The 72,089-nt window shown below is 46.9% G+C and overlaps 3 protein-coding genes across 4 annotated transcripts in view; 1 reads left to right on the forward strand and 2 right to left on the reverse strand.

Annotated features, from left to right (window-relative positions):
• The first annotated feature begins 5,482 nt into the window (after positions 1–5,482).
• On the forward strand, positions 5,483–42,699 carry VPS54 (VPS54 subunit of GARP complex). The gene is made up of 23 exons (XM_075266975.1): positions 5,483–5,582; positions 15,730–15,883; positions 16,964–17,205; positions 18,887–18,962; positions 19,251–19,288; positions 19,733–19,864; positions 21,229–21,614; positions 24,542–24,668; positions 24,821–24,928; positions 25,891–25,946; positions 27,123–27,219; positions 28,197–28,540; positions 30,895–31,024; positions 32,003–32,184; positions 34,016–34,128; positions 35,989–36,052; positions 36,136–36,241; positions 37,100–37,187; positions 37,529–37,650; positions 37,766–37,846; positions 38,327–38,434; positions 39,088–39,182; positions 41,692–42,699. The coding sequence occupies exons 2-23, from the start codon at positions 15,739–15,741 to the stop codon at positions 41,795–41,797; spliced, it is 2,946 nt and encodes a 981-aa protein (XP_075123076.1). The 5' UTR covers positions 5,483–5,582; positions 15,730–15,738; the 3' UTR covers positions 41,798–42,699.
• A 22,030-nt stretch (positions 42,700–64,729) lies between these two features.
• Positions 64,730–72,089, reverse strand: part of OTX1 (orthodenticle homeobox 1) — a 388,453-nt gene continuing 381,093 nt past the window's right edge. The window contains exon 4 of the mRNA XM_075266978.1: positions 64,730–64,740. The gene's annotated coding sequence lies outside the window, so the exon portion shown is untranslated. The remainder of the gene's footprint in view (positions 64,741–72,089) is intronic.
• The window catches only part of UGP2 (UDP-glucose pyrophosphorylase 2), a 66,921-nt gene continuing 61,610 nt past the window's right edge, over positions 66,779–72,089 (reverse strand). For both annotated transcript variants that reach the window (XM_075266966.1, XM_075266965.1), the window contains exons 7-10: positions 70,351–70,548; positions 70,018–70,260; positions 68,543–68,647; positions 66,779–67,130 (exon numbers count right to left, since the gene is read on the reverse strand). In XM_075266966.1, the coding sequence (XP_075123067.1) occupies positions 67,023–67,130; positions 68,543–68,647; positions 70,018–70,260; positions 70,351–70,548 (654 nt within the window). In that variant the 3' untranslated portion in view covers positions 66,779–67,022. The remainder of the gene's footprint in view (positions 67,131–68,542; positions 68,648–70,017; positions 70,261–70,350; positions 70,549–72,089) is intronic.

Raw genomic sequence — 72,089 nt, forward strand, 5'->3', positions numbered from 1 at the left:
CAGAGCGCTAGATAGCGGTAAATAATTCCGACTGTCCGGGGTAGAACATTACAGAGAACTGGCGCAGCACAAAGAAAGTCTTGTGTCACCCCCTCCATTCTAACATCTACCGTGCGAGGGTCTGATCCTACCTGCGATCTAGGCTGTTTAACCCTATAGATGCTATGGCAGCATCCCCTATAGCCCGTTCATTTGTCCATTTGCCGACAGGATTGGCAGCCTGGGGGTTAATGAAGACTATATAAATTTGGTAGCGCTGCGATTATACTGAACCCCCTGATGCTGTGGCTGCAGTGACACGTACACAGCATCTGTCATGGTGGCACACCGCTCACACCAGGTCGGGCTCCATCATCCTCTCCGCACCGTGAGTGAGAGCTGGGTCTGGGCGCCCCTCTCTGGCATCGTGTGATCTGCTGCTCCTTTATACACAGCTCCAGTGCCAGCCGGCATCGGCCGATAATGGAAAAGTACCAAAAAGGCCTCCCATTGATCTCAATGGGGAGCGAATGTATGCCGGCTCCCATTCAAGTCAATGGGAGCTGCTTGTTATGTGTTCATTGTGAACGTGTTTTTACGTTCAGAATGAGCGCAGCGTAACTCCGTGTGAAGGCGCCCTTAGGTTGTATCGTGCCTCTAGGTGCTTAATCTGATGGTTTATCACTGTATTGACCTGTATAATGTCTTAGAAGAAGTTCTGTTTATGAAAAGTCTCTGCACATTTCAGCCATTCTGTCGCAAAATAACTGGATTTGCAGTGATGAAATGCTCTGCCTTTGTACCGTCTCATCTGCGAGATTCTGACTCAGTGGACTCCACCATAAACATGTTAAAGCATCAGTATGAGCAGCAGGTGGTGAACAATTGCCGCATGCTACAAGCTACAAGCACAATGCGTTACTTCGATAGACGTCACTGGAGGGTTATGAGTGAAGTGTGTCAGCTTCTCAAGCCCTTTGAAGAAGCCACCAAATTTGTGGGCAAGAACAATCGCAGCCTCAGCAATGGGATCCATTTATTATATATCCTACAGGAAACACACATACAACGAGGGATGGCAGAGAGGAACAGTTTCCAACTCTTAGTCAATGTCATTGCCCTGGGTTAATGAAGGAAGATGAGGATTTGGGTCAGGGTCATTATAGTGGAGGAGCTGGGACTCTTAGATTGGAAGATGAAGACTCCCCTTTGGATGCAGAGGGGGCCCTTTATATGTCTCAGGCACAGCCAGTGGAGAAGGCTGACCCTTACATCTTCCAAGATGATGATGATGATGGCAACCACATTGGTAAAGAACACCAACCATGTGCACACGCTGGCAAGAATAACAGGCTGGGCGCTCCTCTGCTTACACAGTTACAAAGCCTAGGCTAGGCTTTATACCCAGCTTGGCACGGTGCTTAGGGAAAGCACTGGAACTACCAGTGGCATTATAGCACACTGCTGGCGCCACTACCAGGGTTGGCATTAAAAAAAAAGAAAAAAATTTTTATTTCACCTCTGCTCCGATCACAGGAAAATTTTTGGTGTTTTTTTTTAATTTTTGGTAAAGCCAATTCTTCATCACTTTACAACTAGACTCACAGCCAGAAACGAGTCTCTCAGATGACATTAAGCTCGTCGCACTTCCAAGTCATTAAGGCTGGCCTTACACCACCCTAGTGGTTTTTGCGGTTTACAATTTGCTGATCCGTGCAGTGACGTCCGTGACTTTGCGGACCTGCGGTATCCAGTGCGGACCCCGGTCACGGCATAACACACCATGGATAAAATATCTGGTGGTGTAAGAAACCGCACTGAGTACAACGTGTCTGCAATTGTGGGTTCTCAGTTACAGACACATTGTACGTTTGTGTAAGGCCAGCCTTTTAAAAAAAGCATTTTTTTTGCAATATAACCGCCAGGTCATACGAGGGCCTAATGTTTGCGGGACAAATTGTATTTTGTAATGGTCCCATCTAATATTCTGTACCTTGTACTGAGAAGCTGGGAAAAAATCTAATTGGCGTGCATTTGGAGAAAAACTGTATTTGTGCGACCTTCTTATGGGCTTTGTTTTTATGGGGTTTGACCTGTCTCCTGTATTCTAGGGGTCGCTGCCATTCTGGGGACACCAAAGTCATAGAGTTTCATTTACATTTTAACCTCTTAAAAAAATCCCCCCCCCCCCAAAAAAAAAAAAAAATAGTAAAAAAATCTTAAAGGGATTCTACCACTAAAACAAAATTTTTTGTATTCACCACGTCGGAATAGCTGTAAGAAAGCCTATTCGTCTCCTACCTTGCTCAGTTGCCTCCGGCCCGCCGTTCCGTAGAAATACTGGTCTTTACCGGTATGCAAATAAGTTCTCACACAGCGATGGGGGCGGGCCCCAGCGCTCAAACGGCAATGGGGGCGTCCCCACTGCTGCCAGAGAACTGTCTCCAGCGACGCCTCCATCTTCAGCTGCATCCTCCCCTTCTCTTGTCATCTTCTGTCTGGGTCAACTCCGACGCCTGTGCAGTCGGCTCTGCCAGTGAGACACAAGTAGAGCCGACTGCGCATGCTGGTTGGTGGCCATTTTTGGGAGGCCGCTCTTGCTCTTGTAGTTCAATACAGGATCAGCCTCCCGGCTCTGCTGGTGTCTCACTGGCAGAGCTAGCTGCACAGGCATCGCAGTTTGACCCAGATGGAAGACAGAAGAGGCGGTTGCAGCTGAAGATGGAGGCGTCGCTGGAGACAGTTCTCTGGCAGCAATGGGGATGCCCCCATTGCTGTTTGAGCACTGGGGCCCGCCCCCATTGCTGCAAAATAACTCATTTGCATACTGGTAAAAACCGGTATGTCTATGGAACGGCGGCCGGAGGCGACTGAGCAAGGTAGGAGGCGAGTAGCCTTTCTTAAGGCTATTCCGATATGGTAATTAGGAGAAATGTTGGTTTAGTGGTAGAATCCCTTTAAGTTGCCGTATCTGACACCGGCACCTTCTTTATATTTCCACGTCCTTCCTATACCTGTAACATTTTGGGGAACGTCTGATTTTTCTTGATCGCTTTTTGTTAAGATTTTTATGGAAGGCAAAATAGCAAAAATACTGCAGGATCGCTCTATTGATATTTTTTGTGTTCACCATATTGCTAAAATCTAGTTATATGTTTGTAGGCCGGGGAGGGGGGGGGGGGGGGGGGTTGGAGGGGGGGTCATGGGGTCGGATGTAAGATGTGGAATTTGTTTGTTTAGCTTTATTTTAACCACTTCCGGACCGCCCATAGACTATAAATGTCCGGGAAGTGGTTGACTTGTTCTGATGGGACGTATCGGTACATGATCGTGCAGCTGCTGATACTGGGAGCTCCAGCTGTAACTTCAGCTGGAGCTCCCAGAGAGATGGCAGGGAAGGTTTATTCCCATCCCTGCCTTCTCGATCGCTGTGTATACAGCACTCAATGAGCGCTGTATACAGGGCTATGGGCGCCGCCATGATGCGGCTGCCCTCTGACCCGGCAGTCACATGATCCGCCAAAATCACTCTTACAAGAGCTGCTGGGTCCTACAGGACCGAGATCAGCTCTGTATACTGCGTGCAGGAGGCTAAATGTAGCAGCCTCAATTGCAGGGGAAATCAGCCTCTGTAACAAAAAAATAAGTGATCAGATGTCCCCAAAGGTCTCTTATCACCTTATGGGGACACAATCTGAAAAAAATAAAATAAATAAAAAATAAATAAAAAAGTTTTTTTTTAAAAAAAAAAAAGTAAATAAAATAATAAAAAAATAAAAAATAATACGCTAATAAAACGCCGTTATTAAAGGTTATAGCCCCACCCCCGATGACACCATACAAAATAAAGATTACCGAGAGGAAAAACTATTTTATAAAGTTTTTCAGTAGCACTTTGTGTTATTAAATAAAAAAAATAATAATAAATTGAAAACCAGACACAATTTCCCTCCTATTTTGTTTATAACATTAAAACACATTCAAAAATAAAAACAACATAAAAATAAAGCCCTATGTGTCCCCGAGAAAAGACGCAAAAATTAGTTGAATGAGACGTATGAAAAAAAAACGTTACAGCCATCAAAACCGCACATACAAAATAAACCGAATATGTGTCTGGTCCTGGAGCACAAATTGGCCGGTACTGAAGTGGTTAAATCAAGGAAAAGGGCGATGACCTGAATTTTGTTTTTTTATTTTTACATTTTTAAAAACTTTTTTTTTTCCCCCTATTTTATTGGCCTGGACCTGCAATCATTTCATTGAACGTCGCACAGACTGCGATACAACTGGGAGATTCCCGACATTACTATAGAGACTGGTCATAGGTAGAGCTGCGCAGCCGTTCCGAATAGCGCGCACCCATAGAAATGAATGGAAGCGGCCGGCACACAGACTTTGCCAGCGGCCGGCTGCTTAACCCCCTGCGTGCCGGCCACGTCTATTCATTTCTATGGGAGCGCGCTATTCGCATAGTGTTCGCTCATCTCTAGTCATAGGAGACGACCTGCAGCGGCGAAGGCACCGGGCCAGAGGGGAGATGTTTTGTATTTTGGGGGTGGACATATCAGGATACAGATCAGAGCGGGGGCAGGTATACGGAGACGTCACACTGTGGGGACATTATATTGTACAGGGCCACGGGGAGCCCCACTTAGAGCGCGTTCACACATAGTTTGGTTAGGAAAAAATCGGCTTCAGGAACTAGGAAGCGTTTTTTTGACATGAGGCCTTTTTTTTGGAGCGTTTTCTGAGGTGTTTTTAGTTTTTTTCCTCTAACACAGTGTACAGACCTTGAAAAACTGCCGGCGGTTTTTCTGCATGTTTTTTTTTTGGCCAAAAGCAACGTCAAAAACCGCGTCCACGTGGTTTTTCCGCCTCCCATTGACTCCTGTTGATTTTTTCCGCCTATAGAAAGCTCACGTTGCTTCTTTTTTCCGTTAGCGGATGACACAGGACTCTATTGCGAGGAGGCGGATTCTCAGGCGGATTCCGCCTCCATATCCGCGCCATTTTGCTCCGTGTGGGCCCTCATGGGGTCTATGGCGTCATATATCTGTGGCAGATTTCAGTGAATATTTGCCCCGGGGTAGATTTCTCACGACTGCCTCTATCTCTATAACCCCTGAGGCGGCGGCGTAAGATCTGCGCCGTCACTTCCGTAAATGATAATAAATCTGGCGTCCCCGCCGCACTCCACTGTCAATATAAAGAGATAAATGTGACGTAACAGAAGGTTTTTTTGTGTCACCAGAAAAAGCTAAAAACATTATTTCAATAACCCGGAGGAAATAAAAATCTCTCAAAACCGCAGGAACAAAGAAAAGACGAAAATAAAATTAATGTCCCGGCCAGGAAGGGGTTAAGGCCGTCACTATCGCATTGTGTGGATGATTATTATGGCCTATAATTGCCGCAGGGTGACGGCTGTGTGACTTGTGCCCTGTCGCCTCCTTCTCCGCCCGGCCGCCATTCCGCGGATCTCCCCTCCCCCGGTGTCTGACGCGTTGCATGCCGGGCTCTGCTGCCGGTGCTCGGGGCTCTGCCGCCCGGGAGATGCTGCTGGACAAGCGGCGGCGGAGAGACCCAGACAGCTGCTGCAGGTACCGGGAGAGCCCGGGGAGAGGGAGGCGGGCGGGAGGCCGAGCAGCGAGTGAGGTAGGGCGGACGCTGCACTGGGAGAGCTCCCGGCTCCGGGTGAGGCCTAAACCAGGATCCGTGTCCTGCTGCCTGGATAGGAGTGTGTGTGCCCTGTAGTAATGGCTGGAGTGAGGAGAGCTATGACTGACCCTGCTATAGTGTAAGGAGTGTATACAGATACTTGTACTATATACTGCTGTAGACCTCATATACAGGGACAGTATATAGATAGACAGTCCTAGACTCCATAACAGACTATAGAGAGAGCGGACGGGAAAAGACAACACTTTATATAAATTGTATCTGCTCCTGGAAAAGCTGGGTGATATCCAATATGGATGCCCAGCTGACAAAGGCCGTCACCCAGCTTTCCCAGAACCCAATATAGCAACCTGTCTCGTTTTTCAATACGTCTTCTCAATCAAGTAACCCGGCTATCAGGACTCTCGGAAAGCTGGGTGACAGCCAATATGACTGCACAGCTCTGACACCAATGTCACCCAGCTTTCCCAGATCCCTGAATAGTAGTCTAATTCAATGCTACACGATCTCTATCACATAGTCTTGTTATAGGGGCTCTGGGAAAGCTGTGTGACAGCCAATATGAGTGCACAGCTCTGGCAAGACGGTCACCCAGCTTTCCCAGAACCCAATATAGCAATCTGCCTCATTATGCAATAACACATCCTCTGTGTCAAGTAGCCCTGCTATCAGGACTTTGGGAAAGCTGGGTGACAACTCCTATCACAGCGGTAATGGCATCCGCATTGGTTGTCAGAACGATATAACCGAGACACGGGTTCAAAGAAATGAGAGAACGTACGGACGACGCTCAGACTTGGGGCTTTTATTTTTTTGGAGGAAATGCTGGCGGATGTGTGAAAGGAAATGTGCGAATCAGCAGAAGTGTCTGCACTGCGCTCCGCTCTGGTGAAGGTCTCGTCTGTTGTCAGCGTTTGGCATATGTGATGGTTGTCGTGGGGTCGGACGACTTGTAGATTGTAAATTTGGTGCAAGTTTATGGGACACGTGACCTTAAAATGTAAATGGTAAAGCCTAAAAATGGCGCCAGATGGTTTCTAAACCTGCCTGTGGTGTTATCTACCCCGTAAGGTGCCCGTCTGCCTCCCATAAAATGTATATGGTGATATCTATATCGGCTGTGTTGGGTATTGATCCCACTAGGTCATTGTTCACACCAGATCTTCTCCGTACTGATGTTTACAACCGTGTGCCGTACAGCAGCATTTGGCGATTTTTTTTATTTTTATATATATAGTGGACTTTGTATTACAGGCGTATATAGGAGGAGCAGGCCGTAGAGTCATCTTGTGTTTATATACTGAACCAAGCATGCATGTGCATGGGGAGACTGGAAGGAATAGCTGCCGGCTATTTGTATCGCCTCCTTCAAGGGATTCTCCCCCTAATAACACTTATCCCTATCCATGTCAGAGAGGATACATGTCTGCATGCAGGGGTCCGACTGCTGGCGCCCCCGCTGATCACATGTATGGGGAGAACCACTAACTATAAAGCCGTGCGCTGGTTCCTCAATTGTAATGTTACTTGCAACCATTTGTAGCTGGAGACCATAATGTTATAGAAACTATTAAGTAATTCCGAAAGTCTCCAGAAATGCTGAATATAACATTATAATAAGCAGGTCCTTGTATAGAACATTCAGAAACGGCTGCTACCGGCTCAAAATCACTTTCTGGAGCATAGAAGCATCTTCAGGGGCCTGCGCGGTGCAAACCATCAGGAAAGGTATCACAAGGGGACGTTATAGAGGCCGCACTGCGGGTAACGTGTGCCGGATTTGTCCTGAGACATTACACCCTTTCTATCCTAGACTGAGACATCTTGTGCTACTTTATATAAAGTCACATTTGATACATTTGGCACAATCGCAGCTAAATGGCCTGACCTGGTGTAAAACTGCAAGATGGCGCACAATGTTTGCACAAAAAGTTGCAAAACTCAACTTTGCAACTTCTTTTTTACACCAGAATTCTGGCGTTGTAGTTTGCCAAGAAAGTGTCTCGGACTCGTCTCCAGCGGATGTGTCTCCTCTCCAGGAATCGCCCCCAGAAAATAAGAACTTATTATGGAGGAGACCGAGGTGACCGGGTTTGGGGCCCCGAATCCCAATAACAAGTGACTGGTTCCTTGTAAGGAGGTTTCTGGCTGCCAGGTGCGGTTAAAGGGCATCCTTGGTATGAGACACATGATGAAGAGGAGCCCGCTGTGATTTACCACGAGCCTCTCTAGGCTGCACATTCTGGAGGAGGATTTGGAGACGACAATCATTTTAATACCCAAGTTTTGCATTCGATGTTTTTTGATGATCTGTTTGTCAGTTCTTCAGACCAGAACAGATCAAGAAAACCATGAACGCCAGGACATCCCCCTTATGTACTAAATATGTGACCCGCTAGATGCAGCAAATCTTACTGGTTCTTAGTATGTGGTCGCTGTGTTTTCCAGGATTTATTCATCGATGACTTATCCTCAGCTTAGATCTGTGGGTGTCCGACACCCAGAACCCCCCGAGATCACTTGTGTGAGGCGACAGCCCCCCTTCCTGAGTGTCACATCAGCCTCACAGGTCATGTGACATCACGTTCATTGGTCACATGACCTGACTGAAGCCCAGTCCCATTCAAGTGAAAGGGTCTGAGCTGTGATGCCAAGCACAGCCACAATATAACGTATGGCCCGTTTTTGCTATGAATTGAATTGGCTTCAGCCGAACCCAAACAGTTACTCATCAGGGGCCCTGGTGTCAGACCCCGGCCGATCGTAACTGATGACGTATCCTAAACATAGGCCATTGATATTTAGCCTTGATAACCCATTTTCCGCATAGAGCTTTCGGGGAACTGGTTATACCAGCTGTGTGAGTGCGGAGCTATAGGCCGGCTCCAGGCGCAGGTACAAGTGTCCTAGATTGTGTGTACAAAGCTGTGTGACAACCAAAAGGCTCGCTGCTACTGCCGTCAGGGGTTGTATCACTGAATATTAAAGGGATTTTATGGGTTATCTATATATATAGATATACTGTATATGTAGGTGACCTATTCTATACGGCTCAGCTCCAACCCAAGTGAATGGAAACTGAGCTGCAGAAACCCGGCACTGCTACACCGTGGACGGAGCCGGCTGCTCTCAGGGTATTTTTACACGTAGGTGTTTGCTGTGCATTTGGGTGCGGATTCTAGCAATAGAATAGGTCACCAATTAATAATCAGGGTCAGGGGTCTGACACCCGGGTCCTGGCCGATCAGCTGTGTGAAGAGACTGCAGGGTACAGGCGAGGGCTGCAACCTCTCACTACTTACCAAGCACAGTGTCCTCCATTTGTGCAGTGGCTCTGCTTGATATCATAGTTCAGCCCTACTTGAGTGGGACTGAGCTGTGATTCGGCCATGAGAAGTGGAAGCAATACTTGGGTCATGCTGCTGCAGCAAACAGCTGATCTGTGGGGGTCCCGGGGTCACAGACCCCACCAATCTTCAAATTCAGATGTCCGGGAGAATCCCATCTCCGGGTGTATTCACACGTGACAGATTTCTGCAGAGAGGGCTGTATACAAATCCCCGCACACCTGAATCAGATGTATAGAATAGATTTCCATTCACAGCTTTTCTCAGTAACAAATCTGGCAGGTGTGAACAAGCCTTGAGGCAGATTGGCAGCACAGGACAATAACTGGTGTGTGGAGATATAATGGCATCTTTTCTTTACTTGAGATCTTTTCATCAGGACTAAAATAGATAGAAAACAAAGTTTTTATTCTTGAATAGCCACAATGGCCCCGGTGATGTCGGTGTGATGTCACCGGGTCCTTTCCCGCCCTGCCGAGGCCTTAGCAGACCCGTGCGCTGCGTGATATCTGGCAGCCGTGGCTCGGCGCGCGGTGGACACCATACAACTGATTTTTTCCTATGGTTCAGTCCCTGCACAGCCCCCTTCAGCCGAGGCCATTTGTGGTGAAAAAACAGTTTTTTTTGCTGGAGATTTTGCTGCGGTTTTTGAGCCAAAGCCAAGAGTGAACTTGGCAGAAGACGTGTAAGACCTTCCTGTAACTTCTTATATATTTCTCAATCCTTTTGAAGCCGTTCTTGACTTTGGCTCCAAAAAAATTGCTGAAAAATCTGCACGACTACAACCCGGGGACGGCCGGGCCTATAGACCCTGGTAATGCGGCTCCAAGTCAATGGAACGTGTGGAGAGGTTTGCGCTGAGTCCAGGGACACGTCGCCTTGAAGACTCTTCAGGTATCGCTTGTTTGCTCAGCCGGAGCAGGTTAGACGTCTTTCTTCTGGCGCTTTTGGTAGGTATTGTTGACGTAAAGTCTTGAGTCTTGTGCTGACACCCTCTGGTGCGATAAGTGCAGGCAAGAATTCTACAACTCTGACGCCAAGAACCAGCATTTCTTCTGCTGCGGATGTTTCAGATTTTTATCTAGGTTTTTTGCTATGCCTTAGGGCTAGTTCACACGTGAGTATAAGGGGAGGTTTTTGACAGCGGATTTCGCGTCCAAAACCTCCCCTTATAATGGTGGTCTATGGAGACCGCCGGGCTTCTGTTCTCCGCTAGCGGCGAGCTGCTGCTAGCGGAGAAAAGAAAGGACATGTCCTTTCTTCAGGCAGAAGCCGCGCAGGCTCAGCCGCGCGGCTTCCTCCCCCGGCAGCTCCCTCCTATGTCGGCTCATTCATTTGAGCCGACGGCAGAGGGTTAAGCCGCGACAGCGATGGTCGCGGCGGGCAGGTTTTGACAAGAGAGAGACGCGGCTCGCCGCGTCTCTCTCTGTGTCAAAACCCACGCGGGCAGTTCACGTGTGAACTAGCCCTTAGTCTGTGTTCACACAGGTGCCTGCCTGCAAGGTGATGGAATCTGACCGGGACCCGCGCCTGGTGCAGGATAAAAAGAAACCAAGGTAGTATACGCTAAAAATGCTCAGAAACCCATTTCTTAGAAGCTGTGTGTGCACAGAACATCCTATTAGTGCAGATCCGCTCCGATTCCAGTGTCGCAGTGACCCGGCCTGGACGCTTTACAGTCTCCGGTTCTTCTCTGCTCTGAGTCGTCACAGTCGCAGCAGCTGCTGATATGTTCACATTGGTGATCTGTGCGGTGTTAGGTCCTGTTCACATCTGCGTTTGGATTTCCATTCAGGGAGTCCCCTCTTACCCCAAATGGAAACCTATACGCATTAAAAAACGGTTACCTAAGGAAAAGTACAGACCCCATAGACTGTAATGGGGTCCGTGTGGTTTCCATTCAGTTTCCGCACAAAACATGGGGAGAGAAAAGTCCTGCAAGCTGCTTTGTTCTCTCTGCTTGTTTTGTCTGGAAACCACAAGGACCCCATTGTAGTCTTTGGGGTTCGCAGGTTCCCTTAGGTAATGCGTATAGGTTTCCATTCAGAGAGAGTGTAGATGTGAACCGGGCCTTATTCGTAAGCCTAGGTCATCCGTAAAACCCAAGAAACTCCTTTAGGCTCAGACCCCACGTTTTGGAAATGCAGCTTTTTTTGTTGCAGATTTTCTGCGTTTTTTTTTTTGAGCCAAAGCCAAGAATGTCTACAGAAGGAATAAGAAAGATATGGGACGTTCTTATACTTCTCCCTTCTGCTCCATCCACTCCTGACTGTGGCCCAAAAAACTGCAACAAAATCCTCAACAAAAAAAAGCTGCGTTTCTGCAACGTGAGGCCTCAGCCTTAAAGGGGTTTGTCCGACTTAGTCTCCCTTTACATCTTAAAAAAAGACGTCAGGGTGACTTAGAACATTAAACCTTATGGGTCACCAATTTAGTGTCCTGAATACCCCTCCTTCAATGCCATCCGTGCCCGTGTTAAAGATAGAAAACATTTAGAGGCAACACGGAGGCTCAGTGGTTAGGCCTGCAGCCTTGTAGCGCTGGAGTCCTGGGTTCGAATCCTGCCAGAGACAACATCTGCAAGGAGTTTGTATGTTCTCCCCGTGTTTGCATGGATTTCCTCCCATTTTACAAAGACATACTGATAGGGGAACATGTAGATTGTGACCTCTATATACTGTATGTATGTATATATCCCTATATGGGGCTCACAATCTACATTTAAAAAAAATAGAAAACCTTTTTACTTCCGTGGCTCCAGTAGCGCCGGCGCAGTGCATCAGTGAGCCCAGCGGAGGACGCCGCGGCTTTAGTGTGCATGTCCCAGACCTCAGACACATGGGCAGTGAAGCCTGGGGTGCATGTCCTTGGTCTCACTGAAGAATTGCGCTATCAGTTCTGACAAGCTGGAAAAAAAAAAACCAGCCTCCGAAATCGCAATTTTTGCTAACTAATTAGCAGCTCTGCCTTGTACGTTTTGGCTTGAGATAGCGGAGTGCTGCGCTTCACTCATCTGCGGCAGTTCTATTGAAATCCGTATTTACTACCTGCACCTCCATTCTGACCGAGGTGTGAATCCTCCCAGCTCTCGTAATTGGCCCAGAATAAAGGCGGCGATTTAGAAGAAGAAAGACAGACATGAGCCGCTGCTAGCTCCCACATCATGGCGGGCGGATGTATCTATAATAATGGTATCCGGGCGCCCGTGTGCCCACCATACGGGTCAGAAGGGGCTCGGTATTACACAACATTGGCGCTCGGCCCATTCCTTGCAGGTTAACCCTGTAGGTGCTGTTTGCCTTGCAGCAGGTCTACGCTGTCACCTGTTATAAGTGCCTGACTGGGGTTATGGGACCTGCACGGCTGGTTAACCCTTTACCCGCCAGCTCTGTGGGCCCTTATTGAATAATTGATGCTTTTGCCTTAATCCCGGCATCTGGTGACTCTCGTCTCGGTGATGTCACCTCCATTAGTCCTGCTATTAAATGACAGTCACTCGTCTGCCAAGTCATCCTGCGGGTTTTGTTTCGTGCTCACGTTTTGCTGCTTCTAGATTCCCATTTACATTGCACTCATCAGTTTGGTCAAGCTCATTGCCGAAATTCTTGGATCCTTGTAATATCCATATTGTAGCAGTGTGTCATCCGTAATTATGGATCAGTAAATAGACTTGCATGCTCTGACACGTGTATGGCTGACAGATACAGACAGACTCTGGATTTCTCGGGTTGGTTCCCACGACCTGGACACTGATGGACATGTCAGGGGCCGTAGAAATGAATGGGTTTGTATAGTATTTGCCACTATGGAGCCGTAATTGCGGAAAGTACATGGAAAACAACTATGGCCGTGTGTACTGGGGCCTAGACAGGAGCAGTCTGCAGGTCTGAACACTCTCTTATGGAATCCTATGTCTTATGGGGACGAGACGTTCAGAGGGTATTTCCATCTTTACGTTTTATGGCCTATCCACAGAATATACAGAAAAGGCGCGAGCGGTGCAAATCCAAATGACTAAACTATGGACAAGACGGTTTCAAGGCTGAGGCCCCGCGTTGCAGAAATGCAGAAATTGCAGATTTTGCTGCGTTTTATTTGAACCAATGGCTGCAAGAGGAATGGGAAATATCTAGGAAGTTCTTCTACTTCTACCCTACTCAATCCACTCCTGGTCTCAACAAAAAAAAAGTGGCAAAAAAAGCAGCCCCCGGCCCATCATGGACATAAATGTTCTCCGGTTTGCACATTTTAGGCCTCCATGTAGGTGCAGGGCCTGTAGTCGGGTGAGCTGCTCCTGTCATATCTCTATGGTATATCCTTGCTGCAGTCACTTACGTATATTATAAAGTAGTGTTTTGCTCATGGACGTCCCTGAATGGATCCTTGTCCGCAGAGTAACTTTCTGGACGTACAATAAGACGTCTGTGTGTAGTGAGTTATTCCTCGCCGAGCGCCCTGACATTGACTTCTCAGCTCTGACGTCGGCGGTTTCTCGCTCCCTACCGGCCGTATAAGATTCTTGCTGTAGGTTTTTCCGTTTCCGTCACACTTTTGGAAGGCCGTATACACCTGGGCATTAGGATGACTGTGTATTCATTTATATATAATATCTCACAAGGTTATTGAGCCTGCAGCCAGTTCTCCTATTTCTGTGGTTTGGATCGTCTGAGTACGAGGTCGCTTTCATTTCTTATACATTGACTCCATGCATGCCCAATCCTTCATTCCTCTGACACCTACAGTGTGCTGCAGTACCCCATACACACCAGAGGAGGCGCCGGGTTCATCTATGCATTTGATAGACATGTTGGCTATTTCTTGCGATTTCCTCATGCTTGTGCATACTTGGCTCTGAATATGGAGTGGGACAGTAAGTCACTGCCATACACTTCTGGCTCCGGCTTCTTGATGAACAAGAGCACTGGGCTTTCTGGTCATCAAATGAAGATCAGTAGGGGTCCAACACCCAGGACCCCCACAGATCAGCACATCAGGCCATGTGACGTCACGTTTATCAATCTTATGAACTGTTCTCAACTCAGTCCCATTCAAGTGAAAGGACTGAGCTGCAATACCAAGCACAGCCACTATACAAATGTACGGCGCTGTGCTTGGGAGAGATGATAAAATTATCTGTGTTGGGGCACAAAGAAGTCTGCAATGTGACAAGTGGGCGTTACCATTCCCTTCTCAGGGAGGCGGTTCCTAGCCACTGGAGGTGATCATTGGACTGAAGGGATAAACGTCATTGATCAGGGAATGGTAACACCAAGTTGTCAATTGATTCATTCATTTCCAGGCGTAATAACAGAGGGACAGCATTAGATCGAATTCTAATAAGAGACGTCTCCAAGTTGTATTTTTTTATGGGGAACACAAATGCTAAGTAATACAGATGTCAGGGGAGCGGCCGGCGCCCCTTGCATGTTTGCAGTCCTTGTTATACGGCATTCCCATATAAATCTCAGATATTCCTCCATATAACACTGAGGTTTGTGGGTAATTCTCGGCGTTCCGGCTGCAGGTTTTTGTGTTACTTCTTTCTACTTTAAAGACCTTTTTTCCATTATCAAGAAGGCAGAGGTAAATGATCATTGGGGGTCCGACTACATGAAAGTGCCGTCTGTAAATGGAGAAGGGTGCGCATACTCGGCCCTCACTCCATCCACTTCGCCAGCCATCATGGAATTCCTATAGAAGTGTATGGAGTGCAGGACATTCATATGGGGCAGTTGTGGCCCCCCATTCTCTTCATTGCTGAGGGTCCTTGTGGATTGGGAATACGTGGACTGTATATAATGAGAAACCCATGTAATGACTGTTGCACATCAGTGTTCATGTTTTGTGTATACGTATATAGATAGAGGTCAATACTGTGCAAATGTTTTAGGCAGTTATGGAAATGTGCTGCAGTTAATTGACAAAATGGGCAAAAAAAAAAAAAATCCCATCAATATTTGTTGTGACCTTTGCCCTTTGGAGGCGGAGCCTGGAAGTGATGATCCCGCCCCCGCAGATATCGTCCTGATCTCATCATCCTCCAGTCTGTCTGGGATGGCAGGAAGACACAGACGGATTGGACGAACAACATCCACAGAAGATCTGGGCTTAGTCCTCCAAGATGGCGGCGGGAACAACCTCCCTGCAGAGTTCCTTCGAAAATGGTCTGCAAGAAGAATTGAAGGGCAAAGGTCACCCCGAATATTAATGGGATTTACTTTTCTCTTTTCTTTATTCTCTTCCCTTTGTTTATAACCTCTTACCACCACTTCTATTTCTGAAGCTTTCTTACTTCGCACCTGCCTGACACTTTTGCACAGTACTGTATATAGATACAGATATATATAGATAGTGCGATGTCGTCTCCTCGGAGCCTGCTTACCATTCAGTGACTATGGCGTATGTGGCCCCGGCCTATGAATTATTCAGGTCTCGGTGTACGGTTACCCGCGGCCGGCTGATGACTTCATCGGCCATTGCATTAAGCTGCAGGAAGTATAAAGCGCGTCTCTGTGCAGCCCATTCTAGAAATCGCCGCTTGTAATAGATTTATTGTCTGTAGGCTTAGGTATATAACATGGCTGCAGTGGATGCGCATACATTATACATGACAAGCGTGTAGACGTCTCCTTGAACCAATGTAGCGTTACACAGTAATATGTGATCGTACGAGACAAGAGGTTGCACCCGGTACAAATCTCTCCATTTTTGCTTTGCACAGCTTCACTACATGTATGCAATGGCGTCGAGCCACAGCTCCTCAATAGTGCCTCACCCCAACAGCAGCAAAGCCCTGTACAGAAAAGGCCTGGATCCCGCACAGCAGCTCGGACTGGTGCGATCGCTTCCGGATGTTTGCCCCAAAGAGCCTACAGGTAAGTGCGCCGGGTCACAAATTGTAAAAATAGTTTTGTAGCACTGCTATTTTTTAACCTATTAGGCCCCATTCTGATTGGCGGATTTTGGCCCTGGGAGTGAGGCGGGACAATAGGGCCAAAATGCGCCTGCCACGACTATCGCGGCTTCCCGCTCTTGAGTAGGCTCAAATGAGTGGGCGTAGCCTGGAGCGTGCTGCCGCGAGGCGGACTCCGGGGCTGAATCACTCCGCCTGAAGAAAAGGCAGCTCGCTTCTTTTTTCCGTGAGCAGGAACATGTCGCTCATGGGAAAAAAAGTAAACTAGCGGTCTACATAGACCTCCATTGTGAGGGGGCAGATTATGACGTGGATTCAGCACCAAAATCTGCCCCCTCTTGCCCCGTGTGAGCGAGCCCTAAGGTTCACACCGTTGTCCTTGTCCATCGGAGGACCCAAACAACAGAGAGGCGGCTGACTATAATACTGGTAACACACAGTCCAATGGACCATTGACTGTAATGGGGTCTGTTGGGTCTCCGTCATTTTAAAACTGATATCATAGGAGGAAAAAGTCCTTTGTGCAGGATTTTTTCTGCCACCAATTTTTAGGCAGTCATGGCGGCACAGATGTGAACATATGAACATACCCTTACAGTGCTGTATGTCTCCTCCAAGATGCCGGGTCCAGGACGACCATTGTAAGCTGAAAACATTGTAACTTGAGGCCATAATTCTGTGGAAAATCAGAAATTAGTGACAAAAAGTGACCTCAAAATGTCACTAAAAAGGTGAAAAAAATTGACATTTAGTCTGAGTGCTGTGATGGTGAATGTGGGCAGGACGGGGGGTGCTCGGCGCTCCCATTCACTGCACTGTAGCTGAGTGTTGCACTTCATTGTAATGAATGGGAGCGCCGATCCCCACCAGCCCCGCTCTGGCTGCGCACAGGATGAATGTGGGGCAGGACAAAGCTTCTGCTGACGTCACTTTGTGGGACCACCCCTTTAAGTGTGCGGCTGTAGGGTGGTGTATATCTTAGGAATATGTTTTGTCATGTGATGGCTTGTTACGTCTGTTATCGCTCTTCTGTCTTACACAGGTGACTCCAATAATCTGTGCGATGAGCCGTCCGTGGTCGCCGATCAGCACAAATGGACAATTTACCATTCCAAAGTGAATCTCCCAGCAGCATTAAATGACCCCCGGCTCGCAAAGCGGGAGTCCGACTTCTTCACAAAGACATGGGGCCAGGACTTTGTGGAAACAGATGTCTTACCCTCACCCTACCTCCAACCCATCAATAAGGATCACTTCTCCTCTTATATCCAGCAAACCAGCCTAGTAAGATAAACATTTCTTCTTCAGAAGCTGGCCATATAGCATGCCTTACACTGGGCCATATAGCACACCTTACACTGAGCCATATAGCACGCCTTACACTGGGCCATATAACACGCCTTACACTGGGCCATATAGCACGCCTTACACTGGGCCATATAACACGCCTTACACTGGGCCATATAACACGCCTTACACTGGGCCATATAGCACGCCTTACACTGGGCCATATAGCATGCCTTACACTGGGCCATATAACACGCCTTACACTGGGCCGTATAACACGCCTTACACTGGGCCATATAGCACGCCTTACACTGGGCCATATAGCACGCCTTACACTGGGCCATATAACACGCCTTACACTGGGCCATATAACACGCCTTACACTGGGCCGTATAACACGCCTTACACTGGGCCATATAACACGCCTTACACTGGGCCGTATAACACGCCTTACACTGGGCCATATAGCACACCTTACACTGAGCCATATAGCACGCCTTACACTGGGCCATATAACACGCCTTACACTGGGCCATATAACACGCCTTACACTGGGCCATATAACACGCCTTACACTGGGCCATATAACACGCCTTACACTGGGCCGTATAACACGCCTTACACTGGGCCGTATAGCATGCCTTACACTGGGCCGTATAACACGCCTTACACTGGGCCATATAGCACGCCTTACACTGGGCCATATAGCACGCCTTACACTGGGCCATATAACACGCCTTACACTGGGCCATATAACACGCCTTACACTGGGCCATATAACACGCCTTACACTGGGCCATATAACACGCCTTACACTGGGCCGTATAACACGCCTTACACTGGGCCGTATAGCATGCCTTACACTGGGCCATATAACACGCCTTACACTGGGCCATATAGCACGCCTTACACTGGGCCATATAGCATGCCTTACACTGGGCCATATAGCATGCCTTACACTGGGCCATATAGCACGCCTTACACTGGGCCATATAGCACGCCTTACACTGGGCCATATAGCACGCCTTACACTGGGCCATATAACACGCCTTACACTGGGCCATATAACACGCCTTACACTGGGCCATATAACACGCCTTACACTGGGCCATATAACACGCCTTACACTGGGCCATATAGCACGCCTTACACTGGGCCATATAACACGCCTTACACTGGGCCATATAACACGCCTTACACTGGGCCATATAACACGCCTTACACTGGGCCGTATAACACGCCTTACACTGGGCCGTATAGCACGCCTTACACTGGGCCGTATAGCACGCCTTACACTGGGCCGTATAGCACGCCTTACACTGGGCCGTATAGCACGCCTTACACTGGGCCGTATAGCACGCCTTACACTGGGCCGTATAGCACGCCTTACACTGGGCCATATAACACGCCTTACACTGGGCCATATAACACGCCTTACACTGGGCCATATAGCACGTCTTACACTGGGCCGTATAGCACGCCTTACACTGGGCCGTATAACACGCTTTACACTGGGCCATATAGCACGCCTTACACTGGGCCGTATAACACGCCTTACACTGGGCCGTATAACACGCCTTACACTGGGCCATATAGCACGTCTTAAATTTGTGTGAACATGCCCTTACGGTGTTATAAGGCTCCACAACAGGTAAACACTCTCCATTTTTTCATACAGAGAGAAAAGAATCATGAAAGATGGAAGTCGATATGTCCTCCGAAAGATGACTACAACAGGACGGCGTTCTCGCACGGTATGTCATCATTAAAGGGATTCTATCATTAGAATCCTATTATAAGCCAAACCCACGTCAGAATAGCCTTAAGAAGGGCTAGTCTTCTCCTAACTTTAGATGTCTTATCCGCACCGCCACTCCTTAGATATCCCGGTTTTCGACCATATGCTAATTAGTTTTCTTGCTGCACTGCAGACTGTGCTTATGACGTATCTATATACTGACTGTATACTGACTGTATACTGACTATATACTGACTGTATACTGCTGCTTCTCACATTCTGAATTTTCCTTGTATATTCCTAGTTAATAAATCAAGAGCAGATCTGGATCAAGTCCCGAAGGTAAATGAATCCATGTGGACGTCTTGTATCAGTTTATTGTTCTGCAACTTGTTTTCTCGCCATCTTTCTCCCCATTTATCATTATATGTTAGATACAAGATTACTCTGATACTTCCTAAAGTCACATTTACAGGTCCACAGGTTATTGGATGTAACTCTCGGCTTCCTTATTGTGTATTATTTGCAGTACAAATTCACCATTCTAAAAAAAAAAAAAAGGTCAGTTTAATTAAAGGGACACTAACCAGGAATTGGCAGCATATGGCCTCGGTATGGCCTCGGTATGGCCTCGGTATAGCCTGGGTATGGCCTCAGTATAGCCTGGGTATAGCCTGGGTTTTGCGGTTTTCCATTTAGCAATGTAGTGTGGACCGAAATGAAACAAGATGTCAGAATGATGTGACAAAAAAACTCAAAACATTTATTTATTTTTTTACATTCCAGATCTTCATGAAACCAGATTTTGCGTTGGACGACTCCTTAACATTCAATGCGGTTTTGCCTTGGTCCCATTTCAGTAGCGCAAGTGGTAAAGGAAGCAGAGACGCGGCGTCAGCGAAGCTGCTGCAGGAAAAGGTCAGTGCTACACATATACAGTATATATAGCGTCTATATAGTGGCGGAGTCTATATAGTGGCGGAGTCTATATAGTGGCGGAGTCTATATAGTGGCGGAGTCTATATAGTGGCGGAGTCTATATAGTGGCGGAGTTTATATAGTGGCGGAGTTTCTTGTTAGATGTTGTAACTCACAGAACCAATGGATTGTTTGTTCATTCCTTGTAAAAGCTTCTATATACCCCTTGTGTGGCCTCGGCTGTTTGTGTTCCTAAGGATTGGTTATCGATACCAGATTAGAGGGGATCTGACATTCTGCACCCCTCAGCAGCTGATAGTCAGAGAATGGAGCAGGAAGCAGACAGCGCCATTCTCCTTGTAGTGGCCAGACCAGGTACTGCAGATCAGCGACATTCATTGAATGAGTCCTAAGCTACTGCCATTACACACAGGACAGCGCTGTCTGCTTCCTGCACCATTCTCTGTGTATCTGCTGCAGGGAACAACAATTGCTGAGGATGCCGTATCTGATATTTGTATTTATTAATATTCTTAGCTCAGAAAACCCCTTTAAGGTCAAGTTCACATGCAAGTTTAGAACTGGAAAATGAAGTCCACTAAACCTGTGTCTATTTTAATATTTCTCTGGTATTTTATCATTTAAAGGGGATGTCCAGGGAATTTATTTTAACTTTCTTTCAAAGTTTCAAAGATTTTTTCAAGTTGGACCTATGAGGTTCCTGGGCTGGTTTTGACCCCGAGTCATATATCATAACACGCACCCAGCCTTCGGGTCGTACAATTTTCACATAACCTGTATTATGGCACTGATTTTTCTATAGTCTCCCAGCCCCCATAGCCCAGGTAACTACCTCTGAAAACTGGAGAGGAGGGAGGAGTCTGAGATATTCGGGGGCTGGTTCTGATCACTTGACCACAAATCAAAACCTCATGTCCAGCTTGGAAAAATTCCCTGGAGGAAGCAAGTTATAATGTATTACACTCCCTGGAGATCCCCTTTAAAGGAATTGCCTATGAAGCCAACTTATGGAGTCTGCTCCCCACTAATCACATTCATTGCTGCTGAAGTACAGCGCTTGGCTATCTCTGGCACTCCCCTTTAAGGTGAATGGAGTTGTATTGCACCAGCACATTCAGTGCTCCATTCAGTCATGTTTGTGTTCGGACCCCCCACCCATGTGCAACTTACCCTGGGGAGAATCTTCTTTAATCATTGGCCTTTGGAAGGAAAGCTGAGGTTTTCGCGTTCTTTAAATTCCCTAAACAGAATATTGAATGTATGTGACTATTTGGGTGTAGTTAACCATTTGCCTTCTGCGTTGTACATGGTCGCCCATTATGCCTTTGTCTCTCTTCTTCCAGCTGAGCCACTATTTGGACATAGTCGAGGTGAACATTGCCCATCAGATTTCGTTACGCTCTGAAGCCTTTTTCCACGCTATGACCTCCCAGCATGAGCTGCAGGACTACCTCAGGAAGACGTCCCAGGCGGTAAAGATGCTGCGGGACAAGATTTCTCAGATAGACAGAGTCATGTGCGAGGGATCCCTGCGAATCCTGCGGCAGGCCCTGACCAGAAATAACTGTATTAAAGTCTATAATAAACTGAAATTAATGGCCACCGTGCACCAGACTCAGCCTACAGTGCAGCTGCTGCTCTCCACCTCGGAATACGTCGGGGCCCTGGACTTGATAGCAACAACTCAAGAAGTTTTGCAGCAAGAACTTCAGGGCATTCACAGTTTTCGGTAGGTAATTTATAAGATTGCTGTGCACCCTGGTTTTCCGTTATACTGTATTTTCTGATGTGCTATAACTCACATGGGAGCATTTAGTGAGAACATCAGGGCTAGTACTGAAGCTTGACCATCAGTAAGTCATTTCTGCCATGGGGGGGGGGGGGGGGGGGACAAATTTTGTAGAGATGGGAGTCGGCCATAATTAATGTAAAACTCAATTGTCATTGCAAGCAGGGATATGTGAGCAGGCCCTGCACATCTCCTGAGGTCTTATACTCCAGTAGTTGGAGTGACGTTCCTTTGGTAGTTGCAGCAGTGCCCAGTAAAACTTTCTTAAGGCTATTCCTACGTGTTAGTCAGAAAAAAAGGGTATCCAATGATAAGATCCCTTTAAGCAGATTGGGGTTTTGTTTTTAGGAAACCCCCCCAGGTATTAACCTAGCATCAATCTGACAGGTTCCCTTTAAAACTGCAAAGCATGTTGCACTAACATAACAAAATTTATAATGTCTCCTTAATTCCCTCCTGCTCCCTCCTCTGCCGTCCCATTGCTGCCGCTGCGCTCTAGTTCCTGGTATCTTATAGATCCCCACTCAGCCAATCAGTGGCCACGGTGGGGACCTGCAGCCATCTGTGATTGGCTGAGTGGACATCTTCATGCACTTCCTGTGGGAGTCAGCCATCAGGAACTGGGGGGGGGGGGAGATCAGGGGGAAGTGAGACTTTTTTTGTTGTCTCGGACCCCGTATGTTCAGTATTTAATTTTTATCCCCTGGAAACCCCTTTAAGAGTGAAGTCCCAATCAGATTTCCTTCTCTCTGGCTTATGTCAGCTCTTTTGTTCTTGCATCGCTTTGTGCCGCTCTCTGTAATTTCACTACATTATTGTGTATTATAAGAGAATTGCACAAACCTAGTTGCGGCTCTGCCTCCTGCGGGGTACAATAAGACCTCTCATAAATCCAATATTTTACCTTTTTTTTCCATAATATTAGTACTCAGGCCGGCGGCTGTATAATTACTTCTGCTAAGGTGGGAGTCTGACGGCCTGGACCCCCGCAGTCCTGAGAATGAAGTGACCCCAGCTCTGGTTTAGCACTGCGGCTCTTCTCACTTTACTGCAGCGGACCTGACTCTTGGCTGTGCGGGGAATAGCACCGCGGCCATCTTAACCTTATTCTCAGTATCACTGGTGCTTTGGTCAGAAGGATCCCTCCTAATTAGACATTGATGACCTGTCGTACCGGTTCAGTGACGGCACCCGAGTGCAGGACATTTACATCTGGCTCATTGTCAGGGCGCGATGTTGTCACGGACTTCCAGCAGCATTGTGGGATTACACGTCTGTCTCCTCCCAGCAATCCCCTGATCAATAACATTTCTGTCCATGGGTGCTGTGGGTCCCTTCACGGACACTTGTCCCCCTTTAAAGGCAGGAGGCTCCATAGAAGAAAGTGACCGTCTTCCTTCTTGTGTATGATAGCAGTGATGTAAGTGGGCAGTGCGTACAGATCTGGTATTGTGATTCATAGTAGATTGTAGGCATCATTTTGTGTTGTGAATGTATCAGCCAAACAAATTAACATTACAAAAGGAGAAAATTATCATTGTTCCCATTTTCTACTCCATGAAACTGCATCAAAATCAAGAGACCAGTTCTGTCTTGGTACGGCATTAAACCTCCACGTGTGCACCAAAAAGCAAAAATGATTAAAAAAAAAAGTGACCCAAGTGTGTAATAAACATTCAACCTGAAATGGAGGAAATATTTCGCCTTAGAATGAGACGTCAGAAGCCTCGGGCTGGAAACAGTTAAAGGGTGATCGCAGCAGATTGGGCACCGACGAAAAGGAACATTAAAAACCCCACACCCTAAACTGACAAGCTGCGGCCTGAGAACCCACATGCCTGGTTAGTTTGAGGTGTGGAGGATATAGGGTTAATCTCACCTATATACGCAGGAGATGTCTGCAGCCGCTAATGCACTGCGTGTATGTCCTGTGTGCACATGCTCCTAGCATGCAGACACCAATGGGGGTTTTGTTGGACATTTTTGAACCGAAGCCTGGATTAGATCCGGCAGGAGGGAGAGGTCTAAGCACTTCCTCAGTAGTTCCCATTTGTTGTGTAAATTTTGGCTAAAGAAAAAAATCCAACAAAACAAGCAACAAAACCTCAATTGGAGCACATTTATCAATCCAAACCTGACAACTTTTCTGTCTGCATTTGCGCTAAAACACGTAATGCAGAGAATTTACCACATATTTGTGAACAGTGTGCACCAGCAAGAACAGAAAAATACGTGAGGATCAACACGTAAAAAACGGAATGGGCGTGGTTTGGGAGTGTCTCACTTTACGACACCTTTCAGAATGAATGTGGCGCAGATTTCCCATGTGAAGTAGACCAAGTTTAAAATGCTGCAACCAATTTGACAATTTACTTTGTGCGCCAAAAATTCCTGTTGTGCGTCACGTATTTGTCTCAATAAGGGTAAGTTCACACGGCAGAAACCTTTTCCTTTTTTCGTGTGGCTAGCCATGACGGGATGCCGATATAATGCATTGCATCCCATCGCGGTGTCCCGCTCCTGATTAGGGCCGCATGAATGGGGTGTCTGGAGCTGCGGACGCTGCGGCTGACTCCGCTGCAGATTCTGACCATAGGTCTTGTCTCATTTTTTTTTTCCGTTGGCTGAAAGCAATCGCTAGTGGGGAAAAAATGCGAGAGGCTCCCATTGAAATGAATGGGAGGCATTTTTTCTGGCAGATTCCACCTCAAAATCCGCCTGCAAAAAACTCGATTTGTCCGCTTATGTTATGAAAATTGCAATGTATGTTAAAAATCTAGATGGTGACATGGAAAAATGTAACTACATTCTCCAGAATCCTATTATGTTCCTGCTGATTTTTTTTGATTTTTTTTTTGTCTCCTCAGCCACCTCGGGTCCCAACTTTGTGAACTGGAAAAACTGATAGACAAAATGATCATTGCAGAATTCACATCGTACGCCCAGAATGACCTGAACAGACCATTGGAGGAGGACTGCCAGGTGGTAGAGGAGGTACGGCATTGGTATGGCATGGGTGTAACGCCAATATACTCCAGCTGTGTTATTGTAGTGAGCGCAGATAATTCCAACCATCATCATTCACTGATGTATAAGAGCATGTACTTGTATTGACCTGATGTCTCCTATAATGTTTGTCCCCCCAGGAGAGGTTGGTGTCGCTGGTCTTTGGACTCTTAAAGCAAAGGAAGCTGGACTTTTTTGAAATCTATGGGGATGAAATGATGGCAGCCGCGAGAAACATCATTAAGCAGGTACGGCCCGCGGGGCTGGGTCATTCCCTTATCAAAGCAGAAACTCTGCATCTCACAGAGCAGAACCCGTCAGGTTCTCAGTAAATCTGCTGCTCAGTTTGTGCGTGTAACGTGGATTTTGCTGCACATGCTCAGATTTAACCCCACTACATTAAAGAGGGTTTGGGGCAAAGTAAATATTTTTAAAATAGGCCGAGGGAGGTGGTGAAAAAAAATACATATATACTCACCTGTCCTGGGACTTCGGTGCCTCCCACCGCGGTCCGGTCCTGCTGCTTTGCTGTAGTCTTCCAGCAGAAGTACCCGCTGCTCGTCACCACTGAGGCCAATCACCGGCCTCAAGACGGGAACAGGGGACGTCACTACCTGTCATGTCCGCGGTTCGCTTCCTGAGGCCGCTGATTGGACTCACCGGTCATGTGACGGTTGATCAGTGGCCTCAACGGAAGGGAACCGGGACATCACAGATGGTGTGAAATTCAGCAGCAAGAAGGCAACTGGAGCATCGGGGACAGGTGAGTATGGTTTAGCCTGGATGTCTGTACTTTCTGGCCAGGCTGTATTTAGCCCAGGTAGTCTCTCTTCCTCTCTTTTGTACCTGTTCAGTGTTGTTTTGCCTGTACTAAGGGGACTCGCTTTACTATGCAGTTTGTAGCCCTCATAGTACAGGCAATACACACTGCACAGGTACAGGAGAGAGGAGGTGCCGGGACTGTACCAATCCGGGGACCATGACCGGAACACCAGAGTTCAGCCATAAATCAGCACATACAAGATGGCCAGCTAACCCCTTTAATTATATTACAGCCGCATAACACAAGTCTGGACTCTTATTACTGTACGCAGTATATATATATATCCTGCCTTACAAGTCCCCTCTGCATCTGCACTGACATTTTTATTCTCCTTGCTCTATTATATGTCTCCGTTTATGATTTCCTATTTTCTCGTTTTTTCCTCAGTGTGTGGTTAGCACGGTTTCCCAAATAGACGAAATAGACTCCGACCTTGTCACCAAGTAAGTAAATGTCCCCAGTGTTACCAAACACTGCAGATCTCTCCGTATCACTACAACCGCTGCCGTATCCTCTACCTCCTGCCATATATCACTGTGTAGTATTACTTGTAGATTATTTCTGACCGGGGGTCCTGGCGACTAATCTGCTCTGCAATCCTAGATCGCTCGCTGCAAAATTCTGATAATAGTTTGGAATAAAAAAACTCCGGCCAAGGGCAGGTCTCTTAATAGCTGTACTGTAGATTAGTAGTGGTCCCAGAAACCTAAAATCACAGCGTCTTGAGATGCCCAGTATCAGGTTTATAACAATGATGGCTTATTCTTAGGGTAGGTCATCAATGTTAGATCTGTCACCCGGGACCCCCACAGGTCACCCAGTACAAATTGTATCAGCGAGTTTAGGTTCTGCAGTGCTCTCTGATTGAGATCAATGGTGCATCGCAGGAGGACCTACCCTCACCCATACAGTTTGTACAAGTGAGCAGCGCGACTCGTGGTATGTAAACAATACCGCAAACCATATGGTCTAGGTACTAGTGACCTGCGTGGGTCCCAGGTATCACACCCTGCAGATCTAGTATTGATGACTTATCCTAAGGATAAGCCATCCATGTTAGAAGCCAAATAACCCCTTTAAGACTGGTATAAGAAATGTCAGTCTTAATAAATTCTCCTCACTGTCAGCACTGTCCCCAGTAACACTCACATCCTAAATTCCCTATCAGTCTGCAGTGGGGAGCAGAGGTCATAGACGCCTGGAAAAGCATTATTACACCTTGACATAAGTCAGAGCGGGGGCTGTAAACGCCGGGTCTAGGCTGCTTTGCTGCTCAGATTGAGCCCCTGCCTGTTATACTTAGATGCCAGTATGGCTCCCCTGCAGCAAGATCCTGAAGCATGGACTGCCGGGAGCCTTTGGAAGTGTTCCCTTGCCTTCGGTCAGCCTCAGAAGTTCTTCAGTGATTTTCCCGTAGACTGTAATATAGTTGCATCTATAATCATCAATACGGAGCATCGGAGACCCCCTCGGACCGCACAAGGGGCCTTTTGGGCGTTTGATTCCACGGATAACCTATTTACTAGCCTGAGTATTCATGTTCTGGTTTGGTGTCTGTTTGGTCAATAATACGTTTATTGTGCCGTCTACATCTACTCATGGTGGTCTTGTTGCTGCAGGCTCGCTGATCAGATGCGGATGATGAATTTTTCTCAGTGGTTCAATTTGCTGCAGAACATTTTTGCAAAATTTACAATTTTCCTTCAGAGAGTCAAGGTAAGCAGTGTGAATGGCGTCCTTTGATTTTTCATAGAAAGACTTTGTTATATGGGGAATATTGCAGCTAGGCAAGATAAATACTGCTAGCTTTATTTCTTCCTATGAGTCTTCTATCAGGGTTAGGTGTATTCCAAGCATTGCTTGAACCTGCTGCATATCTGTCAAACACTATTAGACTTGTTAGTTGGTTTTCTTACTTGTATAGCGCCAACATATTCTGCAGCGCTTTACAGAGATTGTCCGTCAGTGCCCTATGCAGGGCTCACAACCTTCATTACCTATCATGTCTTTGGAGTGTGAACAGGGAGAACACACAAACCCCTTGCAGATGTTATCCTTTGTCGGGCTCAAATCTAGGACACCAACACTGCAAGAACACAGTGCGAACCAGGGAGCCACCATTATATGTGTCAGGGCGGCTTCTGGTGCATGTGCTGCATGTAACCAGAGGCCTCCATTCACCTAATATAGAGGGCTTTTGCAGCCTCTGCTGTATGTACTCACCTTTTACATGATGATTTAGATATAAGTAATACCATAGACACTCACATAACAGCCTTGACATGTGTAAAAGAAAAAAAAATCTCCTGGTGAATACGTATGACTGTAAGCTGTAAGATCCAATGTAATACGTTGTTCCTGTAGTCAAGTATATTAGTATTCTGGATTAAATAATGTAATTTACAATGCACGTCCAGGCCACAGAAGTAGAGCTGTACCTGCCAATAAGAGCCCAGTGGAGAATCCATCTTGTCCATTGCATGGCGTGCTATCCATAGATCTGTATATACATTGGGAGCTTTTCCTGACCTTCCTATTAGGCGTAGAGCTAATGTGGCAGCAGCATAGGATCTCTGAATAATAAAGCACATTACAAATGGAAGTTCAAGACTTTTTCATCATTTCATTACATTTTTTATTGCACAAGTTACCAATATTCACTGTTTTTCCTTCTATTCCTGTTCCCTTCCCAGGCCACATTGAACGTCATCCGCAGTGTTGTGCTCATGGTCTTAGACAAGAACCAGCGGATCAGAGAAATGGAGGTAACGGCAGCACAGAGAGGCCTGGCCAGAGACAGCAATGTGGACAATGATCTGGCTTACTTGACTCACGAAGGCTTGTTTATAAGTGATGCGTTCAGTGAAGGTGAGCACCCGCACCCTGCGACCAACACTAACTTACAAAGGAACGCATCACCCAGCAGTAGCGAGCCCTCTGGCAGCGAGTCTGTGTCTGATCCTGAATGCACTACTGACTCCTCCTCCAGCAAAGACCACACGCTGCCTTCAGTTACCCCAGGGGGAGTAGAAATAATGTGAGTAAAATTGGATTTTATAGAAATTGCCTTGTGAAACCAGACCTGATGATCGTAACTGATAGCATTGTATAGGAAGGTGTCAGAAATCGGCACATCCAGCCAGCGCCTCAGATAAATGGGTTAGGATCAATGGCGTTTTCCCCTTGTGAGCCGTGCCACCATTGGCGACAAATTTCTGTTTTTGTCACTATACAGCTCTTTGGAGCAATGAGAACATTGCAGCAGCAATACCTTCATTGCTCCAAAGAGCTCATTTGCACCTCATCTTTGGGGGTTTTTTATGTAGATTGTGAGCCCCATATAGAGATATATACTGTATATAGGGTTCACCATGTACATTTTTTTTTTTTTTTTTTGCCCTATCAGTATGTCAGAATGGGAGGAAAATCCACACAAACACGGGGAGAACATACAAACTCCTTGCAGATGTTGTTCCTGGTGGGATTCGAACCCAGGACTCCAGCGCTGCAAGGCTGCAGTGCTAACCACTGAGCCACCGTGTTTCCCCTATTTGCACCTTATCTTGACAGAGACTGTGACATCTCATCAATTCACAAAGGGAAAACGCCATTGGATTCAGGTGACCTTAACCTATCGATCACTGGGGTTGGTGGGGTTTAAAAATGGCTGACATGGGGGGCCACACGGTGGCTCAGTGGTTAGCACTGCAGCCTTGCAGCGCTGGAGTCCTGGTGTTCAAATCCCGCCAAGGGCAACAAACCATCTGCAAGGAGTTTGTATGTTCTCCCTGTGTTTGCATGGATTTCCATCCCATATTCCAAAAACATACTGATAGGGAACAACGTACATTGTGAGCTCTATATGGGGCTCATAATCTACATTTAAAAAATAAAATAAAAATGGCTGACATGTGAATTTACGCTCAAGTTCATCACAGTCTAAAGCCGGCCATACACATTAGATCTATATAGGCTGAACCCTGCCGGCAATCCATCTAATGTATATGGGGTCATTGCAACTCTTCTCTGACGGCAGATGTCGGGGAGATAAAGATTGGTCAAATTTCATGTGACTGATTTTTCTATTCAGCTTATAAGCACACCCTACACAATACATGGCCGTGCAGGGTGCGGTCAGCGAGAAGGCCGAGGTCCAGCTGATAATGGCTGTATCTAATGTGTATGGCCAGCTTATGGCCTCAGACTGACACTAGATACGGCACATTTATCGTCATTCAATAAGAACCTGTATTTGCTCCTTGTGGATATAGATCTGTCCTGGTCATGTGATGCGGACTCGTATATGGTTCATACTATCAGATCGTGTATGCCAATCACATGACCAGGACAAAGATTTTATTCTCTGCAAGGAAACGTGAAAAATTCCTACTGAATCTTGGAAACCATAAGGATAAAATCCAGAAATATGTTGAAATATAGGATAACTTTAACTAGAAGTCATTATTTATTAATCTGATATTTTGGAGCTTTCATATATTTCTGATTCACACATAGGGGCAGACTGACGACGTGTCCTCTCGATAGGTAATCACTAAGAGATGCGTTGGGGTCTGACACCTGGGATCCCCATTGATCACCGGTTTGCAAGGCCCTCGTGCGAGCCCTGTGACCCCTTCACTTCTTACTTTGTGCAATGTCAGTCTCCTAGTGGCCATAGAATGTAATTACAGCTTCGTCCCATAGATGTGAATGGGATGAGCTTGTGTTTACAGCCGATCAGCAGGGGTCCTGGGTGTCTGATCCATCTTATTGATGACCTATCCTGGGGACAGTGAACAGTCACACATGTATATGTATATACAGTAGGAATTATCAGTAATGCTCTTGGTTTTGGCACTGAGCTCTTCGTGCTGTTTGGCCGTTCTGACCATTTCTGGGTGTTTGTTGCAGTATCCTGAGGACAGGTCACCAGTTATAAAATAAGAAAAAGAAATACCCTTTAACTGGCCATGCACTTAGATAAAACCCCATATAAGAGCCTCTGCTGCACTATTACTGCTGTGTGTGAGCCCGGCCCTAGCAGTCACTTCTTGCTATGCTGTGGATATGTGACGCCATTGTAAACCATCGTCCTACGATAACATTTTCACAGCAGGCGTTGGCTTTTCAGAAGGAGCCTTCCATTGTTCACATGGATCATCTCAGGATTACTAAATCATTAATGGGGTCATTTATTCCTGCGCTGGCTGTCGCGCTCGCCGCTATTTTCAGCACAGTATCGCGCTCATTCATTATTTAAGACGGTTATTTGCATTAATGTCATTCCTGCCTTATATAATCTGCCACTCTTACCCTTTCCTGCCTGTAAAGGCTGAAAAACAGAATTAATTGTCTATTTTTTTTTTATTTTACTGTTTTTGTCTTTTTCAGTATGACTGAGGATATAAAATTAACAGACCTGGAACTTGGTAAAATTGCAAACAATATACAGGAGCTTCTGTACAACGCTTCAGACATCTGTCATGACCGCTGCGTCAAGTTCCTGCTGGCAAGAGCCAAGGTACGTGATACGTCATTGTACTTTATAGGGCGGGTTCACATCTGCGCCCGGGCTCCGGTTTAGCCAATCCGGCCGGTTTCCGTCTTCTGCTCTGCGAAACTGGACAGGAGACGGAAACCCAGCGGTCAGCTTTCCAACCAATTTACTTGAATGAGTCTGCAGAGGTGACCGCTCGTGTGCGTCTTCTGCCTGGACACAAAGTTGGACATGCTTAGTTTTCTTGCTTAGTTTCAGCCTATTTTTCTTCCTTCAAGGAAGAGGTAGGGAACATACGGCTCTCCAGCTGTTGCAAAACTACAACTCCCAGCATGCATACTTGCTCTGCTGTTCTTGGAACTCCCATGGAAGTGAATGGAGCATGCTGGGAGTTGTAGTTTCACTGCAGCTGGAGAGCCCAGGGTTCCCTACCCCTGCTTTAAGGTGACGTAATGCTTGTTATACTGTATATTTAGGCTGCGGCACAGAGTATTACATGTGCTCAGGCTCATATCATGTGCCATGCTGCTGCGGTGACTTGTGGGCAGTGAAATAACCACCATGTAATGAGTGTCGGACTCCGGAGACTTATCACACATATTAGAGCTGGTTTCTGGCAGCTTTCCATGAACATAGTGTTACTGTATAGGACTTAAGCACAGCAGTGTGAGAAAATGATTTTTCTCAGGAACACGTTTTACCTTTTTATGCAAATAGGTCTAAATTTCACCGAATACATTTCATGATTTCTATTCTAGAGTTTTGTTCATACAGAGCTCCACATCCTCTCGTTTTATAAAACCAAAAAAGCCATAAATGTAAATGTAAAGTCTGTCTGCCGGCTGCCGCCACCAGGGGGAGCTCTCTGCTTACATATTATAAACCCAATGCATAGGGCACCCCCTAATGGTGATTTTATGTGGGGTCAGAGGGGCGCAGGCCACAGCATTAGACACCCAGTTATATATCATCCCTATTGTGTTTCTTCCCCCATTTTCTCAGGATGGGTTTCTTGAGAAACTGAACTCGTCAGAGTTTGTCTCCTTGTCCCGATCAGTTGAAGTCTTTGTCCAAGATACGGAGAAGATCTGTGGCAGAAGAAGCATGTCTCTCCGAGGCGCGCTACAGAGCCAGGCCAATAAGTTTGTGAACCGCTTCCATGATGAACGGAAAACCAAACTCAGGTATATTCTATGTCTGTGTCACACTGGGTTACTGACGTGACTCTTACTGGATGGCCATGAGATCGGCGCCATATTTGGCCTTCAATCCGCCTCCCATTGGTTCTCGTGGTGATGACCCTGGGGGGTTTGTGGGCTGGTTCAGCTCCTCGCTGTGTTCTCTTCTGTATTTGCAGATACTGCTGTATATCCTTGGCCAAGGAGGTGTCACATGGTTCTATTACATGACCGCTGCCATGTTGAGAGCGATGACTGTGGTATCAAGTATAGGGGATTTAAAGGGGTTTTCCAGGCAGAGCTTACACACTTGCTCCTTCCATGTACTTGAGACAAACATTACTCGGTCCGACCCTGGTTCACATGATCAGGACTACCCCGAGTTCCCCTGGCATCTTCCCTCCTCTCCCATATTCCTTGTACTATGGGGGCTGACCTTACTATTATAATTTAGTCTGCCATCCCCCATAGTACAGGTAAGCTAGCTATGAGCATGGCAGAGGAGGGGTAGCAACCTGGCGTCCAGTTACTGGTCCCAATCATGTTGCAAACGACTCGAGGAAGCCCCCAAACTGGATAAACACTAGTCCTCAATATGGCAGCGGTCATGTGATCTGTCCATTTGACCACCTCCATGGCTATGTCCATGAATGCAAACATTCAGCGCATTCACAAATACATACAGCGATGTATATAATCCATAGATTCCCAGTGTGGGGGGGACATATACTGCATGGTGTATTTTGTGGTCCCCTGTTTGTGAAAAACCAGCCCACTGCACATTCCTATACAGGTGGAAGCAAAGTTGTGCCAACACGTACAAGGCCAGCAATGGCTGAATTGGATGAATTAAAGCCAATATATACATGCAAATACAAGGCCCAGGTTCTGTATAGAGCAAGCATGTCAAACTCAGGGTACCCCGAGGGCCACATGAGTAACAAGAGGTTGTTGCGAGGGCCGCACACAGCAGCTAATGGCTAGGGCCTAGGGGACTGATCACTAATACCATGCATCACAAAAATCAGGCATTTCTATTGCAGGCTACATAGAGTAGCTTACAATAGAAAGTATAGAATGACAGGCTGGAGCGTCACAAGGCTCCCAGATGCCATAAAAATGCACGCAGGCCCTGAATCTTGCTCCGGGTGCCTGCGATTGCCGGTAAAATGGCACCTCAGTTAAAGCTGGCAGGCACCATTATTGTGTTGGAGTGCTGGGGAAGGGTTGGAGTGCTGGGGGAGGGGGGCTTCTGGATGTCTGGCCCTTCCTTGGGCTTGAGGACTGTTTTTTCCCACCCACTTGCAATTCTTGCACTTGGGGGTTAGTAGGAGCACTACAGACTGAAATGCTCCAATTAACCCCCAAGTGAAAGAATTACAAGGTGGGTGGGAAAAAACAGTCCTCAAGCCCAAGGAAGGGCCAGACAGACATCCAAAAGCAGGGGAGACCTGCTCTCTGCGAAGGGTGAGGGGCGGCCGCTGGAGCAGCGCTGCGTCCAGCAGGGCCGCCCCAATCCACCGCTCACTTTCCAAGTGCTGATCGTGAGTTTTGTACATCTGCGGCCCGCACTAAAGTTTAGAGACACAGTTTGAGACTTTTGTGCGGGCCGCAGATATGCCTGTAAAGGGCCGCATGCGGCCTACGGGCCGCATGTTTGACATGCCTGGTATAGAGCTATATATTGTCATGTAGGATCTGCATACAAATACCACTTGGTTGTTTTATCTCACACTGATATAGATGTAAGACATGACGGTACTTACAGGTAACTTACAGGGGTGCGTGCGGGCTGACACCAGATAACACTGCCTGACATCTGCTTTCTCCTCCTCAGCCTTCTGCTAGATAATGAGCGCTGGAAACAGGCCGACGTCCCCGCTGAATTTCAGGACTTGGTTGACTCCATAACAGATGGCAAAATAATTCTACCTGAGAGGAAATCTGGATGTGAGTTGGTATTTAATAATTCAGCGGGTGCCGTACAATTCGCCCACGGGAAGCGCCGACTACTGCTAATATTTGTGTAAGCGCTGCTGCGGCAGGGCAGACCTGATGGAGATGGCTCTGCGGTGCAGTATGTCATATTTATAGGGCTGGGTATACACCGCCTTGGCATTTATCCGGGCTTTAGTCTTCATTGGAAACATGTAGGTGCTGCTGAGCGATGTAGTAAATGTTCAGCATTATGAGTTTAGTTTGTAGCTAAGTAAAAATCTGTGCAGTCATTTCTTATTAGATTTGTTTTACCAGAGCTCTAGTAACAGGTTGATATATTTGAAGTTGCCTACATTGACCACTAGAGGGAGCTCCTGCCTACAGGGTTGTATATGGTCTGCAGTAAGCGGCTGAGCTCCCTCTAGTGGTGGCTGCAGGCAGTTGTTTTTCTCGTTTAACCCCTTCACCCCCACACTCAGTTCTGTACATACAATGCTTGGGGTTGGAGGTTTGAGCAAAATGCATTACAGTTCACCCCGAGCAGGAAACGTCCAAGTCTAGATTATAAAATATCACTGGTTAAAGCAGGGTGACCTATATCTGCAGCTTTACTATAACCACCGTGCAGGAGAACATGAGCAGCTCTGCAAAAAAAACCACATCATTGTATCGTCACCTCCGTAACAACCCCTACAATACACTTAGTATGTTATTTATTCTACAGGGTAAACCCCATAAACCTTAAAATTCAGTTGCTGGAAATGACGTTTTCTGTTAATGTCACGTCCTAAAAACAAAAAGTATTAAAACCTGATCACTGTTTGCCTCAGTGACTATAGGAAATAATTTGCACAGTATCTTGGAGCTAAAACAAAATTATATTAACCGGTGGCAAATCACCTTAAGGCCCCGTTCACACCTGCACCTGGATTCCTTTCAAGGTTTCCATCCCCCGAATCCGCTTGAAAAATGCAGAGAGAAAAGTCTTGCAAGCAGGGCAGCTGGCAATCGGGCAGACCCCATTATAATCTATGAGGTCCGGATTGGGGTCCCGTTTTTTGGGTCCCGAGGCAGATTCAAAGAACAGAAACCCGAACGTAGGTGTGAACTTCTGCAGTCAAACAAAAAATAAATAAAATGTTGTTAATGAACGCGCCGGCTCCTGTAGAACATTTCTCAGTGCAAAGTAGCAGCTAATGATACTGAATGAAAAAGCTAATAAAGAAAACCGAAAATACTACAAGGGCCAATACTATTAATTGTAACTCCCGCAGGGGTAAAAAATAAGACAAAGTGACTGTAATGAGGCCCCTGAAGTGTAAGACGCTCAGGAAAGAGAATCCGATCCATCAAAAACATCCAAGACAAAATACTAAGTATATACAACATGAGCAATCCCTGCACAGTCTGCCAAACAGGCCGAATATAAGATTGCTTAAGTATAAGGAGTGAAGGATTCTCCTCCCGAGACGGCGCCGTCCCCATACTATAATGGTACTGTGATGTCACGGCGATGGGGTAATTCGTGGCTCGCACTTCCACTCCTTCACTGTCCTTAGTTATGATGTAATGAAATGACAGTCTTCTGCCATACAGGCGCAATGCACCGCGTACCCCAAGCAGAGCCGTCCTTGTACCGTCCTGCACCCCGTCCTCCATAATAGAGGGCTCTGCCAGGGAGGGGAACGGAAAGTATGGAGAGCGCACCCTGTCTGTGTCCTATGTAACCCAGGATTACAGGAGGGGAATTGGAACATTTCAGCCCAGGGGACCCTCACCCCGGCCCCCGTATCCCCTGCTGCACCTTATATTATAGAGAGAATTTTTATATATTTTTTTAGACTCTGTCAAAGTCTTTTCTTTCTTTCTCAGGTGTAGAAGAGCGGAAACCTTCTGACTTCCTTACAGTTGATGGCCAGAAGTATGCTGTAGTGGGGTACGCCGCTTGTCGCCATCTCAGAGACTTGTTTCTTAGGGATATGGGAGATCTATAGACTGATGTATTCTTGTGTCTTGCAGCACGGTCCTGATCTTGATCAGAATAATTCTGGAGTATTGCAGCTGTGTGGACGACATCCCTTCCATCACCACGGACATGCTGACACGTCTCTCCGAGCTGCTCAAGGTAGTCGCTTCATGTTACCTGCACATAACAAGGCGACATTTGTGTGCTCTGCTGTGCTCCACTATTCTTTCTCTTTTCTACTATGTAATCTTAAAGGGATCCTATCATTAAAACTCAATACTCAAAACTCAAACTCAAAACTCAATCCTAATACGTAGGAATAGCCTTAAGAAAGGCTAATCTTCTCCTCCCTTTAGATGTCTTCTCTGCGCCGCCGTTCAGTAGAAATCCCAGTTTTTGTCGTTATGCAAATGAATTCTCTCGCAGCACTGAGGGCGGGCCACAACACTCAAACAGCACTGGAGGCGTCCTCAATACTGCGAGAGAACCCTCCAGCGCCGCCTCCATCTTCTTCAGGAACGTCCTCTCTTTGCGTCTTCTACTGGAGCTGGGTTCAGTCTTCTAGGCCTTGGGCAGGCAACTGCGCATGCCTGCCGGCCACAGGAAAATGGCCTCTTACAATACTGTGTATGCAGCCATTTTCTTGTGCCCGGCGGGCATGCACAATCGGCTTTGCTCGAGGCCTAGAAGTTTGAAGCCAGCGCTGTAAGAAGACACGGTGAAGAGCCCGTTCGTGAAGAAGATGATGGCGGTGCTGGAGAGTTCTCTTGAAGCATTGGGGACGCCCCCAGTGCTGTTTGAGTGCTGGAGACCGCCCCCAGTGCTGCGAGAGAACTAATTTGCATGCCAACGAAAACTGGGATTTCTACCGAACGGCGGCGCAGAGAAGACATCTAAAGGTAGAAGAAGAATAGACTTTTTTAAGGCTATTCCTACGTATTAGGGACAAAAAATTTAGTTTTAATCCCTTTAAAGCTCCTATGTATACCAACCAGGCAATGTTTCCTCTTTGTCTAGTACTTCAACTCCCGCAGTTGTCAGCTGGTTCTAGGGGCCGGGGCTCTTCAAGTTGTCGGACTGAAGACCATAACTACAAAAAACCTTGGTAAGTTGTTGCTAAAGTCCCAAGTACAGCAGAGCACATGGTTCATACAACATACTCCTGCCATATGTATCTATAGGGGGCTTTGGTCAGCCCTATGGATATATGTCTATATCATATCATGTGGTTCCCTTTTCGGTGTAGAATACCAGAGCCCATTACTATAACACATAATATAACACATGACCAGAGCCCATTACTATAACACATAATATAATACATTACCAGAGCCCATTACTATAACACATAATATAATACATTACCAGAGCCCATTACTATAACACATATAATATAATACATGACCGGAGCCCATTACTATAACCCTACTGACCTCTGTTTTGCAGCCTTGTCCTCGCGGTGTCTGCAGCTCATCGTACACTACATTCCTATCATCAGGGCACATTTCGAGGCTCGGATGCAGCCCAAGCAGTACAGCATGCTCCGGCAGTTTGACCACATCACTAAGGTAATCTCCTAAATTGGGATTATTATTATTTTTGGTACATTTTGCGCTGAGGACTGGTCATGGCTTCTTACCAAACCATAACATACAGACAGATCTCTTTCTCTCTTTTTACCAGGACTACAATGACCACATAGCAGAGATTTCGGCCAAACTGGTGTCCATAATGGATTCTTTATTTGAGAAACTTCTGTCAAAGGTATCTGAAGATGATAAGAAGCCTCTGTCTGCGGTCTCCTTCCCGGGTTGTAGTGAATGTCATGTGTGTTGGGGATGACGGGATTTAGAGAGGAATTTGGGGAGGTCTTCCGCCTTGGATTTCTCTCCAAATTCCAGCCCTTTGTGACCCCCTTTGGTTTCCTGCTGGATTAGCCGCGGGATCCACAGGGAGATTGGGCAGGGCGCTGGTAATAGAAGCCTCTGTCACTGGGAGACTCTGGACCGAATTTGGAGCTGGTTTTGAGGTGAGATCTCCACAAAGAGCGACAAAAAGACACAAAGAGCCATAAAAAATCCTGCCTGCTCTCATTTATTAAACTTATAGATGGAGTCTGAATACATGAGGATGAGCTGTATACTGCAAGTGTTTTATTACCTATTCATGTGGATGAAACTTTTAGTTATTTGTTGACCTGCTGATGATGTTTATAAAACTGATGGTCTCACTTGTGTCTTGCAGTACGAGGTAAAAGCCCCCGTCCCCTCAATGTGCTTTAGAAATATCTGCAAGCAAATGGCTAAAATGCACGAAGCTATTTATGACCTTCTCCCCGAGGAGCAAACACAAGTAGGTGCTAAAAGCGGGACCTTACCCAAAATGTGGCAGCGCGACAGCAGATGAGAACTCTGTAGCTTCAGTGTGTTGTATGGGAATAATTAGAAGATGAGGCCATAGAATTGTAGAGATATTGGTATTGAGCCGTCACCACCGCCAGCCCACCCAAGAGTGTCAGAGCCGTGGTCCGTCTACTCCACAGCGTCATGGACCAGGACCAGCTACCCAGGATGAACTCCAAGATCCGAGGCTGCCAATGTTTAGCATCACCTAACACACTTGGGAGGGATCCTGAAATCCCAGAAAAGGGTCAGCAGTGATCCCATAGACATTACCAGACTCCTCCTGTCTCATACCAATCCATTCCTGCAGGGACAGAGCACTGACAGCTCACACGTCTCTCACATGCCTGGTTATGGTGGTGCCACATGAGAATATGTCTGGTCATGGCCGATGTGACAAACCTACTGTAATGGGGAGAGTCTGCTAGGATAATAATTAGTCTCTGCAGTTGTTTCATACATTTACCCTACGCCGTCTATACAACCCTATGTGATCCATTGTTTTTATTCGTGTGCACTTTATTAGTATCACAAGGTGAAGATGTTTCTGCAGGTTCTGCTGCTCCTGCACAATACTGATCCATTACTCTTGTCTTCACGCAGAATCTGTTCCTTCGAATAAATACAAGCTGCAGACGACACCTAAAAAATCAGCTGTGTCTCCTAAATGTCATAAATGATGGAGGGCCTCAGCATGGGTGAGTATCCGCCCTGTACTGTCCAAGGGATATATGTATACATGCTGTGTGTGTGGAGGCATATATAATATTTGTGTGTATATGTCACATACAACTCTGTAAAATGGAAGGACTTTCCCATAAATAGAACCTGAGTTCAGTTTGTAGACAATTAAAAGTTAAATATTTTTGCAAAGTCATTAAAAATTTTGGTGACTTCTTTTATCTTGATCAGTTCTCAATGGATATGACCATGAATGCAGAAACCCAGCCATGATAACCTGACCACAATAAGGACATCTTCTCATACATGTAGTGTCCTCCTGATAACCAGCCATGATGTCCTTATTGTGGTCAGGTTATCTTCTCATACATGTAGTGTCCCCTCCTGATAACCAGCCATGATGTCCTTATTGTGGTCAGGTTATCTTCTCATACATGTAGTGTCCTCCTGATAACCAGCCATGATGTCCTTATTGTGGTCAGGTTATCTTCTCATACATGTAGTGTCCTCCTGATAACCAGCCATGATGTCCTTATTGTGGTCGGGTTATCTTCTCATACATGTAGTGTCCTCCTGATAACCAGCCATGATGTCCTTATTGTGGTCGGGTTATCTTCTCATACATGTAGTGTCCTCCTGATAACCAGACATGATGTCCTTATTGTAGTCAGGTTATCTTCTCATACATGTAGTGTCCTCCTGATAACCAGCCATGATGTCCTTGTTGTGGTCGGGTTATCTTCTCATACATGTAGTGTCCTCTCCTGATAACCAGCCATGATGTCCTTGTTGTGGTCAGGTTATCTTCTCATACATGTAGTGTCCTCCTGATAACCAGCCATGATGTCCTTATTGTGGTCAGGTTATCTTCTCATACATGTAGTGTCCTCCTGATAACCAGCCATGATGTCCTTATTGTGGTCAGGTTATCTTCTCATACATGTAGTGTCCTCCTGTAACCAGCCATGATGTCCTTATTGTGGTCAGGTTATCTTCTCATACATGTAGTGTCCTCCTGATAACCAGTCATGATGTCCTTATTGTGGTCAGGTTATCTTCTCATACATGTAGTGTCCTCCTAATAACCAGCCATGATGTCCTTATTGTGGTCAGGTTATCTTCTCATACATGTAGTGTCCTCTCCTGATAACCAGCCATGATGTCCTTATTGTGGTCGGGTTATCTTCTCATACATGTAGTGTCCTCCTGATAACCAGCCATGATGTCCTTATTGTGGTCAGGTTATCTTCTCATACATGTAGTGTCCTCCTGATAACCAGCCATGATATCCTTATTGTGGTCAGGTTATCTTCTCATACATGTAGTGTCCTCCTGATAACCAGCCATGATGTCCTTATTGTGGTCAGGTTATCTTCTCATACATGTAGTGTCCCCTCCTGATAACCAGCCATGATGTCCTTATTGTGGTCAGGTTATCTTCTCATACATGTAGTGTCCTCCTGATAACCAGCCATGATGTCCTTATTGTGGTCAGGTTATCTTCTCATACATGGTCGGGTTACTCACGTACCAATTACACACAGTTTATACAGCTGCTCCCATGACCTATATAAATAAGTTATGCATGTATATATATATATTAGGCGGTGGCTGTACGAGTCTTGTGGGCAGGAATGTAGATCATGAAGTTCTTTTGTGTCCGCACGTTCTGTTCCATTATAGTCTATGGGGTCCATGTGCTTTCATAAGCTCACCACCTGGCAATGCGATCGGTATTCCGTGCAGGGGCGGGGGAGCACATGTGGACTCCCCGAATGGATTACCGAATAGCAGATGTGACCCGGGCTTATAGATGGGTGTTGTTGTATAATAAGTACAATAGCTGCACTGTCACCAGCTGGGAATGGACATAACAATGTAAAGTTATTATACCGCCGACCACAGCTTTGTATACGCCCCGGGGTAATTGCTAATAAGTAACTTGGTATCCGGCCAAACTAAAGCAACAGTGTCAGCGGCCAAACAACAAATCTAAGTGCCAAATACCTGGAACATTCACAGAACAGACCCATGTACTAAAGAGGTGACGTGTACGGGGGAGCCTGGACATCAGGACGCTGCTAGTGACAGACGCCAGGACAAACCCCATTAGAAGTCAGTGGTGGTCTGCAGACAAACCATACAGATAACACAGATGTGAGACCAGCCCTAGTACTGTGATATCACCAATGATCTATCAGCTATGAGGGGCCTGATCTTCACCTCCAAGGCTGCTGGAAATTTTGGAAATCCATCAACGTGCAGGAGCTTTCAGGGGAATTCATTGACTGGCTATAGATGGCAGGTTGTCATGGTCTGCTGATGGTTGGAGCACAGGCTGCCATAAACAGCCTCAGTATTCTGCTGACGGACATTAGATCAGATTGCTCTTTATTCATTAGATTGTGGTGAATGCTTCAGATTTCGGCATATATCAGATTACTATCCCTGTCCCTTATATAATGTCTTTGCTCGCTATCAATGCTTCAGATTTCGGCCTGACCTTGCGTTTCTTTCCATTTGCAGAATGGTGGCGGCAGATATCGCCTTCTACACTGGAAATGTCCAAGCTCTGAAGGGTCTGAAAGACTTGGACCTAAATATGGGTGAAATTTGGGAACAGAAAAGGTGATGTCTAACCAAAGCAGAAGCAGAAGGACTCCGATCTCCCGAGTAACTTCTATCTGGACGACTGGAAGACCTTAATGTTAAATTCCAAAGTGCGAGTCTGCGGCTGGAAGACGTTGGTTTCTGGTAACTGGATCCAGGCTGGCTGTCAGGGATTTACCGACGTCATGAACTCTAGATTTTTTTTTTTCTTTTTCAGCCTCAGGTTTTTTTTGGACCAAATCCAACCAAGTGCATGTCTGTACCGCAGCTCCCCTTATGTCACCGGCCCGTAGTCCTAGGGACCCGGATCAGGTCTCTGCGAGCGACGGTCAGAGGCTTCTCTGGTGATGTGTAATGGTCCAGCTTCCCTGTCCTAGATCCAGAACACTATGAATGGAAGGAACAGTCACTGTCATTTGTGATTTCTCTATTTCATACAACCTTGGTTGTGTATAGACAAAGCCGGACGGAATAAGCTTTAATGGCGTTCGGCTGTCGAGCGCTCGCCGGAGTCGGGTGAAAGTCCTTTGTTCGCCCGCTTGATTATCTGTCCTCAAACTGGATATCGGGTTTCCTATTTCAAAGCTCCGATGACATGGCCGCTAAGCACAATGGAGTCATTGATCCTTGGTGTACAGGGCTGACTTCTCTGTGCGAGACTCTCCGACATGCTGAAGCAATAGGTGGCTCTCTGGAAGGATGGTGGGGGAGGGGCGCGGAGCCGCAGGTTGTCAGACGGCCGATGTCGTGCACTCCGTAGTAATGGTGCTTTGGTTAGCTGGGGGACGACGCTATAAATCGCTGGTATTTTCAATCAGTATTTTTGTACAATATTTTTTTTTTTTCTTTTTTTTTTTTAAATTAAGGTATTTTTGCTCTTCCCTTTCTTGGCGAGGGTGAAAGTATTTATTTGCAGTATCTGCTATTGATGTGGATATTTTCTGATTGCATTTTTAAGTAAATTTCAATCAATTAAGAGTTACATATGGTTTTTTGCTTTTGTTCTGACAGGCAGGAGCGGATGTACACTCACCGGCCACTTTATTAGGTACACCATGCTAGTAACGGGTTGGACCCCCTTTTGCCTTCAGAACTGCCTCAATTCTTCGTGGCATAGATACAACAAGGTGCTGGAAGCATTCCTCAGAGATTTTGCTCCATATTGACATGATGGCATCACACAGTTGCAGTCGCAGATTTGTCGGCTGCACATCCATGATGCGAATCTCCCGTTCCACCACATCCCAAAGATGCTCCTCTATTGGATTGAGATCTGGTGACTGTGGAGGCCATTGGAGTACAGTGAACTCATTGTCATGTTCAAGAAACCAGTCTGAGATGATTCCAGCTTTATGACATGGCATTGCATTATCCTGCTGAAAGTAGCCATCAGATGTTGGGTACATTGTGCTCATAAAGGGATGGACATGGTCAGCAACAATACTCAGGTAGGCTTTGGCGTTGCAACGATGCTCAATTGGTACCAAGGGGCCCAAAGAGTGCCAAGAAAATATTCCCCACACCATGACACCACCACCACCAGCCTGAACCGTTACCGATACAAGGCAGGATGGATCCATGCTTTCATGTTGTTGACGCCAAATTCTGACCCTACCATCAGTCTTCTGCTGCTGTAGCCCATCTGTAGCCTCAAAGTTGGACGTACTGTGCGGCGTTCAGAGATGCTCTTCTGGCTACCTTGGTTGTAACGGGTGGCTATTTGAGTCACTGTTGCCTTTCTATCAGCTGGAACCAGTCTGGCCATTCTCCTCTGACCTCTGGCATCAACAACGCATTTCCGCCCCCCACAGAACTGCCGCTCACTGGATGTTTTTTCTTTTTCGGACCATTCTCTGTAAACCCTAGAGATGGTTGTGCGTGAAAATCCCAGTAGATCAGCAGTTTCTGAAATACTCAGACCAGCCCTTCTGGCACCAACAACCATGCCACGTTCAAAGGGACTCAAATCACCTTTCTTCCCCCCCATACTGATGCTCGGTCTGAACTGCAGGAGATTGTCTTGACCATGTCTACATGCCTAAATGCACTGAGTTGCCGCCATGTGATTGGCTGATTAGAAATTAAGTGTTAACGAGCAGTTGGACAGGTGTACCTAATAAAGTGGCCGGTGAGTGTATATTCGGAGTATGAGAATATTGCCTGCTAGTCTTATATACAACTAGTGTGCGCCGACCTGCCAGGTAAACGTATTCCTATTATATAGGGTATATAGATACTAAAGGGGAACCTGCCCGGGCACTGAACCAGCCACATGTCCCTATGGATTGGGGTTTAGTGTCTCGTCTACCCCTGATGTAACGCTGTTCTACTGACGCCGTGTCTGTGCTCCCCACACCCACATAGAGCCCTGCACCTTGGCTTCAGTGCACACGTCAGGCGCATGTGCAGAGCCCAGATGTCCTGGGAACACTAACATATCTAGCGAGACTCATTGGGCTCATTGCTAGGTAAGTGTAAAGGATTTTATGTTGTATTATTTATGTAATGCAGACACTAAACGTCCGTTCCATAATGCCCAGTGAGATAGTTTAGTGTCTGGAGCCAACCGGGTAGGTTCCCTTTAAAGAGGACCTTTCACCACTCCAAGCCTGTGCAGCTTTCTGCCCCATGTTATAGATACAGCTGCACAGACTCTGGTGCACTTTGCATTATTTCTCTAGCCCCCCTCGTTTTGGAGCTCTGATCCCTGTTAATTCTGGCGCCCTGTATGTTAATTAAGGGCTTCCCTGTCAGAAGGGCGTTTCTGACAATGAAGAAAGCAGCTACGTCAGTCTAACTTTGTCCAATTAGCAGTGCACAGTGTCCGAGCTGCTTCTGCTGCGTGATCTTGGGAGTTCTCGTGAGATCAGGCCGTCCTCTCTTCACAGGACTGCACAGAAGACCCGGAGAAGCGATCCAGGCAGTGCATGAAGTGGATGAAGGAGAACTTCACTGACATTGCTACAGGTAAGTAAAGAAACCCCTAAGCAATGTGCATAAGTGCCCTGTACACCCTGTGGACCTAGGTCTAGCCCCTATACCACGAGCATTAACCCCTATAGCCCCTAGGCAACTAGCCCCTAGCAATGAGCACTATCCCCCTATAGAAGGGTTAATGCTCATTGTATAGGGGTTAGACCTAGGTGTACAGGGCACTTATGCACATTGCTTAGGGGTTTCTTTACTTACCTGTAGCAATGTCAGTGAAGTTCTCCTTCATCCACTTCAATACTCTGCTGGATCGCTTCTCCGGGTCTTCTGTGCAGTCCTGTGAAGAGAGGACGGCCTGATCTCACGAGAACTCCCAAGATCACGCAGCAGAAGCAGCTCGGACACTGTGCACTGCTAATTGGACAAAGTTAGACTGACGTAGCTGCTTTCTTCATTGTCAGAAACGCCCTTCTGACACTGAACAGCTTAATTACCATACAGGGCGCCAGAATTAACGGGGCTCAGAGCTCCAAAACGAGGGGGGCTGCAGACATAATTCAAGATGCACCAAAGTCTGTGCAGCTGTATCTATAACATGGGGCAGAAAGCTGCACAGGCTTGGAGTGGTGAAAGGTCCTCTTTAAGCAGCACATGTAGAATATGATTTTGGCTTCAATGCAATGGTTCGTCTCCTTCATTTTACAAGGCCATAAGCAAAGGCTGTGTCACTAAGTCACCGCGCTATTGGTATGTCCTGTACAGGCCTGGATGTCCTACAGGGGTCCAACGCTTCGGATCCTCTTCTATGTGCTATAATGGAAGAAGAGTCTCACGTTGTGATCAGATCCGTATAATACACATAGATCCAGGGCAGCAGGTAACACTAGATAGGACCTGCTGTACAGACTGAGGAACTTTACAACTTTTCTTAGCAAGGCCGGGGAGAAAACAACATTTGCTATTAAAGTATTTTAGAAAATAAATTCTGCCCTCCTGGTCCCCAATATTACAGAGTAAATGACGGCTCCTCTCCACATGCTCACATATATGTCATGAACAGTTCCCAAAGTTACTTAGTGCCTGACCCTGGACTAGGCTCCTCTGTAATCCTGCAGGGGACGCTCCGCTGGTATTTACATGGCGTCACTATCTCCTTGTAAGTGAATATTCATCAGACATATTGATATAGCAAAACAGTCCGAAGTGGAGGGATGTAAAAAATATAAAAAAAATTACAGGTTACATCTTTTTTTTTTTCCATTGCTTCCATAATACAGATCAGATGAATGGCTATGCTGAATCTCAAGGTTCTTCATTTTAAAGGGGTATCCCGCCTTGGATATTGATGTCCTGTGCTGTGATCATAAAGGTCCAGTTAACGTGGATTTCACTTCTGAGATCTGCTCATGTCTTAGGCCCTTACAGACGGCCGTGGCCGTGGTCCGTGTGCTGTCCGTGTATTTCATGGATCGTATACTGACCCATTCTTTTCTACTTCCCGATCCCATGTGCAGGCCAACACTCCGGGCTGCGAACTATAGAACCGTCCTATTCCTGCGCTATTTTGCGTCCCTTGCTTCCATGGCTCCTATTCATCTAATGAAAAGAAGCACAGCCTGTGCACGGGCACTATATGGGGGGCTCCCCGTGTCCCCAGTGTACCGCCCATGCCTTTAATTCATGGCTGGCCACTTGCAGCACGGTCCTTAAGGATGAGAGTCGCCTGACGCTTGTTTTGCAGCTGCTGTGATATGGGGAGGTAGACACAGACGCGCATGCGCAGCCCAATCTCTCGCCATACATTTCTCCATGTAAAAATACCTGAGCCCACTTGTGACTTTTTCCCCTCAGTTGCTGCAGCAGTGCGGTAGATTTCAATGACATTAGAAGACTTTGGTTATCGCCTCTCCTTTATGACTGGTTTTACACTGATGTATTTGCTTTACCATTAATGGACACTGATGGACAATGGTCTTCTATCTGGATTCGTCCACACGCTCTGGTCACCGCACACTCCGCTCACCGCCCTCCCTTTATGGCCAATGGGATGGTTTTGTTTTTGGTGAATCTGAGGTATTGAGGTCTTCTCCATGGAGTCCAGAATCACTCACCTCCTCCAGGTTTTTGTTTGCAATAACCCCGGGGTTGTAGATTGGCTCTGCGGCCCCCTTGTCGCTCTGCCGGCTCTCCAGTGTCCATACCTTTACCTTAGAGGCCGGATTTACTGTTATAGCCATGTATTCAGCCAGCCGTCCCAATCCAGGCACCTGCAGGTGAATACGGGAGAGGAGGCAGCGCGACTTTGGGGGGACAAGTAGTGGTCAAAACCAGCCCCTAACCCATGGGCTCATTGCATACAAAACCTTAGAGGAAGTGACTGTAGTTTCCTTGTAAAATCCCTTTAACTTCAAAATTGTTCCATCCTTGTCCACCACGGTCCAGTAGATCTTCTTGCCCCAGGCAGCAGCCGCGTGTTCTCCGCCTCAGGGTTGATTCGTCTCCAGCACTTGAAGCTCCAAACAATGAAGACATTTTAATAAAGGGACAACTTGTCATTTTACATTTGTTTCCTGGTCCTGTCATTATAAAAGTGACAGCCGCGGAGCTCGAGCTCATTGCACTAAACCTTCCCCGCACCTACGTGACGTCACCCCCGGTGATAGATTTGGGGCATCCGCAGACGGCCGGGCCCATGTTTATCCTTCCTCAGTATTAGACAGGATTTGCATTTCTGCCAAATATTCTTCCTCCTTGAGAGCTCATTAGAGATTCCTCCCAGACGTCTCCTCACAGACAGAATTAGAAGTTCAGTGGGTGTTGCTGAGGACAATGGAGCAGATCGCGTATTCATTCCTCATATTAGGAGAATCTTCTCCAGTCAGTGAAGTTACTAATGGGTTAATGTGTTTTATCTTATTATTCTAATGTAATTTATTGCCGGCGTTAAAACATAACGTCTTCAGATTGATTTATTACATAATTAGAAGTGATCTTGAGTCTGGGACACTTAGGAGGTGTTTTATTCACATGTATGTTCTGATGTAACCGCACAAGAATATCCGTGCAAAAAAGTACTTAAAGTGTCACTCCGACTATAAAACAATATAAATAGTCGATGTCATTACAAGGAACTTGGTAATATATCTTAGCAAAGACAAAAAGGTTCTTCACTTTCAGGTTGTCCCTTTTCCTTCAACCAGCATTAGATTCCGTCATCTGTATCCAGCACTGCACATAGAAGTCTATGGAGACGGGAGAGGAGTCGCCGCTGCCAGCTAGTAAGTGATTCAGGGCGCAGAACCACAACGCAGATGTGAACAAATCAGCTTAGAGCTTCGCAGCGGGTCAGTCCCCCGGTCTCCTGCGCCTTTCCATAGACTTAACACTAGAATTGACTCTAGCAAAGACCGAGATTAAGAAACCAGCAGAAACACTTCATTTTTTTTACCGCAGTATTATTCATTGTTTTTCTGCAGTTTTTCTTCCCCTGTAATGTTTAGATCTTGTTCAGACAGTTTTTCATTGTATTCAAGCATTTCCAAGATGATCAACAGAGGAACATGGAGATCTCCTAATAACTCTACAGAATCTTTATACGAGGTATTTACAACAATAGAGGTATCCGGAGAGCGGCTGCTCCTCTGTACCCTGTATTACTACGGTTTTATGTCCGTATATTTGTGGTACGTTACAGGTTAACCCAGAACTAAACATCAGGTCCATGATCAGCCGATCGCTACGTGTCTGATACCGTATACCGCCAGGGATCCACTGTTATCACTGGGGTTTACTGAATGAGACCGCGCCAAAATGTCCAACAATCTGACGATTATTGTATTCAGATATAGCAAGTGCCAGGGATACAGATGAGATGGTAAATGTATAATAAGTGCACCGTGCAGGGATAGGGCATACACCAGCTGTAGAGAGGACTACTGGACATTAGTAACGTGTGTGCGTACCCCGGATTCTCACATTGGTGCTTTAAGTGTCTATGGCCTGGGGTCTGCCAACATCCAGACCCCGTCCTGATTGTCTATTTCGACTGCCAGAATCCATATACAAGGTATAGAGCCTATTCGCGTATATGAGAGCCGCTCTTAAGTCTCAGACGCCACCACTGCAACGTACAGACTGGAAACTGTATCGAGCTCTGTACACTGTAGCAGTGGTGCACAAAACTTCAGCCAGGAGTCCATTGACTTGAATAGGAGCAAGACTGAAACAAAAGATTGAGACAGGATTCGGGTGATAGTCCCCTATCCTATGCATAAGACACCAGTATCAAACACCTTCCGATCCTGGACATCTCCATTATGGTCCCATACACACAGGAAAATCCAGACTCCCTGCATCACTGCAATCTGTCGTGTAAAGCTGCGGTCAGGCCTGGACTCCGAACATAATACATACATCACTATGCTGCAACGGGTTCAGGATGGGACATCTATTGTGCACCCCCCGCTATGAGCTGGCATCATTACATCTTAATAAGGTTTACGTAGTTTTGGCCATTTTCTCCAATTCTATAACACTATTGATGACTCTCACTGTATTACTATCCCTGGTCTGTCCTGGAGCGTCACGTGAATGCGTCCTATAACAACAGCCTTCATATGTGCAATAAATAATCGTATTAGATGCCTGTTGCTCTATTTCTCCGGTAATAAATATCCCGTATCTAGTAGTGTATATAGTGTATATACCCCCTATAGAGAGTGTACTGGTCCCAGCTCTTAGTGATGGATTTCCGGTGTTTCATTCAGCCCCATTACCCCGGGTGTATAATATCCGGCCGCTCGCCATGTCGTCGCCTTTACAATCTTTTATGGCCAGTTCTCTTATCTTATGGTAGAGTTGGAAGGGACCTCAAGGGCCATCGGGTCCAACCCCCTGCGAGTGCAGGCTTTCCTAAATCATCCCAGCTATATGTTTCTCCAGATTCCGCTTGAAGCTTTCCATTGATGGAGCGCCCACCACCTCCCGTGGCAGCCTATTCCACTCTCTCACTCCCCTCACTGTCAGAAAGTTTTTCCTAATGTCTAATCTGTATCTCTTTCCCTTTAGTTTCATCCCATTGCTTCTTGTACTTCCTTGTGCTAATGAGAATAGGGGAGATCCCTCTGCACTGTGACTACCTTTCAGATATTTGTAGACTGCTATTAAATCTCCCCTCAGCCTTCTCTTCTGCAAACTAAACAATCCCAGTTCTTTTAGCCGCTCCTTATAGGACATGGTTTGCAGACCTTCCACCATTTTGGTTGCTCTTCTCTGGACTTGCTCCAATATATCGATGTCTTTCTTGAATTGAGGCGCCCAGAACTGTACACAGTATTCCAGGTGTGGTCTGACCAGGGAAGAGGACAGCGGAATAATGACCTCTCTTCATCTAGATTCAATGCTTGTCTTAATACATCCCAGAATTTTATTCGCCTTTTTTGCAGCAGCACCGCACTGTTGGCTCATGTTGAATTTGTGATCTACTATTATGCCCAAGTCCTTTTCCCCTATGCTATCACTTAGTTCTATTCCTCCCATACTATATAGGTTTTTTACATTTCTGTTACCCAGATGTAGAACTTTGCATTTGTCCCTGTTAAATACCATTTTGTTGGCCTCCGCCCATTGTTCCAGTGTGTCTAAGTCCTTTTGAATACACTCTCTCTCCTCTCTAGTGTTGGCTATTCCTACTATCTTCGTATCATCTGCAAATTCTCGCTGAGTCTCAGCGCGGTCCTGACATAGGTCGGACTAAGAAATGTCTTCCCTATTTAGCTTTTAGGAACCGCAGACACAAAGTGCACCAGAAGGGGCAACAAGTGATCAGCACAAAGGGCATAAAAGTCGCCATCGCTCCTCTAACTCACTGACTGCAGAGACCAAACATCCTCTGGCACAAAACACTGAGAGCTTTAAGGTGTGGACGCCCATTGCTGAGCCGGCGTGTCTTACATCAAGTACAACGCCAAGCATCGGATGGAGAGGTGTAAAGCGCAACGTCAGCACCGGACTCTGGAGCCTGGAATGGGCGGTCACACTTCTCCGTCTGCTGGGTGAGTCTGTGCTTGGTGAATACCAGGACACGTTACCTGTCTGACTGTATTGTGCCAACTGTACCGGTTGGTGGAGGAGGGGAAATACTATGGGGGTGAGGTTGGTTTTCTGGGGCCCCTTAGTAGCAATGAAGGGAAATCGTAATACTTCAAAAGACCAAGACAACTGGATGGGAATAGTCTGGTGAAGACCCTTATCTGCTCCTTTATCTGTTCCTGTGTTCAAAAAAAAAAAAAAAAAAAGGCTGCCTTGCTGGAAAATGCAGAAAGTGGTGACAATGGCCGTGTGTCCTGAGGAGGTATTTGTGGGCTCTGGTACCAATAGGGCTGCGGCGTCACGCCTATTACTTGTATAGGAGAGACTCTGCGTGCACCTAGAACAGAAGATGTGTGCAGGGTCCGGGTGTTGGCCCTAATAGGTGACATGCTAATGACCTAGCCCGTGGATACATCATCTGTATAACAAATTGGATTTGGGCTAGAAAACCCCTTTAAGTATCGGCCTCTGTGCAACCATTCAAGTTCCCCCAAACCAAACTTGCCCTATGTGCAGGGATGCAGTATGACCAGTAATACAATAGAAGACTGATGACTGGGGATCCCTCCGTTTATGTATATTCCACTTATCATAATGGAGGCTACTGGGGCGTAGACTAGACACTGTTCACCTGGGATGTGGGGACTGTAAGGGGATGTTCACACAGTGGAATCCAACAATGATGTTTAAGGTGAATTCTGTCTTAAAATCCGCAACAGATTCCGCCTCCTCTTGTTTTCTGTGGGGAGCAGATCGCAGCAGATTTATCATTCAGCCTCAGTCACTGTGATAAATCTGGTGCAGGGTTACATTATCTGGCCATCTAATCCTAAGTGATCTATGTAGTGAGAGGTCTCCAGAGAGAGGACCATCCCCAGCAGGTACGCCGGTCACTTTGGTTGTTTCATGTAAGGTTTTGTACATAAAGAGTTTTGCAATTACAAATAACATTGAGTTTTTTCTTAAAAGACATAGTAAGAGTTGGTTGTGATTGGACCTCATTGAGAATCTTACGCCTCAGGCAGCGGAGTCCACTCATAGACCTGCAGCGACAAGGACATTGACCTTGTGTAGACCACCGCGGCTTGTACGTCACCCTGGTCGTGTGCGGTCAGTGGGGGTCTCACATGGGGGTTGCACTTTGTTTCTCTAAGCTGTCGTTGTCCTTCAGCGGTTCGGCTTCTCGTGCTGTTTCTCCTCGTGTTCCGGTTGTACATTCGGCTCCCTGTGGTGGTAAGTGCCGACTGCAGAGAGAAGTGAAATCATCTCCTGAACAGAAAACCTGAGGACTAGACAGAAGGAGAAAGATGATGTTTATAGAAGGAGCGTTGTAAGAAATCCTGCCGAGGACTGAACTATAAAGGATCGACATAAGAGCGCCCGAGAGAATACATATAGTATATACGCGACACAAGTGAGATTGTGGTGCGACCTACGTGCCCCAACTAGAGAAGGGAAAACCTACTCGCACCGAGCAATGATCCACCCAAATAATCTATATATGTAGCACTGACCATCTGGGTATTATAGTGTTAACTTTAAGGCTATCTTGTGTCTGATCTATGCACTCATTATCTTTTTGAAGTGTATATGTGTGCACGGTGTCTGTAACCGGAATCAGCTCTGGTGGCAGCGGCGTGTACTTGTGGTGCAACTTAAGCTCAATTTTCAGCCTAAGTGAAGGGCCAATGCAAGATTGAGTATGCGGAGTTGACCCCTGACAGCTGCACCCGCATTACATGTTAATACCCCCCCACACACACACTAAGTAAGGGGCCCTGCTACAGCCCCCCCCCCCATACAGGAAGGGTCCCTGTTACAGATCTCTCATATCATAAGAACTCCTGTTACAGGCCTCCATGCATTAAGGGCCTACCAGTATGGGGGCTTGTAACTGAGGCCCTTATTTATGGGGGATTGTAAAGGCCCTTACTGTATGGGGGCCTGCAACAGGGGCACTTATAGTACAATGTCCTGTAATTGGGGCATTTTCTGTATGGGGGGCTGTAATACGGACACTATACTGTATGGGGCCAATAAAGGGGAAATATACCATGTGGGGGATCAGTAAAGTTGGTGTTATATTGCAGGTGGATCCCAATCACATGCTTGCTATGGGCCCCTGTTCTTCCTGCTTAGGGCCCCGCTTATTGTGACATTAATAGGGAATGTGCAAATACAGTCAATGCAGGTAACAGTGGAATGTGATTGATATTCAGAAGCAAGAAATGGAAAATCGTCTTGAGGAGTAGCCGGGGCTGGCAGGAGTCTTTAATCTACCTGATGTGGCAGCTACGGTGGGCGGACACTATGGCCGGGGGAAATAATGGGATGGTAATATTACAGCTCTGTATAGTAAGTGGAGACATTGATCAACAGGGTCAGACTGAGAATTTAGGCCCAAAGTCCAGGTAGTGAAATCCTCCCTAGAACTGTCCTGTATACTATACTGCTATCACACAGGCTCTGGCAGTGATTGTATAAATGATCCCCATTGTACAGGCCATTGATCCATTGTATCATTTAGGCCGTGGCGACCAAAGATCCCGGTACCCCCAAGGGAGCTGCAACCATCGCAAAAAAATATGAGAATGTTCAACTTTTCCGTGACTGAGTTGTGGTCGCCGCAGTCCTCGGGTCTCAGTGAGATTCCATTTGGTCACACAACAAAGGTCAAAGCCAAAGTCGCCATCTTGCCCCGGCCTAAACCCTTTGATAGGTGAAGTAAGTGACACCAATTATCTTGTGGACCAGTCATGGGATATCACTGGCAAGTGAACGCTTAGAGTTAGAGGTTGAAAGCAAGAAAATAGTACAAACCTAATAACTGCAGTGACTTTGACAAGAGACAGAATGTGAGGACAGATCTTGTGGATTGTTCCCCATATGTAGTGATAGGACCCTACTAAGGACCCTACAACCCAATGAAGAACAACCAGCGAACCGGTGAGAGAGTCAGGATAAAATCATTGGTGGAGATCACAGAAGACGGTGAGCTAGCCGAAAGCCTTGCCTAAAGGTCAAAGGTTGTTCAGCCCCTGGAATATTGTAGCACAAGCTTAGACTGGTAAAATATATCCGAGTACATAATTCTCACATTTACCTATTGATGCCACGTCCATGTCGCTGCTTCCCATGACCCCAGACAGAGGTGTCACCTGAAGCTCCGGGGCCCCATGTGTAATCCTGGTGTCATGTTGTAGGATGGGGCTCCAGGAGGGCCCGGGAGTGATCGCCGCCTCTGCACCCCCTATTGCTATGTCACTGACCTCGGCCAATCCTTGTGCCCAGACTGTCGCTATTTCCTTCCACTACAATGGTGTCCACTGATCACTGTCCATGTTTATGATGGATATCGAGCTCATTGGGGGCAGCGGGGGGCAGCGGGGCTCCTAAACACTTGTCTTTTTGTTGTTTGTGACACAATGGGGTGACTTATCTCTGCAGAAGAGCCACTACATGGACTTGGGTCCTTCACTTTACATCTTCTACATTTCTGAAGTTTTTTGAGTCATTTTTTCTTTTGTTTTGCTTTTTTTTCACAGATTTCTAAAATAAATTCTGACTCCTAAGAACTTTCAGATTCTGTGCAGGGAAGGGGTTGGAGTCATTATGGCAGCACAATGTCCCTAATGACGCATATAATTGCTGCAGGTGAGCGCGTCCCTGCGGGTCAGGGAGGAGAATCACAGCAAACACCGAGGGCTCGTGGTGGCTCCGAAAATATTTGGTTTGGAACACAATGTTCTGTAGGTGTCAGGGCGCGGCTCTGCAATGACTGGCGCCTCTCTGGTGTGAAGAGCTACGAGAGATCTAGAATTAATGCAGGACAGCCTGTGTATATACAGCGCCTTGTGACAGTACTCACCCCCTACTCTATATATAATGTATACAGCCCCCTACTCTATATATACAGCGCCTTGTGACAGTGCTCACCCCCTACTCTCTATATATAATGTATATAGACCCCTACTCTCTATATACAGAGCCTTGCCAAAGTATTCACCCCCTACTCTCTATATATAATGTATACAGCCCCCTACTCTCTATATATAATGTATACAGCCCCCTACTCTCTATATATAATGTATACAGCCCCCTACTCTCTATATATAATGTATACAGCCCCCTACTCTCTATATATAATGTATATAGACCCCTACTCTCTATATACAGAGCCTTGCCAAAGTATTCACCCCCTACTCTCTATATATAATGTATACAGCCCCCTACTCTCTATATATAATGTATACAGCCCCCTACTCTCTATATATAATGTATACAGCCCCCTACTCTCTATATATAATGTATACAGCCCCTTACTCTATATATACAGCACCTTGCCAAAGTATTCGCCCCCTTGAACTTTTCAACCTTTTGCCACATTTCAGGCTTCAAACATAAAAATATCAAATTAAAATTTTTTGGGGAAGACTCAACAACAAAAGGGACACAATTATGAACTGGAAGGAAATTTATTGGATATTTTAAACTTCTTTAAGAAATACAAAACTGAATAGTGGGGCTGTGCAGAATTATTCGTCTCCTTTCCTTTCCCTCAGTTCAGTTCTGATCTCTGACTGATCCAATGTCGTCCTAAATGACTGATGGTGATAAATAGAATCCCCCGGTGTCACCAAGTCTCCGTATAATGCACCTGCTCTGTGATCGGCTCAGAGAGCATCATGAAGACCAAGGAACACGCCAGGCAGCTCCCAGATACTGTTGTGGAGAAGTTTAAAGCCGGATTTGGATACAAAAAGATTTCTCGAGCTTTATCCATCCCAAGGAGCCTGTGCAAGCAATCCTATTGTAATGGACGGAGGATCAGACCACTGCAAATCTACCAAGACCCGGCCGTCCCTCTAAACAAGGAGAAGACTGATCAGAGATGGAGCCAAGAGGCCCAGGATCACTGTGGAGGACCTGCAGAGATCTACAGCTGAGGTGCAGGGAGAGTCTGTCCATAGGACAACAATCAGTCCCTGTACACTGCACAATCCTGGCCTTTATGGAAGAGCGGCAAGAAGAAGCCATAAAAAGTCTGGTGTAAAGTTTGCCACAAGTCCCCGGGGAGACACGAAACGTGGGAGAAGGGGCTCTGCTCAGAGGGAACCAAAATACAACTTTTTGGCCACAATGCAAAACCATATGTTTGGTGTAAAAGCATCACAGCTCATCCCCCTGATCACACCCTGATCCCCACTGTCACACATGGTGGGGGCGGCATCATGGTTTGGGCTTTTCTTCAGCAGGGACAGGGAAGATGGTTAAAATTGATGGTAAGATGGAGCCAAATGCAGGAGCATTCTGGAAGAAAACCTGAGACTGGAGTCTGCAAAAGACCTGAGACCGGGACGGAGATTTATCTTCCAACAAGACAATGATCCGAAACATAAAGCAAAGTCTACAATGGAACGGTTCCCAAATAATCGTCTCCCGGTATTAGAATGGCCAAGTCACAGTCCAGACCTGAATCCCATCGAGAATCTGTGGAAAGAGCTGATGCTGCTGCACAAACGTTGGGGTAACGGGCAATATCTTAAAGAGGACCTTTCACCATGTCCGGGCACAGGCAGTTCTATATACTGCCAGAAAGCTGACAGTGCGCTGAATTCAGCGCACTGTCGGCTTTCCCGATCCGTGCCCGGTGTAAAGCGCTATCGGTCCCGGTACCGTAGCGCTTTACAGTCAGAAGGGCGTTTCTGACCATTAGCCAGAGACGTCCTTCTGCCTCGCGGCGCCAATCGCGTTGTGCTGTTGAGCGGGTAGGAACGCCCCCCTCCCTCTGCTCACACAGCTTGTCCGTAGACCAGCATTATCAGGAGCGGGAGGGGGGGAGTTCCTCCCGGCTCCACAGCACAGCGCGATTGGCGCCGCGAGGCAGAAGGACGTCTCTGGCCAATGGTCAGAAACGCCCTTCTGACCACAGAAGAGCTACGGTACCGGGCCGTAAGCTCTTCACACCGGGCACAGATCGGGAAAGCCGACAGTGCGCTGAATTCAGCGCACTGTCAGCTTTCTGGCAGTATATAGAACTGCATGTGCCCGGACATGGTGAAAGGTCCTCTTTAAATATGGAACCCATGGAGTGTCTGCACTTAAGATGGGCGAACCTCTGCAGATTTGTTTCAGGTCAAATAAGTTCATTACAAATCAGAGTTTGACTTGTTAGACATTCCTGCAGTGTCTGGCTCTGGTCGCAGGACTCCCTCTGGGTCCTCTTCTGGTCTCCTGGGTGCCATCAAACAGCCTGGGGTCACCACTGGGCACTGTGATGTCATGAACGATGGACAGTCCAAGACCACAGTCATGACCTAGGGGAACTGTGACATCAATCAGGAGGGGGGATGAGAATCCCAAGGGGGAACTTAATGCTCTGAGGCCTCCACTTATTATATTCTGGGTCCGCAGAGACTCCGCCGTATAATAATTTCACTTCCATCTTGCAAGTGGCAAACCTCCAAAACTGAGATTGAACTGAAACCTTTGGAACATTCATGTTGAATCTGTTGCGATCCTCACTGGTTCGCTCATCACTAGACTGCGCCTATCATACTGTATATCTTGTATGGGATACTGTACAGCTCTGTATTATATGAGAACAGCCGGAGCCGCACCGGAAAGCGTTGGCGTCTATTGGCTATAAAAGTCTGATAATTACATTAATTAATATATTGCCCTTGACGAGATCCCCGGCTCTGGCCCCGCACAATGCGCCGGCCCCGCTCACGCTAAACGCTGTCAGTATATTATTATAGAAACTCACAATCTACAGCTCCAGCCCTCGCGTTTCGTGCGGCTCTTACTGTGCAACGTCACCTTTTAGACAGTTTAATAAATGAGGCCGACGCGTCGAACAAAAGGAAATTAAAATGTCAAGTAAAATAAAAGCAGCGAGAGCCGATCGGAACAGAAATCACTAAGAGCAATGTCCATTTACTGACAGGTCTTACCGAGTGCGAGAGGAACAGACGGAAAAACTGAGAAGGGGAACAAGAAAATGTCAAGAAACCGGAGAAAGCGACAGTCAGGTACTAGGGCCGCATTCACACTAGAATATTCTGCTGTAGGCATATGAAGCGTCCAGTTATAACGTGTCAGATGAATATAAGAAACCTTGTTATATATCTTATTAAGGAGATCCGTTTCCTTCTCCTTATCTTCAATCTGACTGTCGTATATATAAGATTTGTGTCTGTATTTAGTCGTACACATAGAACTCTATGGAGAAGGGAGGGGCGGACTATATGACGTGTTTTCCTGGGGCCCAGCGGCAACTGCACATTTGCCCCATTATAATCCAACCTTGTAATCGACTGTATCAGCTCCCACACAGCTGGTTACCAGGACAGGGCAATGGAGGTGTTAGGTGAACCCTGTGAAATTCGTCTCACTATGGGACATTATACAGCATGCAGCGCTACTATGGGACATCATACAGCAAGCAGGGCTACTATGGGACATCATACAGCAAGCAGGGCTACTATGGGACATCATACAGCATGCAGCGCTACTATGGGACATCATACAGCAAGCAGGGCTACTATGGGACATCATACAGCAAGCAGGGCTACTATGGGACATCATACAGCATGCAGGGCTACTATGGCACATTATACAGCATGCAGCGCTACTATGGGACATCATACAGCAAGCAGGGCTACTATGGGACATCATACAGCAAGCAGGGCTACTATGGGACATCATACAGCATGCAGGGCTACTATGGCACATTATACAGCATGCAGGGCTACTATGGGACATTATACAGCATGCAGGGCTACTATGGCACATTATACAGCATGCAGGGCTACTATGGGACATTATACAGCATGCAGGGCTACTATGGGACATTATACAGCATGCAGGGCTACTATGGGACATTATACAGCAAGCAGGGCTACTATGGGACATCATACAGCATGCAGGGCTACTATGGCACATTATACAGCATGCAGGGCTACTATGGGACATTATACAGCATGCAGGGCTACTATGGCACATTATACAGCATGCAGGGCTACTATGGCACATTATACAGCATGCAGGGCTACTATGGCACATTATACAGCATGCAGGGCTACTATGGGACATTATACAGCATGCAGGGCTACTATGGGACATCATACAGCAAGCAGGGCTACTATGGGACATCATACAGCAAGCAGGGCTACTATAGGACATTATACAGCATGCAGGGCTACTATGGGACATCATACAGCAAGCAGGGCTACTATGGGACATCATACAGCAAGCAGGGCTACTATGGGACATTATACAGCATGCAGGGCTACTATGGGACATTATACAGCATGCAGGGCTACTATGGCACATTATACAGCATGCAGGGCTACTATGGGACATTATACAGCATGCAGGGCTACTATGGCACATTATACAGCATGCAGGGCTACTATGGCACATTATACAGCATGCAGGGCTACTATGGGACATTATACAGCATGCAGGGCTACTATGGGACATTATACAGCATGCAGGGCTACTATGGCACATTATACAGCATGCAGGGCTACTATGGGACATTATACAGCATGCAGGGCTACTATGGGACATTATACAGCATGCAGGGCTACTATGGGACATTATACAGCAAGCAGGGCTACTATGGGACATTATACAGCATGCAGGGCTACTATGGGACATTATACAGCATGCAGGGCTACTATGGGACATTATACAGCATGCAGGGCTACTATGGGACATTATACAGCATGCAGGGCTACTATGGGACATTATACAGCAAGCAGGGCTACTATGGGACATTATACAGCATGCAGGGCTACTATGGGACATCATACAGCAAGCAGGGCTACTATGGGACATCATACAGCATGCAGGGCTACTATGGGACATTATACAGCATGCAGGGCTACTATGGGACATTATACAGCATGCAGGGCTACTATGGCACATTATACAGCATGCAGGGCTACTATGGGACATTATACAGCATGCAGGGCTACTATGGGACATTATACAGCATGCAGGGCTACTATGGGACATTATACAGCATGCAGCGCTACTATGGGACATCATACAGCAAGCAGGGCTACTATGGGACATCATACAGCAAGCAGGGCTACTATGGGACATAATACAGCATGCAGGGCTACTATGGGACATTATACAGCAAGCAGGGCTACTATGGGACATCATACAGCAAGCAGGGCTACTATGGGACATCATACAGCATGCAGGGCTACTATGGGACATTATACAGCATGCAGGGCTACTATGGGACATTATACAGCATGCAGGGCTACTATGGGACATTATACAGCATGCAGGGCTACTATGGGACATTATACAGCATGCAGGGCTACTATGGTACATTATACAGCATGCAGGGCTACTATGGGACATTATACAGCATGCAGGGCTACTATGGGACATCATACAGCAAGCAGGGCTACTATGGGACATCATACAGCAAGCAGGGCTACTATGGGACATTATACAGCATGCAGGGCTACTATGGGACATCATACAGCAAGCAGGGCTACTATGGGACATCATACAGCATGCAGGGCTACTATGGGACATTATACAGCATGCAGGGCTACTATGGCACATTATACAGCATGCAGGGCTACTATGGGACATTATACAGCATGCAGGGCTACTATGGGACATTATACAGCATGCAGGGCTACTATGGCACATTATACAGCATGCAGGGCTACTATGGGACATTATACAGCATGCAGGGCTACTATGGCACATTATACAGCATGCAGGGCTACTATGGGACATCATACAGCAAGCAGGGCTACTATGGGACATCATACAGCAAGCAGGGCTACTATGGGACATCATACAGCATGCAGGGCTACTATGGGACATCATACAGCATGCAGGGCTACTATGGGACATTATACAGCATGCAGGGCTACTATGGGACATTATACAGCATGCAGGGCTACTATGGGACATTATACAGCATGCAGGGCTACTATGGGACATTATACAGCATGCAGGGCTACTATGGGACATTATACAGCATGCAGGGCTACTATGGGACATCATACAGCATGCAGGGCTACTATGGGACATTATACAGCATGCAGGGCTACTATGGGACATTGTACAGCATGCAGGGCTACTATGGGACATTATACAGCATGCAGGGCTACTATGGGACATTATACAGCATGCAGGGCTACTATGGGACATTATACTGAGAGAAGGGCTACTATGGGACATTATACAGCATGCAGGGCTACTATGGGACATTATACAGCATGCAGGGCTACTATGGGACATTATACAGCATGCAGGGCTACTATGGGACATTATACAGCATGCAGGGCTACTATGGCACATTATACAGCATGCAGGGCTACTATGGGACATTATACAGCATGCAGGGCTACTATGGGACATTATACAGCATGCAGGGCTACTATGGGACATTATACAGCATGCAGGGCTACTATGGGACATTATACAGCATGCAGGGCTACTATGGGACATTATACAGCATGCAGGGCTACTATGGGACATTATACAGCATGCAGGGCTACTCTGGGACATTATACAGCATGCAGGGCTACTATGGGACATTATACAGCATGCAGGGCTACTATGGGACATTATACAGCATGCAGGGCTACTATGGGACATCATACAGCAAGCAGGGCTACTATGGGACATCATACAGCATGCAGGGCTACTCTGGGACATTATACAGCATGCAGGGCTACTATGGCACATTATACAGCATGCAGGGCTACTATGGGACATTATACAGCATGCAGGGCTACTATGGCACATTATACAGCATGCAGGGCTACTATGGGACATTGTACAGCATGCAGGGCTACTATGGGACATTATACAGCATGCAGGGCTACTATGGGACATTATACAGCATGCAGGGCTACTATGGCACATTATACAGCATGCAGGGCTACTATGGGACATTATACAGCATGCAGGGCTACTATGGCACATTATACAGCATGCAGGGCTACTATGGGACATCATACAGCAAGCAGGGCTACTATGGGACATCATACAGCAAGCAGGGCTACTATGGGACATCATACAGCATGCAGGGCTACTATGGGACATCATACAGCATGCAGGGCTACTATGGGACATCATACAGCATGCAGGGCTACTATGGGACATTATACAGCATGCAGGGCTACTATGGGACATTATACAGCATGCAGGGCTACTATGGGACATTATACAGCATGCAGGGCTACTATGGGACATTATACAGCATGCAGGGCTACTATGGGACATTATACAGCATGCAGGGCTACTATGGCACCTTATACAGCATGCAGGGCTACTATGGCACATTATACAGCATGCAGGGCTACTATGGGACATTATACAGCATGCAGGGCTACTATGGGACATCATACAGCATGCAGGGCTACTATGGGACATCATACAGCAAGCAGGGCTACTATGGGACATTATACAGCATGCAGGGCTACTATGGGACATCATACAGCAAGCAGGGCTACTATGGGACATCATACAGCATGCAGGGCTACTATGGGACATCATACAGCATGCAGGGCTACTATGGGACATTATACAGCATGCAGGGCTACTATGGCACATTATACAGCATGCAGGGCTACTATGGGACATTATACAGCATGCAGGGCTACTATGGCACATTATACAGCATGCAGGGCTACTATGGGACATTATACAGCATGCAGGGCTACTATGGCACATTATACAGCATGCAGGGCTACTATGGGACATTATACAGCATGCAGGGCTACTATGGGACATTATACAGCATGCAGGGCTACTATGGGACATTATACAGCATGCAGGGCTACTATGGGACATCATACAGCAAGCAGGGCTACTATGGGACATTATACAGCATGCAGCGCTACTATGGGACATTATACAGCATGCAGGGCTACTCTGGGACATCATACAGCAAGCAGGGCTACTATGGGACATTATACAGCATGCAGGGCTACTATGGGACATTATACAGCAAGCAGGGCTACTATGGGACATTATACAGCATGCAGGGCTACTATGGCACATTATACAGCATGCAGGGCTACTATGGGACATTATACAGCATGCAGGGCTACTATGGGACATCATACAGCAAGCAGGGCTACTATGGGACATCATACAGCAAGCAGGGCTACTATGGGACATCATACAGCATGCAGGGCTACTATGGGACATTATACAGCAAGCAGGGCTACTATGGGACATTATACAGCATGCAGGGCTACTATGGCACATTATACAGCATGCAGGGCTACTATGGGACATTGTACAGCATGCAGGGCTACTATGGGACATTATACAGCATGCAGGGTTACTATGGGACATTATACAGCATGCAGGGCTACTATGGGACATTATACAGCATGCAGGGCTACTATGGCACATTATACAGCATGCAGGGCTACTATGGGACATTATACAGCATGCAGGGCTACTATGGGACATTATACAGCATGCAGGGCTACTATGGGACATCATACAGCATGCAGGGCTACTATGGCACATCATACAGCATGCAGGGCTACTATGGGACATTATACAGCATGCAGGGCTACTATGGGACATTATACAGCATGCAGGGCTACTATGGGACATTATACAGCATGCAGGGCTACTATGGGACATTATACAGCATGCAGGGCTACTATGGGACATTATACAGCATGCAGGGTTACTATGGGACATTATACAGCATGCAGGGCTACTATGGGACATTATACAGCATGCAGGGCTACTCTGGGACATTATACAGCATGCAGGGCTACTATGGGACATTATACAGCATGCAGGGCTACTATGGGACATTATACAGCATGCAGGGCTACTATGGGACATCATACAGCATGCAGGGCTACTCTGGGACATTATACAGCATGCAGGGCTACTATGGGACATTATACAGCATGCAGGGCTACTATGGGACATTATACAGCATGCAGGGCTACTATGGGACATTATACAGCATGCAGGGCTACTATGGGACATTATACAGCATGCAGGGCTACTATGGGACATTATACAGCATGCAGGGCTACTATGGGACATTATACAGCATGCAGGGCTACTATGGGACATTATACAGCATGCAGGGCTACTATGGGACATTATACTGAGAGAAGGGCTACTATGGGACATTATACAGCATGCAGGGCTACTATGGGACATTATACAGCATGCAGGGCTACTATGGGACATTATACAGCATGCAGGGCTACTATGGGACATTATACAGCATGCAGGGCTACTATGGGACATTATACAGCATGCAGGGCTACTATGGGACATTATACAGCATGCAGGGCTACTATGGGACATTATACAGCATGCAGGGCTACTATGGGACATTATACAGCATGCAGGGCTACTATGGGACATTATACAGCATGCAGGGCTACTATGGGCTATTATACATCATGCAGGGCTACTATGGGCCATTATACAGCATGCAGGGCCCACCCTGGCACATTATACTGGGACTGCTGTAGGACTTTATTATACAAGATTACAGAGAAGCAGAATGTCGCTGCAGCAATTATTTGAGTGTCTTTTCTCGGAGCCTCTTCCACCTCCCTCCCTTCTTCATAGACCAGCGATTCCCAACTATAGCGCCGCGACAATCCTTAGGATGCCGATGTAGCAGGAAGGCTTTATCTGTTACTGAGGCATCAGCTAATGGTGTCTGCTGGAAACATTGTGGCATCAGTCTGCAGAGGAGGAGGAGGAGGGTCGCAGAGCTCCGGGGACCGAGGGTGGGTAAGTGGGGTTTTGTTTTTATTTATAGAGCACAACTACAGTGCGGGGCCACCGGAGGACATTATTGTTTGTTTGTGGGTCATTGAAGGACAATTAGATGCCTGGAGGTCAGTGAGAGATGGTATTATGGTATTACTTGTCTTAGGGGCCCCTGGGGAGCTTATATTGCACCTTGGGCCACTACACAGCTCGATGATGGTAAAAGGTGCCCTTTTGCATGTGTTGAGTAGAGAGTATAGTACGCTGCAGCTTTGAGGGTACGCTCACATGGTGGAACAAACCTTTGTTTCAGCTGTAAAATCAAAAACTGCACTACCCCCCCCCCCCCCCAACACACACATCAAAACAGTTGTTTTTTAGTATTGTAGTAAAGCTTCTTTGTTGGGGTCTACCAGAGTCATAGACTATTATGTAGAGTATCACTCTCATTAATTAGATTTGTAGCTCGTTACTTAGTTACTTTCATAGGAATTCGTCACCAAGTATTTCCTGAATTAGCGGATCTTTACAGCTTTGCACTAACCCTGTCAGAGGAGTCGGAATCAGAGCTGGAGTCTCCCGACCCCCCCAACCTTACTACCTACACCCCTTCTCTAGTGTAATTGTGGCATCTTGTGACAAATATACACCCCTATGGGGTCAGGTACGCAGGGTGGTGTCGCCTCGGCCTGTCGTATATAACCGCCATTATATTGGTTCCTCACTTGAGTAAACTAACTTCCATTCTGGCGCAGCGGCAACCACTCGATCTATTAAGAGCTCGGAGTCTCAAGACTGACGTAGGAAACTTCATTACTAATAAATGACCCGCAGTTTTTTCCATTTGTGCCTTTCCTATCCCGTGTTGTAGAATCAGAGGTTGTAAATATTCGGGAGGTTCTATTGGCGTTTTTTTGCCTCCTTAGCGGGATTAGCGGTTGCACTTTCTGGATCGGGGTGATATTTCTTACTGTATCGCTATAGAAGATACTTCAGTTGTGATAAGAATTGTTAGCGTCACCTTCAGACTTCTCTCTCATTCATAGAATTCATCGTTCCCGCCGCACCGAATGTCACAACGTCGGCCTATAAGGTCATAGAGAAAGGTCAGGAGACCGGAGTCTATTACACCCAGACAAGGACGAGGAAACTGCAGAGAAATGTCACGTGCAGACACGTTGTATATTGGGGAATCTATAGGGGAATCTATAGGGCCAATGTTCAGTATTCACAAGTCTATAAGAACCACGAAATACATCCAGGACTAATGTACAAGCAAAGGAGGAAGGTTGTGTCACCTCAAGATAATGAGAAGACGTGAGATAAACCCAGAGCAGCAGATTACAGGAGGAGATGACTACTTGGATTAGATCTTTAGGATTTTTTTTTTTTTTAATGTGGACTGATAGCAACAATTTCTAGTACGAAGCATAAAGTAGGCCTCCGATGAAAGAGAAAAAAACCAAACAAAACCTTAATTGGTCACTACTAACGTTTCGGACAATTTAGTGTCATCTCTCAGAGCCTGGGATTCTCGACAGTCCCGGCCACTAGGTGTCTCCCTTCTGGCTAATTTGCAGATGACTCCTATGTTACGATTTGGGCACAGAGGGTTACTGGGTCCATAGCCCCACTTGGATATGGTCCGGGCTCCAGACCACCATGATAGGGGCCCAACCACTATACGTTTACAGATGGGATATGAGTCACAGACAGCAGCCGCTTCCCTGACCGTGTGCATAGACCCCCCCCCCTTGTGTCATCTGCTCGGCTGCTTGTGTTTGCAATGTATTTGCAGCCCATTATTCCTGGATCGGCTGTATTACAGTCATTTCGGCTTTTCCCAGCTATGTATTAGGGTACAGTTACTCCTGACAGAACATTAGTAGTAATGGACAGGGGAGGGGACAGAGACAAATGTAAAATGTGCAGCAGCCATAATGTGATTATTAAAATCACAAAAATCTTATACTGTTCCGACTGTATGAATCTAGATACAAGGTGGGTTCACGCAGCTTCTTTTGGAGCGGTTTTTGAGACTTTACACCTCAAAAACAAGTCCAAAATCACATGAAAAATCTCCAATTGATTTCAATGACAGTAAACCAGTCCTGCGCCGAGTAAGGTTTCAATGGATGAAGGTCGGTCATCAGGAGACATTTTACAGCATCACACTTTACTGTCACCCATCAGGAATAAAGAGGATCACAGCCAGCAGGTAGGGGGTGTCCTTTTATTTTCACAATTCAGGACGTATTGCACATTACCAGGGCACATCATCTTATTACTACAGGTTTCATTTATTGCTTCCAAATAGAAGTTGGGCTTTTCCTTAAATAAAGACTCTAGAGAACACAGACAAGTACAATACTGACAGAGGGGCTGGGGGTCACCGGCCGCCCCTGTCGCCTTATCAGAGGGACTGTACACAAGTTATAAAAGAAGCGGGTGCGGGGCCGGGCTCAGTGGTCCAGGATCCGCAGGTTTCCAGACACTATTTTGTTTTCTAATACTGCTCCGGGGGGGATGTCGATCCGATCTCCGTGGTTCGCAATGATGATTACTGTGCCCTAAAAAAGAAGAAGGAAGAGGAGGGTAAAATTTATTGTATTTCCCAATGTGACACCTTAAACCCGTCACAAGACACAGCATCAAACTCTCAAGTGTCTGCAGACGGAAGATTCCCGGTTACACAGAAACCCATGCTAGAAAAAACCTGAAGAATGTGAAAGCCGGATAAAGGAAGATGTGAGGAGAATATATTACTGGGGGGTCAATATAATGAGTCAAAAAACCAAAACACCAAAGTATACAGTGCAGGTACCCAGAGGGGTCTGAGCAGGGCACAGCTTCACCCTAGAGTTTATCCTCTTAGGCCCCGCACCAGGTAACGAAAGTCATCGGTTTTAGTTGGAGTGTTTAATAAATTCAGCCAAACCAAAACCCTTGTTCTGAAATCCAATAATCCAAAATCTTTTTTTCTTAGTGTGAAAATAAACCTTTATCCCGCAACCCCTCTACACCCCAGCAGCCCCCCCCCCACGTCTATATCCCAGCAGCCCCCCCCCCACCTCTAGACCCTAGCAGCCCCCCCTCTATACCCCGGCAGCCCCCCCTCTATAACCCAGCAGCCCCCTATACCCCGGCAGGCCCCCCTCTGCATCCCAGCAGCCCCCCCCCCCCTCTATATCCCGGAAGAACCCCCGCTCTACATCCCGCACATCACAGGGAGTCTGATACCAGGGCTCCCCTGAATGTCTTTTCCCCTGGAATATTTGAGCCTCCATTGCAGATTTTAATCTATTTCAGAATATGTAAATGAGCGGTCTGGAGCACTGGGGGGTTCTGTTGCTCCAATCTGTTACGCCCCATGCTGCATACAGGGCCCGGTGAGATTTCAGGATAGATTCCTGTCTCTGCCACTAAAGGATGGGAAGGGGCATATTGGAGCAGGATGGGGTGCAGCAGTTTGGAGCGACAGCCGCCCTCCACTGCTCAATATCATATACACAAATTCTTGTGGAGAGAAAGGCGTCACATCCCGGAGAGCCGGCGCCGTCCATCTGAGCTTCACCCTGCTGACAGACTCCCTCCTCCTACTCTCCGGTACCTCGGCCGTCACTGCCAGGGTGCGACTACGACGTCTTTGCCGCCATGTTTCCTGCTACTTTATTATTTGCTTAGACTATAACAATAGAAGACGAGTCTCCATTCTCCAATAACGTAGAACAATAGAATAACCCGAGTGATCTGGTGTCACAATGAACGTCCTCATCACTGAGCAGATGTGACCCTGCCCCATTGCAGCCCGGCCAATCCTTAGACAATCACTTCTTGTTTGCTTTGCAGTTTCTCATTACAGCCTCATTGTCCTGGAGGAACTACCTGACCGTTTATATCACGAATGACACATGATGCAACAATAGCACCTGACACAGGGACGAGCCCTGGAGCGTGACGGGCGCAGCGGCTCGGTACACACCTTCAGTACAACATTCTTCCCAAAGGTCACGTCTCCCGACACGGTGAGATGATCCAGCTCCAGCATATCTGGGATGCTCTCAAACCTCTTCACGTAGTCTTGTACCTAAAAATACACAAAGAGATGAAGTCAGGCTGTGCAAATGTCACCAGGCCGGTGGAAATAATACTCTCCCCATGCCTGACCTTATGTCACGTCTGACACGGCCATCGGGATGGAACATTTGTGATATTACAGCTGACATAGCAGGCGCCCTCATGGGAAAGAGTCTGACAGGTAGGATGAGAGGTCGCAGGGGGAGGGGGATCTTATTATGGCCCAAATCTATGCGAGACATTATATAGGTGTCAGCAAATCCTGCACATCTGTCATTACACTAATCTCTACCAGGCCTGAGACCTAAAGCCACCCGTCCCCCTGCCAAAAACTGACTACACAATAAACAGGAACCCCGAAGCAGCAGCAGGTGGTGAGTGCAGGTCGGCTCCAAGTCTCTTCCATGATAACATGGCCGCCAACATCGTCTGGGGTGTAATCTGTAAGTCATAGAGATGCCCCCCGCTCTACCGACATGTGACATGGAGCTGAAGGCTTGAGGAGTGGGGGAGGGGGCCGACATACACTACGTAGCAGAGGAAGCCAGTGACCATTTTGCTATTGGACAGACAGAGATGTGAATGTAACGGAAGCAGCAGGAGGACACCGGATAGGGACACTGTATAGATTTCATGTATAGTCAATGGGGGGAGGGGCGGGATAGATTAAGAATGGCGATTCCCCAACAGGTGCAACCTCCAGCCATGGTAACTCTCGCACACGTAGGTGCATCAGATCTCAATTCTATGCCAGTCTGGAATGGTTCCAGATCTGTGATATCACTCACATCAGAAAATGGCATCAGTTTTGGTAAATTCGGCAGCCTGGGGCCTCCCTGTGTGCATAGATCCCCTTCCTGCTCCAACCACTGTCCCAGGGCCCAAAAAGTGGCAAGAGGGGCTCAGGGGCGGATATGGACAATCGTGTAGGAAAACTGCACCAAGATTAGGCAGATTTTTGGCCACAGCAGCACATGTGGGTGATATTTTCAGCAGGGCGGAGGGCGGCTTTAGCTGTCTTATAGGTGATTGTTCGCTGACAGCTGTTCCTCACGGGGGCTAGAGACACATGCATGCTCAGTCGGGGGAGAACGCAGATCTGGTCAGATGGGAAAGTGGAGAAAGTCGCTGCCAAAGGAGTCTTTTTACCCCTGTGACTAGCACTACAACCCGTCTAATCCTTCTTTCCCTTCCCGGGGACAGACTTGGGTCTCTCCAGTGCAAAATACGTTACTCGACCAGTCTTGCTAAAATCTGGATCTCGTCATCTGTTCTCCTGGGTGTACGGTGGGGGCGACATGAACCAGACTAGAAGGATTTTACCTGCTTGGTTCCCTTGGCCATAAGACTTGTTGTAATGCCCCGGAGACATTCGCTTACCTTGGTGAAGGAGCTGCCCAGCTTGACCAGGGGCACGGTAGGGAATTCCCTCTTCTCGCTCATGGTCAACGAGCCGGCATTCAGGCTGTACAGGTTGGACATGACCAGGAGCAGATCAGATGTGGTCTTCACAGGGAGGAAGCGGCTTCGGGGGACATTGATGCCCAGGGAATTCTCAAAACTCTTAATGGCGGCTCCTACAGCCGTCTCCAGCTGAACGACATTCAGGCCTCCGTCCAGGGTCTGCAAGGACAAGGGCACCAGGTCATTTATTCCACCCCCGCCCTATACCAACATGGAAGTCTATGGCTAATCCAGGACTGGACGGCTTACCTTGGGGTTCACGATGATCTCCATGTCGATGGCGTTGGCTTCTTGCAGCCTCTTGATGGCAGACAAAGATATCCACAAATTATTTGTATTGAAGATCTTAAATTTCGACACCGATTTAAACTCATCCACGTGGGGCTTGGGCACCTGAGCGATCTCTACAAGGCGCAGCTTCCCTTCATACTGAGTGAGCGTACCTCCCTAGAGACAGGAGAGTATATACCAGGTGAGTAGACTATATACAGACAGTAACATCCTAACACCTGCAAATCACCAGGACTGTCCAATAGGGTTTTGTCACTTCCACAACCTTCAGCTCTTTACTTTAATAGCCTCTCGTCTACGGAACCTGGTGCAGTTGGATTTTCTTTCTCTAGTCCCCACCGTACCTGAGCAATCAATGCTGTCAGTTTTGGTGCCTGATATGGTATCTATGTCCATGACTCTCTGGTCTGATCCTGCCCGGCACCACCCACTTGACATTAGAGAGCCTAATTAGCATATCGGCAAAGCTAACTGCACTGATTGCTCGGGAATGGTGGGGGCTGGAAAAAAACCAAAACACAATTGTGCCAGAATCAGTGGAGCGGGGACTATGAACAGACGCTAAGACCTGGAGTCGTCTTTAACAACTGGATTTTAATCAAATAAATCCTAGGGGTGCGTTCACACCTATCAGGAGCCTCCGGCCTCAAAATCAATGCAAAAATTCCCCCCATTGATCTCAATAAGTGTCGGCCTTGCCTTTTTTAGTGTCCTGCCCTGTCCTGAAGCAGAATCGGTGCTGAGAATCCCTTTGAAATCAATGGGGGAATGAAAAAAAATAGTAAACTTAAAAAACAAATAATAAAAAAAAAAAAATCTGAAAATTTGGAGACTTTTATTTTCATCTTGTGTGTGAACACTCCCCTATGTCTTCAGGCTCTGACATCGTCTCTTAGACCTTCTTCTTCTTCTCCAGGATCAGTCATTGTACAAATATATAGAAATGATCTTAGACCCGACTAAGCGAGCGCCGATGGTGCAGGATCCTGAACCGGTGACAATTCTGTTATCAGATATTACACAAGATTATCCCAGCGCCCGATCACAGCAGAAGACTCTTGGCAGATCGGCTCCTTACTACTGAATTACACAGGAGATTTCCTTCTCGAGTGACCGATGATGAGATTCGCCACCATAGTGATCGCAGAAGGCTCGGAGAGGAGATCATGTGATCGGAGGTCACCCCAGAGGTCACCGGAACTAAAGAACCCCAGGGACAGGTTATCATTGCTTGGAACATTCCCAAAAATGGAGCCATCAGATTTTTGCAGTCGGTCTAGGACAGGGGTAGGGAACCTTTGGCTCTCCAGCTGCTGTGAAACTACAACTCCCAGCATGCTCCATTCACTTCCATGGGAGTTCCCAGAACAGCAGAGCCAGTATGCATGCTGGGAGTTGTAGTTTTGCAACAGCTGGAGAGACGAAAGTTCCCTACCCCTGTTCTAGGAGATCTCACCAGTGGTCGGGATTGTCTTTACATTCGTCCGGCTTCACACAAATGGATTTGGTCCATAAAGACAAGACGTTGGTAATATTTCCAGGATGAATCAGAGATAGGACACAAAGCTCAGCAGCACCGTCCTCTATGTTACTCCATGTCCCACCGCAGTCTACTGTCCCGTACTGTAATGGTGGATACACTATGGGACAGAAGAATCGGGGGAAGGAGGAACTCCAAACACCCGGCGGAGAGTCCA

The sequence above is a fragment of the Leptodactylus fuscus genome, chromosome 3 (assembly GCF_031893055.1).
Source record: "Leptodactylus fuscus isolate aLepFus1 chromosome 3, aLepFus1.hap2, whole genome shotgun sequence".
NCBI classification, from domain to species: Eukaryota; Metazoa; Chordata; class Amphibia; order Anura; family Leptodactylidae; genus Leptodactylus; species Leptodactylus fuscus.

What these genes read in the sequence shown, in the direction of transcription:
- VPS54 (XM_075266975.1), top strand. Translation starts at nt 15,739, where the DNA reads ATGTATGCAATGGCGTCGAGCCACAGCTCCTCAATAGTGCCTCACCCC. An exon ending in ATATCCAGCAAACCAGCCTA is followed by an intron (nt 17,206 to 18,886) that starts GTAAGATAAACA and finishes TTTTTCATACAG; the next exon opens with AGAGAAAAGAATCATGAAAG. An exon ending in CAGGGCATTCACAGTTTTCG is followed by an intron (nt 21,615 to 24,541) that starts GTAGGTAATTTA and finishes TTGTCTCCTCAG; the next exon opens with CCACCTCGGGTCCCAACTTT.